Genomic DNA, 71883 nt, shown 5'->3' with positions numbered 1-71883 from the left:
TTTTTTTGTCACTCAACAGGGGTCAACTGTGAGCCTGCCAAAGGGCTTTCACAGACTGAGGGGTATGAATCCCCAGGGCAGACTGAAGGCCAGTCAAAGAAAATACTGGAGACCTAACATTAAGATTAACCCAGACAATCCCTTTGCTTTTTAGTTTTACTTTCCCAAGCCAATGGGCCATAACATATGCCTGGCTATAGTCAGTACATAAAATATAATTTCATACTCCAAAATCCAAAATGTCTGAGAAATATTTGGCATGACATAGTCATCTTACACTAAATAATCAAACTCATAATAGCAGAGGAGTTTTATTTCAGAACTATGTACCACTGCACACAGAGTTATGCTTGGTGTCATGCAGTCTTCAACCCCGACCACAAAGACATGATGTGACCACAGATCTTTCCCTTTTCTTCTGTAGAAGTATACAATGATAGAGAAAATTCAAGCTGTTTTTAGGCTATGAGTGCAGCCAGTTGTCTTAAAATGCTGTGAAGTTTAGGCCAGAATGTGGTCATACATGCAGAAGATGCAAATGCCATTGAGCCAAGAAGTGTGCTTGACCTAAGACATGTGCAAAGCATTTGAACAAAAACTTGGTATTCTAATTTTTCTCAACTAGACTTAGATTTTATCTGATCTACCACAATTATCCTTGTTTTCCTGATCAGTTTTCAGAGCAGTCATGGCCTCACATTTTCAGTGTTTCTACAGAAAAGCAAGTAGACTTGGGATACTCTTTTTCTTTGAGACCCCCTGAAAGACCACTCCTGACTTTTGATGCATGTTCTGGAGTGGATAGACAGGGATTCCATGTTGACTTTCATTATACAAGTAATAGCAAGGCCATCCCAGTCTTTAGGCACGTGACTCAGATGAATACAGGAGAGCTGCATTGATGAATCAATCTTGTTTGTGTAAAAAATGCAATACCTCTGAAGGGGACCTGGGATAGTGGCAGAAAAATTGCCACTTGATGCCAACAGCATCGATTTTCTTGCTTCTGTCATCATTTGCACTTGCTCTCATATTTCTGTTTTGAGGTTCCACTTTTTTAATCCAGTCAAATAAAAGATATATTTTAATGAGTTAATGAACAGCCATCAGGGGTTCCTTTATTTTAATTTTTTTTTGGCAGGTCATGCCATTTCTTCACAGGCAAAAGACATCAGCCCTAAAATCATTATCTTAAAATGCTGCTTCCACCAAGAAAAGATTACAAGAAGGACATTTGGGATGCTTTCGTTTGTTTGGGTTTTGTTTTGGTGTTGCCTGTTTTCTCTTGATAAAAACTTCTTTCAAGATCTGATTTGTCTTCTGTAATTAGTGAAAAATTGAGGTGGCTTAGGTAATGTACAGTTTAATAGATTGTGACAGTTCAGTCTGCTGGCTTTAAGTGAAAGTTGTCAAATGCAGTAAAGTTGTCAAAGTTTTTTTTTCTTTTTCCTGGTTGCTATTAAATGGGTGTAAGTGACTACATGCACAGAAAGTAGCACTCAGGTTTATGTTTTTTTCTTGGACAAAGGTAAAATTCAGTGGGTTCTAAATGCACATGTATCTACAATCTATTCACTGCCTCAGCAATTGTCTCTCAAGGCAATCTCCTACTTTGTGATAAAATGAGGAGATATTTCTCTCTTCAGAACCAGCTTTCAGAATGAGTTTAAGATAGAAAATTGTTTTTGAGAAACAACTCACACCTTGTGGGATAGTTGCCATGATAGTTAAGCATGAGAAGAAAGAAAATCCCTATTAGTTGAAGACCTTTTACCAAACAGACACTGAGTCCTTCAAACAGCTTGATTTGGGACTTGATGCTTTTGGAAAGGTTTGGGAACAAGACTGAGATCATCACCTTGATACATGGAAGGCTTCTTTATTGCATATACTATTGGTACAGGTAATAGAGACAGGAGGTGTACGTCCCTGTGGGGTGGGAAGACACAGTGCTGACCTCAGCAGATGCAATGATGCTGCTCAGACTGGAGCGGCAGTGCTGGAGCTCACCATCCTGAGGTCACTGGTCTCTGCTCATCATAAAAACAAAGGTGATGCGCTACTTTTTGCATTGAGAGAAACCCCGTGAAAGTAAATAGAAGTGAATCCTGAGAAGCACATGGTGACAGGATGATGTTTATCAGCCTTGTTTATGCTGGAATGTCATAAAAGAAGTCAATGTTGTTGCTGGAAAAGACATCCTTTGCCTTCTGTCATTCTCTGACTCTTTGGGCTGATCCATCCTTTGCACTGTTTTTTTTTTTCCTATGGAAAATTCTACCCTTGCCTTTATCCCTTTTCTTGAGAAGTATACAAAATCAGAGGATGTGATCAGGTCAACCTGTTTACAGCCCTGCACTTACATGGGAGGAGAGAGCATTGTAAATCTTTAAGACTTCTATGCCTTTTTAATTGACATTGGCTAATAGAGCCCCAAACCACAGAGGAGCTGAGTGGGTGGGACAAGCTTGAGAGACAGACAGTGGGAGGGACAGGCAGATTGCTCTCATAAATTCAATCTCTTTAGAAAATGAGGGTTACAGTATCAGTTGCTGACAGAAACTGCACTCCCACAGTTGCTAGGTCAAAGTTGAGATGGATTAAAAAAGCTTCAGTATAAATGCAGCCTTTGAAAGAGGTATTTCCGGAGGAAGACTTTTACCGGGCTTGAGTTACAGGAATATCAGCAGGAATTTACTGTTCCTGAAGCCATAAAGCTGACATACTTTGGGGGTCTTTTGCCCTTAACAACTAAGGGGTTCTGACCTGCAAAGACATGACTTGCATAAAACTGCAGGAAGAGGAAAGAGCAAACATAGTGTGTGTTTAGAGCAAGTGACAACACCGATATGTTGCTTTCATAACTGTTTTTCCCCCTTCCTATTCTGGTGTTTAGTTCTTTCCATAACTCTAAAGAGAAGTGGAAGAGATCTGCTGGTTTGTTTTTGTTTTTGTTTTTTTTTCATTATGTTAGTGTTTTCCCTCCTGAGACAAGCTCAAGGGCATTTGGAGAAATCAGACATTTGAAACTAAAGAGTAGTTTCTGTGTAAAAAGTAAGCAGGAGTTACAAATGCTTGAAAACTGTTTCTCTTTCATCACCTTAATTCAGAACTGTCAACTTCACCTTCCCCAGGCTCTGCAGCAAGCTGTGGTCCTCAACCAGCATATCCCTCTATATATCTTCCCCTTGGCCTTCCCATTTCATCTTGTTCAGGCCTCATCTTATCTTGAGGGAATTTGGGAATCCCCTAGGTCAGACTTTGCAGAAATAATTGGGGTTTGTTTGTTTTTCCTGGAGGAAACCAGGGTGTATTACATTGTAGCCTTTCTACTATATCATGCTGCCTTTCATGGCACTAACACCACAGAAACAACTTGCTTTGCTGGGATTTGTGCTATTCCCTTTCTCTGTTAAGTGGGTTATTTTACTTTCACCTTGCTCCCTTTCACCTTCTAACACCTTTACCCTTTGGAAGCCAGTAGAATAACATTGGACAGTGGTTTATAGCTCATTTATTACTTTTATTCACATGCTTTCTGTTATACATGTAAGCACATATGCAATTCTTTCTACACACTGACAGGAGTTCTAGAAACTCATAGGAAGCTATTTGTTTTAAAAGATTATTTACACATAAAAATGGTATACATTTGCAAAAGTCGTGTTTTTGGCAGGGAACTCTGCCAAGCCTACAGAGTAAACAGCTCTGGGGATGAGGGACATTCAGGCCTGAGAGAAGGAGTGGAAGAAGATGTGGTCCAGCCACTCTAAGAGAGATTTTGATAGTAAGCACAGTCCTGGGAGCAATTTTTTCCAAGAGGAAATTTGAACTATTGCCACCTTATGGAGAGTGGGAATCACTGCAGCAGAAGAGAGGATTAAAGTTTGGGGTCAGTTCTGGGGAGCTGGCTGGTGGCTCCCCCCGGGCTCTCTTTGAAACGTATGATGAAGGCAAAAGGTGAGAGTTGAAAGGAGAATGTGGAGAACAAAAGTTTTCCTTACGAAAAGGAGTATTTTGATTCAGTGCTGATTTTTCTGTTCAAACTGCCAGACTGTAATAAAAGGGGGAGTAGGAATGACCATCAAATCAAAGAGGAGATGGGGATTTGAAAACTTCACTCTTATTGTAGCCAGAGGACAAAATGGCACAACATGAATCCATTCTAGGGGTAATGATTGTAAATGAGAATGAGAATGGCACAAAGGTAACCCATTCCAGTCCTAACAAGGTACACTTGTGTGGTCCTAACACCCTTTGGATCTTTATTTTGTGGAATTCACTAGTTTCTTTGCTAGAAGGACTGCATGCTTGTAGCCTTGGAGCACTGCATTAGCAAATGCTTTTTCATCTTTGAAGAACAGAAGTTCCCACTTTAATTACATTAATGCTAATCAATACACGTCTTTGAACTATAGCATCGTGAAAGTGATGTTACAGTGGCTAAGGCAACGCTTGCTGTATCAGCCTATTCCAGCCACTTAGAGAACTTCAAAAAGTAGATTTTATGTCTAAGATGAGCTGTTCTTATTCTCAGCACAAAAGGTCAAGGGACAAAGGTTTCAAACCATGTGCCTGGCTCATGTATGTGCAAACACAACTGGATCCACAAACAGACTTTGAAGTGTCCATGCAGGCATGTCCTTTTGCACATGCAAACCAAAATCATAGTCACAGAATAGTAGGGGTTGGAAGGGACTTTTAGAGATCATCTAGTCCAACCCCCCTGCAGAAGCAGATTCACCTAGCTCAGGTCACATAGGAACATGTCCAGACGGGTCTTGAAGACCTCCAAGGAAGGAGACTCCACAACCCCTCTGGGCAGCCTGTGCCAGGGCTCTATTACCCTCACAGTGAAACAGGTTTTTCTTATGTTTAAGTGGAACTTTTTGTGTTCCAGCTTCATCCCGTTACCCCTTTTCCGGTTACTACTATAGAATAAAGGGATGTCCCAACCTCCTGACACCCATCCTTTAGATATTTATAAATGTTAATAAGATCACCCCTCAATCTCCTCTTCTCCAGACTAAACAGCCCCAGTTCCCGCAGCCTTTCCTCATATGAAAATGCATAAGTAAATGGGAGTTTGTTGACATACACTAACTAACTGGAGCAGGAAACAGCATGAAAGCGTTGCTTTAGAAAATGTAGCAAGATGGTGATGTTTGCCTGGGCCACTTTATTCTGTTCACCATTTCCCACTCCCGGGAAAACACTGGGAAGGCACTGCTGGTTTGTAGGTACAGCTTGCTGGGTTTGCATCCAGCTAGAAGAGAAGCGTGACAGGAATTCAGGCATGGATGACAGTGAGGTTCAAACAAGTTCCTGTGGAAAAAGCTCCTGAGGACTGTTAGAGTCTCTAAGTCTTAAAGTCAGAATAGAAGTAGGGCTGGAGCATAACTGCATATGTATGGGGCCAGGATGAAAGGCAAAACTCTCCAGTTAGGTGGTCCTCTAACTCTTCTTGGCATATGTTTTGTAGAACATTTGAATTTGTTGCCAGAATTGAATTTGTTGTTAAAACCTGATTAAAAGATGTGTGACTACCATTTATATGTACACTTGACACCTTGTCAGAACGCTCAGGAAAATACCAGCAGTATGAGTTTTTTAGCAAATAAATGGTAACTTTGAGAGGTGCCTATGGGGGGAAATATACCAAGGCTAAGTTTACAATGTACTTTATATTTTGTTTAATAAAAGATTTATAATACAGATAAGAAGATGTATTGGGTGATGACTTCACATTTAGGGCTTAAATAGGTTTTCCATCTAACACAAAAAATATTTGTATAATTCTGTCTTGATTATTGATGCCAAAGGAACTAGCTCTTTTCCATCATTTGCATTTTTCAATACTTTCTGGTACTTAATAATCTAAAAATGTTGCCTTTTTTAGGACCCTATTGTCCTTCTGTTCTTGTGGTATTTGGAACGCACCCACCATATATGTATAGTCAGTGATCTCATCTTAAATTTATTGTCGGTGTTCTGAGTAAAAAAAATAACTTTTCAGAAAAAGGAATAGACTTACACAGAGTCACAGAATCATTACTGTTGGAAAAGACTTTTAAGATCATCAAGTCCCATCACTAACCTAACATTGCCAGGCCCATTGCTAAACTAAATCATGTCCCTCAGCACTTCATCTCTGCATCTTTTTAGTATCTCTAGGGATTGGGACTCCACCATCTCCCTGGGCAGCCCCTTCCAATGCTTAATAACTCTCTTGGTAGAAAAATTCTTCCTATTGTCCAATATAAACCTCCTCTGGCACAACTGGAACCCATTTCCTCTTGTCCTATCATTCATTACTATGAGGAAGAGATTGACCTCCACTTCACTACAACTCCCCTTTAGGTAGTTGTAGAGAGTGATTATATCTCCTCTCAGCTTCCTCTTCCCTAGGTTGAGCATGCCCAAGTTCCCCAGCTGCTTCTCATAAGACTTGTTCTCCAGACCCTTCACCACCTCCATTGCCTGTCTCTGGCCACGCTCCAGCACCTCAATGTCCTTCTTGTAGTGAGGGGCCCAGAACTGAACACAGGATTTGAGGTGCAGCCTCACCAGTGTCAAGTGCAGGGACACAATCACCTTCTTGGTTCTGTTGGCCACACTATGTCTGATACAAGCCAGGATGGCATTGGCCTTCTTGGCCACCTGGGCACACTGCTGGCTCATGATCAGCTGGCTGTTGATTAACAACCCCAGGTTCTTTTCTGTTAGACAGCTTTCCAGCCACTCTGCCCCAAACCCGTAGCATTGCCTGGGGTTATTGTGGCCCAAGTGCAGGACCCAGCACTTGGCTTTGTTGATCTTCATGCAGCTGGCCTTGGCCCATTGAACCAGCCTGTCCGGGTCCCTCTGAAAAGCCTCCCTGCCCTCAAGCAGGTTTATGCTCCTGCCCAGCTTGGTGTCATCAGCAAATTTACTGAGGGTGCACTCAATCCCCTCATCCAGATCACTGATAAAGATGTTAAACAAAACAAGCCCCAGTACTGAGCCCTCAGGAACATCTGGTAACTGTCTGCCAGCTGGATTTAACTCCATTCACTCTGACTCTCTGGGCCCAGCCATCCAGCCAGTTTTCCATCCATTTCAGAGTAGGTCCCTCCAAGCAAGTGCTACTTACTGAAGTAAATGCAACTGTTAATTTGAGCAGATCATAATGCATTCATACATTTCAGCCACATGAAGGCAAAATAATTTCTTGATAACCAAGTTATAAAATGGCAGGATTTGCCTAATTTGCTGGCTAAATGAAACAGCTTCTCTCTGTAGGTTTATATTCAACTGTGAATCTGAACAGATTGATATTTGTATTGCTTTTAGACATCTGCAGGAAAATGATGGGTTTATAGAGATGTTGCAGTGTGTCACCAGCAATGCTGTGGGTAACTGATAAGTAAAAGCAATACAGACTTTCCAGCATCTTTCTTTTTCTGTTCTTCTAAGATGTATTAGCCTGATGTTAAGCCACAAGGAACCAAACTACTTTGCTGTATTCAGAACGCAGAGTAAACTCTTAGGACAATGTTGCACCTTGATTCAAAATAGTCATCATCTTAAAACAAATGGAAAGCTATCACTGCCTTTACACTACTGTAACTGATGTTATTTATTTAATATTGTTGATTTCTTATAATAGCAGAAAGCCTTGTTTGTCTGAGTTTTGCTTGATCTATTTCTTAGAGAACAGTTATTGACATTCCTTGTTCTCATTTTGAGTGGGGAGGATGAAAATAATGGACCAGTGAGTACAGATTGTTGAACAAAACCATGTTTTTGGCTATACCACTCATTGCCCAAGATTAGCCCAACATGAAGGAGTGCTGGTGTGTGCTGGTACATTTGTCTATGCCCTTGAGCCATCTTCACTTTTGCATTCAACAGGTTGCCATTCCACATCTTCCTATTGGTTACCTAAAAGGTTTGGAAGAAGTTTCTCACTTTGAGAAACACCTTCTCTTTTAGAGGATGGTTTTCTGAAAACAGTGACAAAGTGCTCTTTGATTTCATTGACTGCAAGGTCAGTTCCTAAGGTAATATTAACTGACCTAAGAACTTTGAACATATAAAACCCAGATTGCAGTATAACATGAGACAGCTATTCCTATTACACTCTTCTATGCATTCAATCATACATGATTCCCCAAACACATTTTCAAACAACAAAAAAGTCACCATGCTTTATCAAATGAGAGACTGGCTTTCTTTATATTGAATTATTGTGCACACTAGATTTTACTGACACTCTGTGGCCGTCAGACCATTAGCTTTGAGATCCAGGAACATTACCAAAGCCATATGATAAATTCAGAAAGATTATCATTCTTCAGGTATTCGGTGTGAACACTTGCAGTCTTCTCTCTGAAGATAGTGATTCACTATACCAAATGTCTATTTATCCTCAAAAAGGGAGCATAATTACACTTTTGGATTGTAAGGCACTTTGGGAAAAAATGTCATTGTTATGTGGTTTTGTTAGTTGTTTTTCAAGCTGAAACATGTACACAATTATTGTCTGCTAATGATAACAATTAAAGCACAAGTTTGACAACAATTTTACTGTGAGTATGACAACCCAAGTTAAAATAAAATAACATGTAAAAATACAGGCTCAGGACACTTCAGCACACTTATTTTCCTCTATGGACTGTATCCCAGCCTGCTCAAATTAATTCTTAGACTGGATGCCTGAAGCAAAGCAAAATGAACCCTCACTGGCTGGAAGAAAATGAAAGTACAAGAATTTGCTATGCTATATATTTTAAAGGGTGTCAGAGCTTCCTGTTGTTTCACATTTACTTATACTGAAGAAATATGAGAACTGTCAAACACAAGACAATCACTCATCTGTTCTAAATAATGATTATGAAATGTTGCAAGTGTGCCTTGGCATATATGTGCATATGTCTTTTTTTTGGTTATTGAAATTAGTTATACAACATTGTCAAGGGACGAATCTGTTTCTTAAATGTGCCTAGAATATCCAACAGTCTGTTCAAATTCTTTGGGAAACATAATAATTATACAACCTAGAGGATTTGAGTGTGAAACAGTCAAAAGAGTGAGACACACACACACACACACACACACAGACACACACACACTTCACTATAAGCAAACACTTCTCTTACTTGAAGCAAAAAGAGCCATCCTGTATATAGTGTTTCAAGTGAACCATTTTAGAGGTACTGTAGTGGATTTACAAGAGCAGGTGACAGTAATGTTGTTAATCCCACTCATTGTTAATCCTCACAAGGATTTCCCCTTGGGAACCAAGTCCAACAAGACTTTGAATCCGGAAACTCTTATTTGATGACCTCTTTACAGATCTGATCCTGCTTCCACTTCAGTAGTAAGGCCTGGTTAGCTAAAGGCATTGCAGGCAGCTGCTCTAAAGGGAAATCTTGCAAATAGTTTATAACAGGAGGGAACAGTAGATTGATGCTCTTAGTGTTTTGTGCCCATTAATTTGTTTCTCATCACTACGGCTATACACTGGAAATGTAGCCAGGCTTTAAATTAGATAATTCAATATTGTTTAAGCACACTTCAAAGGTTAAGTATGTGATTAAGCGTTTTCCTGAAACACTCTCTGGAGACACCTCTCTCTTTCCATGAATACAGAGGCAAACAACAGCCTGGGAACCTGCATGTAGATGGATATAGCGGGCTGTTCTAAGTTTCTGCTTGGTTGATATAGCTCTAAAATAAGGTTGGATAATTTCCCATTTCCAGATCCCACATGTCAAACTCCATCAACCAGTGTCTTCCTTTCCAGGTCTGACTTGCAGCATAGAAATCTCATTCAAACTGCCATTACAATGGCTTGGGCAAATTCTGCTCCATGTTATAGCTCTGTGGGTTACATCAGACTTCTTCAACAGGTGCCTTCTGCTTATGAGTTTGTCTACACCCATCTGTTTGTTTTCTTACTACTAAATGTTAGACCTTAGCATCTGGGAGAAAAACAAATGTGCATATATTCCCTGACAATTCCCCAACTCCCCTGTCTTTGAGAGGGATATGCAAAGGCATAGATGAGATTATCCTACATTTTTCTTGGTTTACTTGGGCATAGGGTAGGGATGTAGTAAGAGGTGGGAGGATTTTCAGGTGGATTTTTTTTAATGTCTTAGGAGGTCTAATTTCCAGTCCTGCCCTCTCCCCACTCCAAATCTTCATCTTCACCTCTGCTTGTGAACTTTTTATGGTTCTTCCTGGGGAAGGTTATTCCTTAGAGTGAGTAGTAGCATTTCAAAGGGGCTTTATTTTGAATCAAGGGATCTAACAGAGGAAATCTGAAATACCTTTGACTTCGGAATAGCAATTATAGGCAGATGCATAGGCAGTCTGGGCTAGTAGCTTGACCTTAGTCTGTTAGTAGGCAAGAAAGGAAACTTACTGGTAAGCCAAAACGGAATAAGTGGCTCCCTTGCTCCTCCTAATTCCTCCCTCCTCATCCCATTTGTAGCACAGCTGTCAGTGTGAGACTTACTTCAGACTGAACTCATAGAGCAGATCACACTTGCTTTCTGTATGGCAGGTAAACAATGAAAGAATAGTGGATGGGATTTTCCATATTTCCCATGATGGAGTCAAGAGCTGATGAGGTAATGCTGCTCATGCAGCCTTGGCAAAAAGGCAAAGACTGGTCCAAAATCAAAGAGGTCTGGTTTACATCTACTGTGTTATTTTGACAGCTTTATAAGAAAAAAAAAAAAAGAGATGGTAGTACCAGGATGATATAATATTGGTAGTGACACATTAACTTCACTGAGGCTTTATCTAGAAGCACCTTTGCATGTGGTATGGAGTAGTTCCAGATGGAGGTAGCACACAAAGCATACGATGTTAAATACACTTTTATTAATGATACTACTTCTTTATATACATATTGACCTCAGTTTCAGGTCATCTTTATAAGTTTCCACACTGGGTTGCAGATATACTCTGCTGGTATATTGTCCAAATAGGGAGGGTTTCTTGGCATTCTTTGCTTCCTTTTCCCAAACACTGCTAATTCAGAGAGCGCTTTGGCAGTTCTGTAGAGCTGGGAAATCTGTCCTGTACACCAGAAACAGGGACTGGGATCATAATAAACCCCTTTCTTGTGATGGGTGAGAAAGATTGATGCCCTTTTAATTGGAAAAGAAACTATATTTAAAAAAACCAAACATATACATGCATACAGATTTTTTTCAACTACATCTAATAGATCTGAATAAAATTAATGTGAACAGGTGTTTAGTTTGAGAATTTTCTCAGGGGAATAGAAATTTCTTGGAGCAGCTTATATTAAATGGCAGGTAACATACACCTGCTTTATTCTCATACCCAATTCTTCTTTCATATAGCAGGTGTACAGTGATGTGGCATTATGTGGCAATGGGACAACTCCTGATTTGAACCCACATAGGCAAGAGCGGGATCTCTTTATGCTGAGATGATGAACATTTTGTTAAACCAATCAGGAAAATATTCTGACTGATGGGAGAAAATGTCTATAATACCACACTCAATATGTTCAGTCAGCTCTGCTGTCATTTAAAAGAGTGAGATGAACTTTGACAACATAAATTCCTCATGTCTTTTCCCAGGAAAGCAAAAATCTTTCTTGATTTCAGTGGTGGACAGTCTGGTCTATTGAGAAAGTACTGTCATTCCCAGAAGGCTTAACCCATTTTGAGATTTATGGGGTTAACTCCCTTACAGTTTGATTTAAAATATTGTCATAATGGGTTGTGTGAAGGTTTCAAATGATTCATTATTAGAGTAATACTGCTTTTTGCAGGAAAACGGCCAACTGTTATTTCCATTCCTCCAGAGTTCTTAAGACTTATAGTCTCTTCCTGGCATAATTTGGAAAACAGTGCTGATTTGCTCCCCTTTGAAAGCAGCTTTAAAGCATGATGGGAAAATGTTACATACCACATATCCTTTCAGTGAAACTGCCATTGCTGCCTTTTAATACTTGGACGGTGCAACACCAACAAGAATCCTGCAGTCATAGTCTTTCTTCATGCACAGAAACATAATTAACTGCCTCCAGAGTGAATAATACTTGATGAAACCAAAGTCTGGGAAACATGTAATCCTACCATGTTGGTGTTTGTGTGTTTATGATGGTAGGGAAGTTTTTCACTTTGAAACCAATAGTAAATGGAGTAATACCATTCTCCTACTTTTGCTTTCTCTCCTGTAAGAACTGAAGCGTGACAAAAGAAATCAGGAAAGGATTTTTCTTTTTCTTCATATTTGTTCTATGTGCACTTGATACTTGTTTATCAATATTGTGTTGAATCTCAAATTCCAGACCATGAGCTGAGCTGCAGCTTGTTAAGAACAAAATAGTTGTGTCAGTGTCTGAGAGTCTGGGTTGCAGAATGCTGCAAGTATTGCCTAGAATGAGATGTTCAGGACTTGGTACGGTGTTATAAAGACAGAAAAAGACAAAAGGCCATGGTAGTATTTCTGATAACAGACCATAGTATTTTTTGAGGGGTAAACTATTTAGGGTAAGTTCTTTGGTGGCAAATGGGTGGTAAAAGACATCCCGGTGAAACTGTTTGGCTTGATTGTCCCATTAGCTCCCTGCCACTTGCATCTGCCTGTTGAACAGCACCCATAAAGACCTTCCTTTTTGTAGCCAACAGAGATGGACCAAATTAGCTTAATTGGTTTAAAGAGAGGATTTTTGATAACCTGACCTGTTTTGTGAGAAATGTGTCAGGGAGCAACCCTATGAGCAGCTGAGAGGGCAGGACAGAAACTGGTGGACTTCCCAGATGGAGTCTGGCTGCAATAACCAGAGGGGATGAGAAGCCCTGAAAGCCAAGCTGCTATGACGCTAACAAACTCTGTCACTCAGCAGGTCTTATTAGCCTGGGCACAGTGCCATGCAGCTGAGAGGACAGCATGTGGTCAGCGGTGGCTCTGGGATCTCTGTAACATGCCCCTGCTGCATAGTGTAGACACCTACTTTGTGTTTTCTTCAGACCATTCACGCTACAACTATTTTTAAGAGGCTACAAAAGCCTTAAACTTGAGTAGATGCACAGAGTTGAAGTCCAAACTAAAATTATTAGTTCATCTAATGTGGGCTCCCATATATCTCAGGATATTAAATTTCACTTATTGATTTTTTTGCAGGCTGGAACTGATCCAAAGCCTACTGCAGCCTCTGGATTTATTCCAGCGAATTCAATGGGTTCTGATTCAGGCTTTGAATTGAGCCTTAACTTTATACATTTTTGATTATTGAAAGGACTCTAATCCCCTCCTGCCTCCATGTGTGCTGATACAGAGACCTCATTTTCTATTGGTTAATGCTGGAATTTGTCACTCTGCAGGAAACATGCAACATTTTAAATTGATGCAGTCAACCAATGGATTTTTTTTCCTGACAGATTTTTGTGGGTATGTTAGTGGAGCCATGTGGCACAGACTCAGGATGCAGTTGACATAAATTATTTCTAAAACTCAATGAGCTGTGAGCATAGAAACAAAAGTATTGTCCTTCAGCTTCAAAAAACAGATCTCTGTCCCCTGAGTCACAGACGGTGTCCCCAGAGGTGGAGGGTGAGTCATACACCCACAGAAGTGAACCAACATCCCCGTCCAGGTAAGTGCTCCCAAAACTTTGTGAAAAAAAAAAAAATCTGGCTGATTGGTAAGGAAAAGCAGACACTTCCCTCACAGCATTCACCAAAATAACCAGTGAAAGCAGGAGGTTTGGTCCAAGGCAAAATGTTGTGGTTTTTTTCTGAAATCAATGCAGAAGAGGGGAGATGGAGAGATGGCAAGGTAAACTCAGCAAAGTAAGGGTAGCATTTGCACTGTGAGCCTGAGCAAGCAGAAGGAAGTATTTCCCTCCACCTTGGGGAAATCTCCATTCTCTGTCTCTCAGCAACCAAGAGACAACAAGCACATGCAAGAGAGAGGAGGCTGGCACAGTACTAGCCCTTATATACTGTTTGTAGAGACTTAGATGTGGGTGCTGAAGAGAGAGAAACCCCCAAGAGCAAGCAACAATGGCAGCTATGTGCAGAATTACTTAAGGAATAGGCACAAACTTTGCTCCATTTATCATATCAAAAAAGAAAATAGTACTGATGTGTTGAAAGGAGAGTGCAAGGGTTAACCTTTTTATAGATAAAAGTAACATTAGGTCCAAACCACTCTGTAAACACGGCTCCCAGCTACTCCTGACTTAAGAGTGCTCCTTTGCTCGTGGTAGTGTAACAAGACAATTCAGCACCTCGCCAAGTTATTTAGCGATGCACTATCATCTCCAGCCAACTTCTGAAGGGTTGTGTGGTGAGAAGAGAGACAAACTGATGCACTAGCAATGTGCTGAGCTCCTCTCAGAGGAGCGTGCCAGGTCTCACTCAAGTTAACAGGTTGCAGTTTTGGTTCTGTTACCCGTCTTTTTTTTTCCTATCTCCTCCCCCAGGATTTTAATTCAACAGCAAGGAGAAACTGTAGCTACCAGCTGATTATTGCGAGCTTCAGAAAAGGGTAATCTCTCTGACAACCTGCCTAGTAACTGCGGAAACTCCAAGCCAACATTGAGCTTCTAACAGGGCAATTAATAAACTATCAGTGCAATTAATAGATTCCATTAATTTACAGTCTTTAAACATCATAATAAAGAGATTTCTTTCTCTCCGCACTGCAGTGGTTTGTGGAGTTTATTCATAATTCAGCACTAATTCTCATCAGTCTATAGTCTTTCTTATTCCATGGCAAAATCTGTTCACAGCCCACTGGTACATGATCTTGCACTTTCTCACACCAGATTTGATGTCATTTCTCCTGGTTCAGTCTTTATCTTCTTTCTTACCTGTTGTCCTTGTCCTCTTGCCAAGCACTGATGCTTCCCAAATTGAAGTTAGTAGACTTTATTGGCAGACTCACTCTCTCTCTGCTGCTCTGGAGATGACTTTGGAGAGCAGCTGTGGCCTTTGCAGTTCTTTGACCTCCTGGAAGAGCCATTATGGAGACTGTGAAATCACTGTCTGCACAGGTCCTCCAGCCTTGAGCTTCATCAGGGCCTTTAGAGACATGGTATCTGAAACTGGCAACTTAATACACTTTAAACTCTGGTTTCTTCTGACTTTTTCATCTCCAAGATGGCCTCTTGATGCTCAAAGGAAGTGAACAAGTTTAGGACAGGCATTCCATATAGATAAAGGGAAATCAGTTAGCTTGTTGGTAATGAGTTTATTTTGAGTTCTTCCTTTTATTTTTAGTGATCCAGTGAGCCCCTGGGTTCTTTATATGAGACTCTTTTTCTGTCATACATGAAGAATCCATTGCTGTTTGTTTGAAACATTTTGTACTTTAATAAATGAAGTTCATGATGACTACTCCTATTAATTTCCTCCCTAATATTTGCCTGCTGTAATGAATGGCTTTATTTATTGGCAGGCCCAAAATCTGAATTTTGACTTTTTGACTCTTCAGCCTTGTCTATACTGTTGTCAGTGGTACTCATCCATTCTGAGACTCTGCTGATGCATCTTTCCAAGGAACTGCATGATACTATATGTGCAGAAGATAAAAATCTACTGGGGCAGAAACCATGACTAGAAAAATTCGTGGACATTGGGAACTATTAAACATGAAGGAGCCAGTAAATCAAGCTGGGTTTGATGGTTCTTGGACTAATTAGAAGAGGAAATAATGGATTATGATAATCTTTCTCTAGAGGAAGTGTCTTGCAACGTTATCTACATTGCTCCAGAGATGCTGCAATGCCCTTCTCGTGTTGGAAAAAAGATTTTTGCTAAGGGATGAAAACACAGGAGAAGCATTGCACAACTTTGCTAGTTTCTGGGAATCTGTCAGGTTATGTTAATAAAGCAGCATTCTTGAAATCAAAGTTTAATGTCACACTGCCACCTTGAAATTATGCCCATAGTTCTAAATTAGGTGATTATCAAAGTGGCAAGTAATATATAACATGCTAAACAAAAGTGATGCATATTTTCTCTCTTTTTGAAAAGGGTCTTGTGAAAATATAAAGTCCAAAGATTAGGAAAACAAACTAAGTAAGAACAAATCATGTGACAAAAATATTTCAAGGGGATTTCAGAAGAAATTCTAGAGATGGCATTTCAAAACTGTGTGCTATCAGGGCTTGATTTTTTCAAAGTTCTTCTTAGTGGGAATCATAACAAGCTGATACTGATCAAAGTTAGTAATGAAGTAAATTTCAGGCCAGGGTAAATCTTTTTGATCTATGTCATCCCACTCTTTAGAAAAATGAGTGACCTTTGTACCTCAAAATCCTTTCAATATGAGTATAGGAAATCAAAAATCTTTCTAAAATTTTTTGTTCAAAGCAGTTGTCAAATAAAGTAAAAATTAGCAGCAAAAATCATCCTGAATATTGCGTGTAATCACATTCTTATAAGTTTGTTTTTGTATGAATGTTATCTCCATTACTGAAAATAGTGTGTATCTCATTTTCTTGAGGAAGCATACCACACACTTGCCAATATTTTCATGAAATTATGTATTTTTTGAAACTCTCCTGTCTTTTGAAGTACTACAGGAATGCTGAGAATTACTCTGCCTGTCACTCTGCCTGTTGAACCTATGCCCAGCCACATTAGCTCTAATCAGATAGTACCGGTGTCAGAAGGGAGAAGAAGCTGGAAAGGAGCTCTTTGCATTTCTTTGGTCCCATCCTGTTTTTCACCATTCTCTCTTCTCAAAATTGTTTACAGTAGTCTTGGATCAACTAGGTTGACTAAACTCTTCACAATTTCCTTCTCTCTTGTGCAGGTTTCTCCTGACTCAGTCCAGAACTGCAGGAAGCATCTGCCCTGCCTGTGCCACCAGCACAGCTCAAAGCCTCAGTGCTGGTTTTGCCACAACCTGTCTTTCTCTTGACCCAATTTTTCTCTATCACTGATCCAGCAAATGGAAATGTGCTTCAATCTGAGGACAGACAGACGGAGGAAGAGTCTCAGGATGTGTCTGTCTGTTGCAATAGCTTGAAAGCGCGCCAACAAAACTGTATCACTGCACAAAGTAGTAAACAAGCCCAGAGTATGGATTTGAGATGGCCTGGGTGTTCAGTGACAGCTCTTGAACTGCAGAAAGTCAACATGTAGCAGGAACGTGTGTCATTCTTCTTTCTTCTTTTTTTCTTTTCATTTTTTTTTTCTATATGCTCTGAGAAAACGAAATATAAAAAGGAAACCCAAAAATATGTGTGGAAGATGAGAACCTGACGGTGTTTTAAGTGGGTTTTTCTAGTTAACAATTTGTGCCTTCTTATTTTTGTCAAAAAAGAGGAGATTTCTTTGAGAAAATTAAAAGCACTCCCACAAGTGACTGTTCAAAACTTCCAACAAAAAGCAGTGACCTGTTTTTGCTAGTGGAAGCCTTTTCATTTATGTTAGCAGCCGCCAGAAGGCCATTTGAAGCAGTGATTTTGCACTCTTACCCACAGAGGGATTTTGAAAGGAAGACATCCTACTGGGCTATACTCACTCTCCTGAGTCTGAAAAAGAACCTCTGACATGAGGTGATGTATATATGGGCATAGCATATTGAACTTTTTTAACCACCTTATAATGAGTTTTGGGAACATTGATATTTCCATACTACCCAGACCCTAGGTAACATGCCAAGCAGCAAGACTTTTTATTTATACGATATCCAGAGGTATGGGTTTTGACCAAATGCTTATGGATTACTTCTTCTGTAGTTAATGAAATGTTATTTTCTTCTTAATGACTGGTAAAGAGAAATGCTTGACAAAATATGCTATGGTGCATAATTAATTGCTTTTCAAGATGAAAAGCTATTATACTACCTCTGAGTAATGTTGCTCACTACATTTAGTAAAATGTTTAGTACAATGCAGCTTTTTGTGACGTTTTAAAAAGTCTCTTACACCAGTGTAAACCAGGAGAAACGCCACACACTTCAGCATGCTTGACTATCTGTTCTGCTGCACTTGTCCTGTGCTTCTGAGATGCCACCATCAGCAGAATTCAGTGAGAGAAGCGGGAAGCAGGGAGGGCAGTGGTTCACCAGCCTGCAGCAGGCATAGGCATCCTGGTAAAGTTAAGACTTTTTTTGACCCAGTTGTCCTCAGGATTAGAATGTGTAAGTTTTAATAGCTGTGAGCTCACTGCAGAAGCCTCATTATCTGCATTCTTCCTCTACACGACAGCAGCAAATCCAAAATCTCCAGCAGATGCAGCGTACAACCCCTTTGAAGAGTGTCAGATGTTGGCAGTGCAATTCATTTTACACTTATGGAGCATCAGCCCAGTTGCTCTGCAGGGAGTAAGGGGCTGGCTCAGTAATATCAGGTAGCTAAGAAGCCAGGGCCAGGGAATTGCCAGGAGTATATGTGCTAGAAAAGTAAGATGTCCACTGCCTGAGCACAGAAAGTAGAATAATGGAATACAATACATATAGGAAGAAAAGAAGCAATAACTGAAATCAACCCTGGCAGGGCTATGGAAGGATTTCATGAAGCTCTGAATCTACTTTAGGAAATCTACTCTTCTGCAGGGTGCTGAGCTGCCACACTAGCCTGGCTTCAGACAGCAAAGGATCTCCTGGCCCCATCACTCTGATAATTTCCACTGAAGGTCCTCTGGCAGCCTGTGTGCCCGCCCCACCAACTCTGTCCCACCAGCTCTGTGCTCAGTGGAATCCCACTATATTCCTTCCAGAGGCGCCTCTACATCCTCAGGGGTAGGAGCTGATTTTAGACAGCATGCAAGAGCACTTGAAATGCCTGCGTAGAGCCTGCTGCTATGTTGTAAGAGGACGAGGAATCTAAGGGAACGGTCAACTTGTTGAGGTTTAGGAAACAGTCTGGTATTTAGACTAGAGTAAAAACAAATGTTCCCTGCAAGAGCAGATGAGGATGCTGTGTTTCACTTCCTGGAATTTAGAGCTGGCAAAGATAGAATCCTTTTAATTCATATCATATCAAGGTCTTCTGCACATTCCTTCTGAATGGGAGATGCTGAAGTGGAAAGTTTTTTGTGTGTTTCCAAAACAAAGTCCTTTCCGTTGTATTCTTAGCATAGATTGGATGAGTGAAAAAAAAACCACTATAAACTTCTCTTAGAACCCCATCTTTAGGACATTGATTTCTCGAAGACATGCAACAGACCCCTGTAGATACAGCTTGTGACACAGAATGTTGGCCAATTGGTATCCAGATTTTCTGGTTTACCATTTCAATTTTCCAAAAGTAAAAAAACTCTAACAGGCACCCTAACAGGCTCATGTTCTTGGTCTGGTTCTTTGCTCACTGTAACTTTGTGGATTTAAACAATTATGCCTTATTTAGATCAGTGAAGTCACTCCATCTGCAAAGTGTTTGTTTTTTTGTTTTTTCCTATACAGCTAGGACTAAACACAAGCTGGCCTGTTTCATTTACTTGGTCAAACGCAGCCTCCTGGACTGTAAATTCAACAAGTATTTCATGTATGATATACACGGGCCCAAAGGTTTCCAAACTAATATTAACAGAATCATTAGGCAATCTAAACTTGCACCTTTGTAGTCTTGTAGCTGCTTTAGTTAATTTCTAAGTGCACAATTAATTTAAATCCCAACAAGAGGACACAAGCCTCTGCCTATGCTTTCTCCACAGCTGTTGCTTGTACGCTGGATCTTCCTTGCCCCAGACAAACTCACACTCCTAATGTGGACCTAATCACTATGTCTGCTTTAATCATAATCAAAAACACTCCCCATCTATCTGGAGAATTTAGAGACTGGCATCAATGTGTTTCAATAAGCCTGGAGACCTGGCAGCATGACCATAAAAGCTAGGAGGACACAAGATTTGCCTGTGTCCTCTGTATGTGTCATTTCTTGCACTGTGATCTGGTTCAGGTTCCAGGTCTCAGTGTAATCCCTGGCTTTGGGAGACCAGTCCGTGCACAAACTGTGCCAAGATCTTTCCCAAGAGACCTCAGCTTTGGAGTTGCCTATCAAGCCACAGGACACCTTTGGCATCAGGGGCAGTTCATCCGGTTTTGGAAGCAGATAAAGCTTCAGATAGTAATAAACACTGGAGAGTGGATTTTTATCATTTTATCATTTGTGCTTGTCACGGTTTAGGCTCATCTGGGAACAAAGAACCACGATCAGCCATAAGTACCAAGGGTCCTTGGGATGCCCTTAAGGACAGGGAGGGCTCAATTGCCACTTATGGTCCTGGGCAAAGCAGACAAGACTGCTCAACTTGGGGAAGAAAACAGAAATTAATTTAATCCACCATCAACCAGAAACGTAAAATCCCAAAACATAACAACCAGAAAACAACACAGAGTGCTACAATGATGCTGAGCATAACCAGCCCTCTCAGACCACCTCTCTTCTGTTCTTCTCTTTGTTCTTCAGAGCCTTAATCCCAGTGTCTTTATCTCCACCCCCTCCACTCTCAATGGCTCAGAGGGGCAGGGAATGGAGGTTTCAGTCAGTCTTTTCCTGAGGACTCCTGCTGCTTGTCTCTCCTCAGGTTAGGAGGGCTCCTTGCTGGTCCTCCTTGCTCCCACATCGGGTCCCTCACAGGCTGGGCAGCCCTGCATAGGCTGCTCCAATGTGCATTTATCCCAAAGGCTGCAGCTCCTTTCTGCCTCTTGTGTGGGTCTGCTCTGCGGCCCGCAGGCTCTCCAGCACAGCCTGCGCCATGGCAACCTCCCCATAGTCTCCTGCCCGTCTGGGCGCACTCATCCAGAGCTGCTGGTGGCTCTCAGGCCTGTCATTGGGTTGCAAGGGCACAGCCTGCGTTCTTACTGCGGGTTGCTGAGTGGTCTCCAGTCAGGCACTCCTCATTCCTTTCTCCTTCTCCGGCTGTGGTGTCTGCATGGCCATCTCCATCTTGCACGCCTCCTGCACCTCCTCTTCTGCTGCATATTTCCCATCATAAATAGTGATGCCAGAGGTACCAGATTGGCCCAACTGGGCTGGAGGTGGATCCACCTCAGAGCCAGGGGATGTTTCAAGAACTGCTTACTGAGACCAGCACCACAGCCCCCTCCCCCTGTTAAAGCGGCTCCACACAAACCCATGACAATACTTTCATTTCGTTTAATCATGCAGAGGAAAGTCAGTCTCTCTTTCTGCAAAAGATGTGAAACAGTGACATTGCAGCCTGCTGTGGAAGGACCATACATGTGTAACACCACCCAAACTTATCCTGTCTCAGCTCTGCCTCCACTGCTAACCTGAAAAATGAAACAAAGCACAAATACAAAAATTCTTCTTGGCTATTTTAGGGCTCCTGTAACAATTTCTCTTCCTTCTTCTCTCCTTCCTGTAGTCCTCAGAGCTGAACCCTCCTAATGCTCCAGGGCTTGAGCCAACAGGGCACTATTTTCCAGAACTCCGAAGCCTTGGAAAAGGAAAGAGTGGCCCCTTTCATGGCCCGTCTGGTTGGTGGTTGCACTTTTCCCATCTCCGTTCTGCCTCAAGGACTGACAAGTTGCTGCCAGCACATGCCAGAACGCATGTCCTCTAGTGTGTTCCTGTCTTGCCTCTCTGGCCACATCTGCAGGCTCAGTGTATGGTGAGACTGGTCCTCAGGTCTCCTCAGCAAATGTTAGAGCCCCAAGTCCACATGGGTTAGTCATTCCATCGCTATATCAATGTGGCATTTTAAAGCTCTGATGTCATAATGACATCAGATTTCTCAATGCTGATTCCTTACCAAAGAAAGACACAGTGCCGGGATATTTTAACTTTACCATCTGCTCTCAGAATCCAAATAGTGTAAAAACAGTCACTCCTGGTACATTTTAACTTCTGCTGAAAGCTTTTCTCCCTGAAGGATAGCTTGCCACAGCCTACTTTGGGTTTGACTTTTGACTTTCTGCTGCAGCTCCTGGAGATGCTGTAGGAGTTACAGAACCAGAGAAGTTGTAGAGTTGGGCTGAGGGAGCCTGTGGTGTCTGTGCTTACAGCCATCACTTGTTTTGTTTCTGCTTCTGGGTGGGAAGCCAGCAGTTGGTTTTAATCCCAATTTTAATGCGTCTCTCTCAGAGTCTGGCTCTCCTCTCATGTAACACTGCAACATTGAGATATTGTGGGAGACTTTTACTAACCATAGCAGAGATTCATTCCTGGGGACTGGAGTGAGGGTGTTTTTTAGTGCAGGGCCACATGTTTGAGTGATTCCAGATGGGGAATCCACTCTCTCTAGTGGTCTGGTGGAGTCCAGGTTTACTGACCTTCATAAAACTGTGCCACTCACTGCAGTAAGAAAGACCCCTTCTCCATGTCACACACAGCCCCCTTTGCAGGTAGGCAGAGTGGTTTAGAGGCAAGGGTGGCAGCAAGAAGAAGGGAGGAAGTGAAGATACTCACCGCAGGCTTCACTCAGGCTCCAGCGGACTCTGAGACATCCAATACATTTTTCTGAAAGTAAATTTGTTGCATCCTTTATTCCAAATAATCCCTGCCGCTGAAATGGGATGCAAATATCCTTGACTGTGATCCCACTTCTCTCTTCAAAATAAACTCACATGAGGTGTCTGCCTACCCTAGTTCCTCTTTTCCACCTATCTCTATTCAGATGGTAATGACAGTTTAAACCAATGCTTGTGATTCACAGGCCTAAAGCAAAGCTAGGCAGAAGACCTGTAGACAGTAAGGGAACTAGCTATTTTTAACTCTCCTTCTTTCCTAAGTCAATACTGGGATAGGCAGTAATGAAAATAGACAACATACGGAGAAGGAATTTGAAGCCAGGAGAACTTCAGAAGCCATCAGAAAAAGCAACCCCACAGAGTAAAGGGCAGCGCAGAGGCAGTGGCAGGTGCTAAATGGGCTGGAGGACCATTTGTCTCTCAGAAAAGAAAAAGCACTCAACTCTTCAGTTATTTACAATGGCTTCTGTCTACTCAAACTGTCTGTCTATCTATTTTAACCTCCCATAAGCAGAGCTGTGTGCCTCTGACTTCCCTGTTAATGGCAGAAGCTACACTTATACTTCCAAGCGCTGTTTTGATCAGCCCCCAGCTGTACAACTGCTGATGTTTCTGGAGTAAAGCATTTCCTCAAACTCCTCATCTTATCAAGTTGAGTAAAACCTGCTAAGTTTTGAAAAAGGATAATTGGAGCAGGCTTTGCAAATTTGTTCAGATCACCAGAGACTCTGCCTGAAGCTTTCTTAATGAGGGGTTCAAACCAAAGTTTCATATAGGCATGGACTTAAATAATACCTTTTCCTTACAGTAGTATAAGATACATTGGGAGAAAAATAACTCAGAAGAGAAAATATAAGTTCAGTGATGGATAGGAATTGCAAGAATTTATTTGGATTTACTTTGGCTCTACAAGTGTTTTCTCCCATCACAAAGAAAGAAGGAAAGGAAATTCTGTATTTTCTTGACAAAGAGGAGAGCACGTTTCTATTGCCTTTGACTATGAAAATAGGAAATAGGGATGAAGTAGTCTGTTCCTGCTCTGTTCCTTCTTTGCTATGTCCTTGACTGATGGACAAAGACAGCCAGCTAAGAGCATTGTCCTGACTTGGGCACTTTTTTGTATAATTACTGCTCTTCTTTCAGCACTTAGGCTGTTAACATGGAACAAAGGGCTGGGAAAGTGAGGGATTATCCTAGGATTCCTTTTCTCTGAAAGAAACCTCTAATGGGTAAAATCAGAGTGGATCCCCTCTTCACAGCTCCTGCGGTAGAGGTCCTTTCAGAGCTGCAGTCTGGGCTCTCCCGTGTTTGCTTCCTTCATCCCTGTGAGGTACCTGTGCAGGGCGGCGGGAGGATGGTGGATAAGCTCATTGCAGCAGGAGGTTGGGAATGATGTGTATCTCAGTGCTTCCTAACTCTACCAACCTGCTCAATAAACAGCTCAAAAGATTGCTTTGTGAAGGAGTCGGTTTCACCATCAGGTTTTGTTCAGTGATTCAGCAAGGAGTCCTCTAGCAAAAAGGCAGTGGACATGAAGGCTTAATATTCCTGTACTTTCAAAATAACAAACCAAGTTTGACTCCTCCTACATCCCAACTCCAGTTAAAAAGAGCAAAACACATTTTCTGAGTCCATATTCTTCATATGCCACAAAGAATCAAAGACAGATGGTTCTTTCCCTCCTGTATCCCCTCCCTTTTCCTACATACTCTAAAGAAAGATCTGATTAACCTATGGTGAAAGTCTGGGACCACTCAAGAGAATGACAAATGTCCTTGTGATTTTTTTGGGGCTGAATGCCAGACCCAGAAAAAATCTGTCACCATCTTCTCACCAACTGCAACCAAATTATGGTGAAATAGTTTCTGTTAGGGACATGGGCCTAACAAACTAAGTGATATCAGACACAGAAACTATTAAAGGACATCTTGGCATTTGATTCATGGGTGTCAGAAAAATGTCTAGTAATTTATGAGTCTTCAGTTTCTCATTGGTCCTTTAGGAACTCCATTCAGAGCTTGCTTTCCAGGAATACTGAGCAATTGCCTTCTGAAAATTGCTCCTCTCGGTGTGCTAAATTTAGCAGTCAGATAACAAGGTTTGTCCTATGAAGAAAACTGTGGGCAAGTAAGATAGAAATTCAGATTCATTGCAATGCCCATGTTGCAGCTAGATCAGTGAAATTCACGGCTTCACAGGCAAGAGGAAGCTTGGTACTGCCGCAGCAGCAATCGTGTCATTTTAATGGAAATTTGTTGCTGTTTGTTGTTTGAACAGTGTCCTGTAAAACAGTAAGTTTCTGTACATAATGCATTTTAAACACTGTTGGTTATCAAGGGTTAACTTGTTTAGTGGAACCAAAGTGAAAGTTTTAAAATATTGCTGCCATGGAGAACAAATGCCTTCAAAGTGCCTATAGCACATGTTATTTAAAAGAGCACTGAAACAATGTTCTGGTTTGAATTATTTTTCTTCACAGTACTTCTCTGACTTTATTGCCAAAGAAAAGACTTCCAGAGCCAATTTTTAATCTTAATTATACCCGATTCAATCTGGAATATTTCCCTTGAAGTCAGTTACACCAGATTTACACAGAGCAGAATCTGGCCCAGGTTCCACATTAGACTCTTTCTTAAAAGATAACTTAGGTTAAAAACCAGAGTATCTGACTAAAACAGCCAGCAGTTCAGGGATCGAAACCTACCCACATGCTACCATATCCCCTGTTATGGAACTGTGCCAGAGCTTCCCTCTGTGAGATAAGCCTGAGCTGTATCTTCACGTCCAGAGGAACCTGTGCCTGCATGTTCTTCTCTAACCTTATTTCCACCTCTGCAACCACCTTGCTCAAGTGAAGTGTGTATAACTGAGTCCTCTAAAGGACTGTCAGCAATTGACAGGCACATAAACATGTAACTGAAGCAGAAAGTGCTCCCTGCAGAATTAGATGAGATACCAACTGAAACCTGGTGACAAAGGAACAGACACAAGGAAAGCAAACAGACAAAATGGAAAAGCACAAAAAAAGTCTTTTGTAGGAGTGACGAAAGAGAGAGGAACAGTTTCCTGAGTTTTCAGTGTGTCAGTCCCTCCTGCCTCCCAAGTAAAGCAAGCAAGCTGAACGCATAGGCTTCACTCACTGGCATTCTTGGAAAGGTTCTTGGTGCAATTGGCACCTGCTTGATTTCTTCCATCATGCTTAGAACTAAGCTCAATCTTGTGTTTCAGTACAGGAAACACATAGCACTGCAAGAGGAGTGACAATGTGATTCACACCTCTAGCCAGCTCACCTCCAGCACAATCTTGATATATAAGTTAAATGAATGGCTCAATCCAATGATTAAGGGGAATGACTAAATTCATTGTCAGATTTGGAGCTTTTTGCTGACTGTATCAACATGGATGCTGATTCTTGCAGTTCCTAAGGGTGGATTAGAAGCTGAGATGTTTTGGAAAGCATAGAGTGAAACTCATAACCTCCACTGTCTCCACACAACTCTCAATTCTGCAAGCTTTCAGGAGGCATTGATGGCTTTCTCTCCTCTTTATCCTTGGGATGGGGAAGACCCATACTCATAATCTTTCCATGCCACAGAAGCAGAGAGATAATGTTTTGCTTGTGATCGTCTTTTTAAGCATGAAACATCCAGGGAGGAGAGAGATCCTTTTAGAAAAGCAATTACAATTCAGAAACCTTGACCACAGCTCCAGTTCTATGACAAATCACTCTGAAGGGATGTATTGTTAATCAGCAGGCATCAGCAAGCATCAGGAGAAAACTTGTTGTGGGATGAAGTAGAGAAGTGACATCCCAATTCAGGGTAGTCAGTAAGCAGACATGTTGGGACTCTTCTGAGTTTGGCACTTGGTGATGCTTATCCTAGTTTGGCTCTTCTGTGCTCATCCGAGGGATGTATGGTGGACGTAGCCAACTCATGCACCTACAGAGGCTGACACTGATATGGATCAGGGCTGAAGGATGCCTGGCTCATGCCCATTGGGTCAAGGATGATGGTGACCACTATGTGCAGGGTGGTTTGCACACCAGCCAACTCCTCCTTGCAGAACTCAGGGCTGTGTCCCTGAGCACGGCAGCCCGAGGGGGCAAAGCTGTATTAATAGCAAATAGATGCAGAACCAGAGCAGCGTTGGCTGTCTCTGTTTTCCTCCTGCTGTAATCCATTAATTGCTGCGGCTTGAAAGAACAAAGAGAGAGATAATGATGTCGGGAGTTGCCAACCAAAATCAAACCTGGGCTGAATCAGCAGAGGAGGTCCTTTGATTCCAGAGGGGAAATTTTTCATTTGTGGTACGGGAGAAATTGCTCTCTCAGCTTTATTTGCAACTCGCCACGCCCCGCCGGCCGCTGGGACGGGGCTGTACAGGGCTGGACCCACGGGTTCTCGCGGATGGGAGGACGATCCCTCTATTACCCTCTCCAAACCCGATCGATCATTTCCTTAACAGCAGAAACACTGCAGGCTGGCGGGGGTATGGGCGGCTCTCGCGGCCTCCGCTGCCCTCTAGTGTCGCGGGCGGCTGCAGTGGTCCCGTGCAGCCCGGCCCGCGGGCGGGAGGCGCCGGCGGTCCCGCACAGCCGGGCCTGGGCAGAGCCACGCGAGGGGTAAAGGCGCCGGTGAAGGGCTATCTGGAGGAACCACCTGTAGTCTCCCTTCTGATCTGCCTCACCTCACCCCTAAACGGCGTTCGGACCGCTTCTGGAACAGAGCGGCCTGATCAATCTGCCCCGGTCGAAAAGTAAAGGGCGGGAGCAAGAGGAAAAACAACGTCTATTTTTCAAAGAATAAGGCTTCCCCGACTGTTTTGGCATCTTTTAGTGTCAAGAGCCAAGCGCAACGGTGAAAGCAAAAGAGCTCGACGTGGTGGCAGCAGCGGGCACAGTGGGAAAGCGACGGGCACGGGGAGCTACCTTAACCAGCCGTGCGGGGAATCGACAGAAAGGTTGTGGCGGGCAGGCCGTGCGGCGTTAATTTCTTTTGTCTGGCTCCCTGTGCTGCCTGTGACACGGAATCTCTGCTATTCAAAGCCAACCACTATTGAACAAACAAAATCAGGGAATCCGGTGTTGTGGAAAGAAAAATCCCAAACCGGTAGGGCTGTAAATGCACTGGGGCAGCGCGCAGGTCTCCCGAGGGGGCTGGGGTCCTGGTGGCCCCCTGCCTTGCTCCCCTTCTGTCTCAGGAAGCCCTCACCGCTGCATTCCCCTTCCTCTGCGGTAGACGGGAACGCAGATTTATAGCGATAAGCGATGAGAAGCTGCTCTGCCTTCTCCCTCTCTCAGGGGTTTGAGGGGTCTCTGCTGCAGACTGTAGCTGCTCCTCAGCACGCAGAGGCTCCGGCTCCAAAAAATAAAAAGGGTGAGCAGGCTGCGGCTGACCCTCACACCGTGTGTCGCTGCAACGTGGGTAACGATAATCAAACCCAGACCTGCCTTCCCACCGAGACAAAAGGCTGTGGCCTCACAGCGGGACTTCCCGCGGGGCCCGAGTCGCGGCACCCCCTCTCGCCCGCCCCCGCCCTACAGGGGACCGCCCGGACCCCACATGAGCCACCTATTAGGCTGCCTAATAGCCTGAGCCGGCTAAACGCTGTTCGGCTCACCCTTGGGAGAGAGTCGCAGGAAAGGACTCATTACTGGCAGCAAATTGTGACTCCTCCAGGGGAGTGTGATGCTGAGCTGGTCCCAGCCCCCCTGGAAGCGTCCGAGAGGGGAGCGAGTAAAAACACCCCATTAGTACTCGTTACCGAGCCCCTGCCTGGCACTGCAGGCCCGGGGAGAGACATACGCCCCCGAGGCAGGTTCGGAGCATAAACAGGCGGGAGCAGCCCTAACCCAGGCGCCATAGTTTTGCTTAAGATGTGCAGCTTCCATCTGTTGCTGCATAAACACATGCTAGCGGGATGCCTTGTGCGAGAGGAGAGGAGAGGAGAGGAGAGGAGAGGAGAGGAGAGGAGAGGAGAGGAGAGGAGAGGAGAGGAGAGGAGAGGAGAGGAGGTAAAATTCCCCCCCACCCGCGGCCTCTCCTCTTGCTAACTCCAAATCCCCCGCACCTCCCTGGACGGAACTCTCCTGCAGCACACGAGGTGGGGTGTAGAGCTCAGCAGCCGCCTCAGAGAGTTTAGCTACCCGCTTCTCTGCCAATGGGGCTGACCCATGGGCGCTGCCGACAGGTCGGAGGAGGATCGACCCCGCGCCTGTCCCGCCCTGGACCTTAGCTTGAGGAAGGGAGCAGCCACGTCGGGCAAAGTGTCACTGCTCCCCCGGGAGACAGGAATACTACCCTCCCGGTCCCCAGCCTGGACTGGCTGGCAGCTTTGCCAGTCCCCCAATTTGCAACTTTTAGTTTTTCACTGAGTCTTGTGAGATCCCACGTGGAAGCCGTTAACGACCCCTCGATAATGATCATGACAAAGGCATTATTCAAATGAGGCAGGTAATTGCAACCAGAAGGCGCCTCCTCCCCTTTCCTTTTGCTCCTTTCTTTTTGCAAGAGTAACTCTCGCATTACATCCCATCCTGACGGTGCTTCTCCGGGAAACACCCCCACCATCCCGCACGTTAAACCAGAAACGTTCCCGACGGTAATTCGCGGCCAAAGCCCGGCGGGGCTGGGTGGGATCGCCTTGGAGCTCACGGGCAGCTGCTGCTCGCTGTCCTGAACCTCACATCTTCGTGGGGCTTGAGCGTACGAGGGCCTGACCTAAGTCTCGATAGCACTTTTCCGTCAATAAAAGAAGGGGTTCAGGCTGCTGGCTGTGCAGATAGAGTTCCAGGGTGCGGTGATTTTTTTTTTATCCTGGATTGTGTTTTTTTTGTTTGTTTGGTTGGGTTTGTTGTTGTTGTTTGTTTTTTGCCATGCTTTTGACTCACTGGGAACCTGTTGTTTATTCACAAGTCTTACGGTGTCCTGTTAGCATTCCAGCCAGGGGCTGCTCACAAATCTGACTCCGATGATTTCCTGGAGGCACATGTGGAAGCAATAGCGGGGCTGAGCGCTCCCTCAAGTCGAGGGTACAGGAGTGGCGGCCGGGACACAAGGACACTGTGAGCCCGGCCAGGCCACCTCAGCCCCAGCGCGCTTCCAGGGGAGTTGATTCTAGTTCCTGCTCTGTACTCTTCGGGGCAACTTCACTTCAGGGGTTTAATTTTCCTTCGCTTAGAAAAGATAGAAAACCCCACGGGATCCTGGCGCTTGACTTTGAGAATAAACTTTTCTTTTGTTCAATACTAAAAGGAAAAAAAAGATGCCAGGCGGGGGGGTCGGTAAAGAGGACAGACTGGGGAGGGGGAGAACCGGGAGAAGCCCCGGGGAGCCTCTCCGGTGCCGGTGCCCTCCCCAGGAGGCTGTCGGTCCGTCTGTCGGGGCCCACCGCGCAGCTCCTTTCCTGGGGCTACACTGCCCCCTCTCCCGCGGCCGCCGCATCGCCCTACCGGCCGCGCTCGCTGCAGAAGGGCTACGACGGCAGCTCCCCCGGCCACCTCTTATCGCTAGGAGATAGCGACAGCCAACAAAGCAGAGATACCCACTGCTGGCTCCCCGGCAGTGATCAAAGCTCCATCTGGAGCGTGTTCAAACAGGACGGACTCTGACGTGCGCTGCCCTCGCATCCTCAGGCACCTCCGGCCCCTCGGCTCGATTATTACTGGGTTTTACTTGCTTTGCGCAAAGCAAAGTCAGAGTGGAAGAGAAGAGATTTGCTGGTCCCGTCGGAGGAGCGGGGTTTGGGGGGGCTGGCTCCTGGCGAAGTTTACCTTTCGTTGTATCTTTCATTCATAAATGTTAGCGATGCGTCTCTCCCCCTCTCTCTCAGTGTCTCCTGCTCCTGGCTGGCTCACGGCCGTCCATCCAGTTCTCTAGCCCAAGCCCAAGCTCAATGATGTTAGAAAGGACACGAGGAAGCCGCAAATTCGTTTCCAGATCAAACTCCCCATCCCTGAACTCAAATTGTGGCAGTGGACACTGAGCCCACCGTCCTGGAGGGTCTAGGGAGGGAAGACTCATTCATGAAGTTGGGAGCACTCGGAGTTTTTCATGAAAGTTTTTTTGGGTTGGATGTTGTTTTGTTTTGTTTTGTTTTTTTTTTCTTTAAATTTTCTCCCCCTGCAGTGCAAACCTCCCCGCTTCCCCCTTTCCTCCCCCTCGCCCCTGCCATATGGCTAACCTCCCCCCTCCCCTGCAAGGCTGGTGAAATCTGGAGGCAGAGACTGGCCCCCCTGCCTGCGTAAAAGCCTCCCGCCGGCGCACCCGCCTCCGGCCGCGGGGCTGGGGGCGCCGGGAGAACCAGGACGGCTCTTATTCTGAAGGGGCCGGAGGGGGGGCTTCATTTCCTGACAGCTATTTACTTAAAGCAAATGATTAGTTTTGGAAGGATGGACTATAACATTGAATCAATTACGGGACGCGGTTTGTGAGACCATTACAGTTGGATCGGGAGGGAGGGCGAGTGGGAGAGAAAGAGCGCGGCTAAGCGGGGAAAGTCACAAAAGACGTGGACATATTTTGGATACTTTACAGCCTGCAGGATTGGGGCTGCGGATAATAAAGGACAAGGTAAGAAGTGAGTGGCAGCTTCCCCACCTTTTTCTCTTTTTTCACCCTTTCCCCCTATTTTTATTTTTTCCCCTTCTTTTCTTTTTCTTTTTTTTTTTTGTTATTGTTTTTAATTTGTAGATTGCCTTCTTTTCCCTCTTTTTTCACGATGCTCTATGCCGGGCGGGAGCTCCTTCCCGCGGGGCGCAGGCGACGGAGGGAGCGGGAGCCGGCGCTCTGCGGGCCGTCGGGGCGCGGCAGCGAGGAGCGCGGGCAGAGCTAATGACAAACACATTGTGACATCGGGGGCCACCGCGCCGCATTCCTGCAGCGCGGGCGGGAGCTGCTCGCCAGGGCTCCACGGGCATTGGCGGTGCCCGCCCGGACTGGGGGACACACACCGACAGAGTAAGCGGCTCCCCCTCTTCTCGCATCTCTTGCTTCCTTCGTCCCGCTGCTCTCCCGTCCCTTCCCCCACCCTTTGTTTTTCACCACTTTCTTCTCTTCAGATTCCCCTTCTCACCTCATCCCCCTGACCCGGGTAGCCTAAACTGCCCCCGAGGTTTAGAGCAGTGGCACACACTCAGTCCGCCCAAGGCAACCCAATCTCCATCCCTGCGCGCCCCGTCTTTTTTTTTCTTTTCCTCCCCTTTTTAAACACGTCGTAGCGGAAAGAGAAGATGCTGAATTTAGGCAGCCTGGGTACCTGGAGCCTTTCCAGCTTACAGTCCCCTCTTGCAACGGGAACGCCAACCCCACCGCATGCCCCGTCGGACTCGCGGAGCCCACCGCCTCCTGACCCTGGGGGAGGGCAAAGTCTTCGCGGCCACCGTTTGGATTGTGTGAAGCGCGGAGGTTGCTAACGTGCCAGCTTCTGCCAGGCTGGAGTCCCCTGGAAAAGTCCTAGGAGCAAGTAGGAAATGGCTTTTTGGCTGTCCGCGGCATTGCTCAACATTTTTGGACGCGGATCCCGCAGCCCAGGAGCCGTTCCAGAGAACAGGACTTCGACAACTTTTTTTTTTTTTTCTTTTCTTTTTTAAAAAATGATATTTTCTGGAGCCAGCAGCGACAGATCCGGTGAGGCGGCAGCAGCCTCCAGGGCTTGCCCGCATCTCGACGGGGAGGTGGCGGCGGGGCAGCGGCGGGGGTGACGCTTTGCCCCCTGCCCGCCCCAGGGGCACGTTTCCAACTCCTCTCGATGGCGTTTTCGACTCGACTCTTGCAAATGTTCCAGCTCCCCGGCACCTCTCCGGTGCCCAAGACTGCCCGGGGCGGACAGGGCATCGCCTCGTCCCGGACGGGGACCAACGGACCCGTCGCCGGGGCTGCTGGCCCTCGGCTCTCCCTTGGGCCCGCAGCTGTAAGCTGGGCACAGCAGGACACCGCCGTCGAGACCTCGCGCCCTCGGGGTCCGTGCCTCTCCCGAGCGAGAGGGCTAGAGACGAAGCCCCGGGTTACAGTGCCAGTAGAATCAGCCATCCCCCGAGGGAAACACAGCCTTGCTTTGCCCCTCTCCGTCTCCCTTACCCGGCTTTTCGTTTTCCTGGCTACTTCGCGTCAAAAAAAAAAAAAATCGCTGCAGCTTGGCAAAGGCGTTCCTATTGTTTCCCAGACAAACAGCGAAGTGTCTGGGAGTTGCCAGACACTCTGCTAGCTTTGCTCGGTGTCCCGGGCAGCCTTTGATCCGCAGCGACTCTAGCCCTAGGGGCCGCTTCCCCGCTCCCTGGGGACTGCTCTCAGGCTCCCTGTGGGTAGGCAGGGTCTCGCGGGGGGTTACAGCCCCATGGGGGCTGGAGAGTGTGCTCGTAACCCCCCTCCGCCATCCTCACTCCAGTCTCGGCTGGCTGTAGGCGGCGCGCCGTCTCCCCGATGGGGCGCACGCGGGAGGTTGCTTGTTGCGGCCTTGGCATCTCCCAGGGGCGATGCGGAGCTCAGCTGTGGTCCCAACACAGCTGCCTTAACTCTGAGTCCATGGATGGGGCAAGAGATGGGCTCAAAGGAAGGAGACGGGCATCAAAGGTTCCTCTGTCATTGGCTGATGAAAATCTCAACGGTGGAGATAACACTTTTAACTCCGCGTCTTAGAAAAGCTAGGGAAAGATCTACAGGCAAGCGACTTCGGGTTAACTTCTAGTTAACAAAGAGCATTTTAGAAAGACCCTCAACTGAGCAGCAGTTTAGCCAATCTCAAAGCTTTTGGGGAAAAAAAAAAGTTTGAAGAAAAATGAGACCGCACAAAGCACTGGGATTTTGGAGTCCACAAGCAAAACAGCTCTCCCAGCCTGCAGGCGCTCTCCTGCTGCTTTAAAAGGAGACCTCTTGTTCTGGTAGTGCTCTGCAGGCAACCAGAAGCAGGAGGTGTGCCAGCCCAGCTGCCATCCGGCTCTGGGGCCATCCTTGCTCATCTTGTTTGCTCATTGATGTATGGGAAATCTTCATGCGGCCATGAGAGCAATATGTAGGTATTGGGTTTCAACAAAGCAGGAAGTAATAAATATTTTAATAAAAATACCTCTCCACAGCACTACAGGATCGAGTAAGGATTCGAGTACAATGTGTAGAGACAGAAAAAACCTTGCATACCACAGACCTGGAGGATTATTTCCAGCTATACCACTGGGTCTAAAAATGAGGGTGACATACATAACCTTACACAGTCCTTGCCTCACTTACAGATCATCATGGCCACAATTGCAGTACTTCTGCACGTGAACTCTAAAAAACTTTAGCTGAAGATGTTTGCTTTGTTTGAAAGGCCAGGGAATGACTTCTTAGAGATTCTCTTATTTTTCCTGGTAATGGCAAGAATTGCTGATAATTTAAGAAGAGCAAACAAGTAAGCAAACAATCCTTTCTCTCCTTGCCTTGCTCTCCTGCTTGACTCATCTCTTTCAAGCCAATACAACTTTGCGTGGGCACCCAAGGGAAAAGTTTGCAAAAGCTAACCTTCCTAGCTCTTGTGGTCATCAGAGGTGGATTTTTTTTTCCATACAGTGCTTCCGAGCACTTTGAGTTGGGATCTGAAATGTTCTTTGATTTGATCATGAGAATCTAAGTGAGATGTACTCCTTGGAAGTGCCAGTCATTTTATCTGTTTTCTGAGACATTCTGGAAAATTCTCTTTGGATTGAGTGGGATATTTTGACTTTGCAAATTTCCACTCACTTTTAGCTCTTGGTCTGGTGGAGTCTTGAGGTGTAGACTGAAGAATTGAGTCTGACTAGAAGGCTCATTGGGTGGCAGTCATCACCATGTGTCCTGCAGAGCCCAAAGCGCTCTGCAAGAGCCCAGCACTGGGCTCAACTTGGTGCATAGTTATTCCCACGTACAGGCTATGCCAGATGTAAATACTTTTAAAGTGGATGTGGAACAAGCCTTATTTTCAGAAAATATTTATGCTAGTCTTTTTCATTGAAGCAATTTTCTGTTGTTGTTTGAAACCTTCAGACCCACTTGTTAGTGCTTCAGGGCAGCTCTACTGTTACAGAGAACTGAGTTTTCAATTTGGGAGCTGAGAACCAAGAAAAGTTTCAAGAGGTCCTGACTGAAACACTTACAGTCAGCTAGTGACATATTTTGCAAAGAGGAAATGTTTCCCTCTTTTCTTGGGCTGTCCTGAGCTCTTCCTGGAAAATATCAGTCTTCCCAGAAGGACTGACTACCACTCTGACAAAATCACCACTGAAATTATCCATCCCTCTCATAACCAGGATAATTACATCACTACAATTTGCAACTCAACTACCATCCTATCACTTACGTAAATGCAGAACAATAGGGACCAGTTTGGTCTTGATTGGGTTTTTTTGGTTGTTGCTGATTTGGTTTTTGTTTTGTTTTGTTTCTTAAATCGTTTAAGTGGCGTGAAATTAAAACACCAGAAATCTGAATTTTAAGTTGATCCAAGAGACCCAGTTTAGTCTGAGTAGAGCGTTGCCTTTCTCCTCGGCAAGCAATTCGGTTCATTAATGTGGATCAACATTGCCATCATGTGGCGAGGAGCATGAACTGTAGTGACTGAGTAGCTGGCAGGAAATCAGTCTGGTAGTTTCCAGTCTTCTGATAGATGGGCTAGTTTTCTGTCTTGAAAGTAGTCTTTGTTTGATTTACAGCAGTCTGAAAAAAATACATACCGTTAGCTCTTGGTACACCGCCGTTCTTTCTCGCTAGGTCCTGCGGAGCGATTACTAGGAATAGAATTGTTTTCTAAGCATTTATTTCTATCAGCTTTCTGGATGTTGATTTTACTCTGTCTTCTGTGCAGCAGTCAAGGCAACTCTCTTGGGTAAGGAAAGCAGTGCTTGGCAGTGAGTGTTTGGAAGCCTAACTCCTAGCTGATAACTGTTCTTCAGATGTTATTTTCATGACTTTTTTTTTTTTTTTAATCACTAAAGCACACAAAAGAGATACCAGTGTTTCAGTCAGATTCTTTCAAAACCCAGCAGTTGAAGTAGATGCAGTGACTGTTTTATGCTGGTCAATCAGTCTCCCCTGTGTAGAGTTTGGCAAACCCTTCATGGCATCACCTATCTTTCAGTGTACACACCCATGTTTCTATTTTAGCTAGCAATGTTCAAGGTATGCAAGGAATGTAAGATTGGCTCAAACTTCTATTGTATATGTGCTGTCAATTCTGGGCTTCAGCTTGTGTAAACCAACTGGCTTCAGTGAGGTTACAACAATTTTTGGTTGGACGAAGTGATGTTAGAACTGAATGTGATTTATTTATTCATATCTGGTATTTTGTGGTTTAGGACAAAGAAGACTGTGCTACCATAAGTAAGGTAAAAAAGCCAAATAAGTGTATATAGAAAATTAGGTGATTGTAGAGAAACAAATCCATGATAAGTCTACCTGCTTGGCATTATGGGAATGAGTAAACTCTCAGGTGAGGAATTGTACCTGTATTAAACCTTGACTCTAGTATTGACTTGCCAGGATATGTTGGTGATGGGACATCAGCACAATTAAGTTAGATGCATGATGTAAATAACTCCAGTTAAAATAGAATCCTTAGGTGAATCCTTAGTACATTATTCTGTGTTTCACAGTGAAGAAGTGTTGCTCTGGGTCTTGATGAGATTAACAGGTCATTGAGGAAAGATCAAAGCTCTGGGTTGTGAAAGAATAGCAAATGGAAAAATGCAAATTTAGTTAAGTCCTTGTGTTTTTAAACTGCACCAGTAGATTGAGACTTTCTGCTCTTATTGATTTCTATGACAGCCCAACCAAGACAGCAAATTCCAAGTCACACTTTGGAAATGACACCACCTGTACTTACAACAGTCTAGTCGTGGAGCTTCAGTCTTCACATACACACTGCCCTGCAACAGTGCAAGCCGACCACAGCAGAGCTTCTGCAGGCTAGTGTACAAGAGATGAGCTAGCTTTGTTTTTTTCTCCTTCTGTGTTGCATCACTTACACTGAATAGTCTGGAAAAACAACAGAAAACAGGGAGAGATCTGCCTTTTGGAGAGTAAAGGCAAAAGGAAACTTGGCAGACAGTGAGGTAACATTGTCTTGTGGAACTTGGGAGGCTAGGAGTTGGGTCAATAAAGCAGATCATGGTAAGTCTGTCAAGATTTACAGTGGGTTACTTTATCAGAAAAAAATTAAAGGATGTAAATGTGATAAAAACAAATAAGGAGGCTGAAACTGAGGGACCTCTTTGATATCTGAGAGTCTGTTATTGATGGGAGACAGATACATAAACACACAGTAATTATTGCTAATTGAAGAATCAGGCAAAATGCCTTGTCTCTGTTGGAATGTCATCAGCTGAATTCCCAAAGTTGTTTGTACACGGTTTTGAGGCTAGTAGTTTATAAATCTTCTAATCCTGCTTTCTGAGTCCTTTATGTTTGATTTGAGCATCAAATACTTTTTGGTTTGCAAAGGCGCATTGTCTGCTCTACATGTTGCAGGAGGAAAGCAGGACTAGTTCAGAAACACTCTTCGGTGTGTTGTAAGCATCTAACTCCCATATGGCACTGGCACAGTCGTAATAACTAGAGGCACCTACGTGCTTTCCTATCTCAGCATCAGGAACTGAATACCAGAGAGTAAATTGAAACTCTCCAGAACCTTTGAAAAGTAGTCCCCATCTTGGCACATCATCCTTTTTCTTTTTTTACTCTTTGGTTTGTGTTTCAGATTAAGGGCTCTTCAGTGTAGCCTTTTTTTAAATCTATGTTGACTTTGGGCCAAGTCCAGTTACTATTAAAGTCACCAACAAAATGCTTATTAATTTCAATGGGAGCAGGACTTGTAAGAGCTTCTTCTTAGGCAGTTATCTAGCAGGCTGCTTGAAGTTTTTAAGTAGAAGTGTAGTTAGACAGCACAAATATTACATAGGTGCTTATTGCTGTTGTCACTTTTTCAAGACTGATGCCTTAGAATTATGCCTTTGAAAGTTGAAGTTACTGCCTGTGATCCATGACTCTCCAGACCACTGGGAAGAAGAGATGCTCTGCAAATGTCAGGACTGGCCTACAGTCTGTCATGGATTTATCCTGTTAGAAAATTTCAGCATATGTTTCAAATAGTGTGCTTCTCAGTCAAGGGAATTCTTGCTAAATAAGCAGTAAACACTATTGTATTGCACTGTACCCAGTAAGCTATATATACACATATATATGGCACATATATATATATATATATACACACACATACAATGGCAAAATATCACTCAGGATTGTACTATTTGTAATAATGTAGCTTTAAAAAATACTGTTTTTTTTTCTTTCTCTCTCTCATAAAAGCTGCTTGCAGCTAAAAGATCAGAACGTACTGCATAAAGCCATTGCATCCTCACTGCTTCTGGTGAGGGTACTGCCTTTGTGCAGTGGTGTTTCTGTGGACTCAGTCCCAGAGCATCAGAGGGCACCAGAGATGCTCACAGGCTGATTGAAAGGGGGATATGCCCTGACAGAAGGAAGGGGTTATGTTGCCTCAGCTGCATTCCCCATGCCAGTGATGTGTCTGTGGCCTCACGTGCCTCATGGGATGTGATGGCATGAGTCTCAATGGGCTTCAGGTGTAAACCAGAGTCATGGGGCTGTTTTCTCCTGTTCAATGTGACAGGATGCTGAGCTAAAGCTCTGCAACAGAAGAGTCCTGCAAACTTTTACACCATCGTCAGTTCATTAATTGTTTCTCTCTTGTCTCCTTTCTGTTTCAGTTGCCAGTAGCTATGGGTACTTCCCCATGGATGTTCCTCATCCTAGAATGTTTTCTCACAGGTAATGTTCCACAGCCCTCTAAGCCTCTCCACTCTTCTTCCTTCATAAATTCATGTTTAAGCTTGCTCTCATCGTACCCACGATAACAAATGCCACGTGGTTTCCAGCTGGCTATAGGCTTGAATTTTCTGCACTTCAGTAGGCTAAGACAAGACCTACCAAGAAGGCAGTACTTTTGCTATCCTGTGCGGGCTGCTTTGGCACCCCTACAGCTGCTCTGACTTCCCGCCCAGTTTGCCTGTCTGTACAGGGAAAGTGAGCCTGCCTACCTCCTGCTGCCCCAGCCCTGCCCCACTGGAGTTTCTCATCAGCATGGTGCAAGCAGCACTGCCTGTGTGGGCTCCCCACATCCTCCCACACCACAACACACCACGCCACATCACCTAACCGCGCTCACCGGGACTGCCTGTCGAGCCTCCCAACATCTGCCGAGCGAATGATGCTGGGAGGGAAGGGCAGGATTTGCCACAGGGTGCCAAATATAGAAAGAGTCTGTAGGCTGAGATACCATGTGCAGGAGTGAGAAACTGTTTTAAAAGACAGTCTGGATCCCTGCTGCTGATTTGTTGCACAGAGTCCACTTTCATGCTGTGGGCCTAAGTGTTTGTTTATCATACACTAGCTTGTCTTGTTTTGAACATGTCATTTGATAGACTGAAACACCAAATCTCTTTCCCTTGTGGGTTCCTCATTTTTTCAGGATGTGGATCCCCTAACTTACTTTCTGGGAGTTGGACCTGCAAACAGCCCACCTACAAATTAGCTAGGCTTGCAAATCTGAGCCTGTAGCTGAAAGCCAGTGCCATCTACAACATCTAGTTCAGCAAATTACAGTTTTATCTGGCTATAAACCTCTGTACATTTTGGCCAGAGGTAGACCTGATGCACAAATTTCAGTCAAAGCCCCTGCTCTGACTCTTTGCAGAAATAGAAGCCAGATGTAAAATGCAAGTGTAGGTCCTGGGAAGTGGTTTCTAACTTTTAATGGTGAGCTTACTCAAAGGTTGACAGAACTGCTGGTTTCCTGACTGTTGCTGTAAGGAGTTGTAAGATGCCAGTTACTCAGCAGCCAGGGTGTGGAATTCACTGGTCTGCAGCAGAGCCCTGCCCACATTTGGGCTGGGAAGCTCAGGTGTGGATTGGGAGCCATCTCTAACTTCACCTGTATCTTTCATCCATTGATATGACAAACAGAAGTCAGTAAGCAAAGCCTTAGCACTTCAAAGGGAAGCTGTTTGCCATCCCTTGGGCAAAGCTCTGGGTTTTAACCAGGGCAAATTTCCTGGGAGGTCAGCATGTCTGAAACGGACAGAAAAAAACTGTTCTGGATCCACTCTTCTTTCTTTAGCAGCCCCGTGCTGAGGCTGTTCTGTGTGTTCATATGCTATTTATTCATGTCTTTTTACAGGACCGTTCCTAACATTTTGCCAGCTTCCTCTGCCGACTATTGTTCCCAGTAGGAATGAAATGGTGGTACAGCTGAATTCCAATTTCACACTCAAATGCTCTGGAGACAGTGAAGTGAGCTGGCAGTACCCAGTGACTGAGGGAAGCCACAGGATAGACATTAGACATGAAGAAAACAACAGTGGCCTCTTCGTGACGGTGCTTGAAGTAGGAAATGCCTCAGCTGCTCATACGGGCTTGTATGTTTGTTATTATAACCACACTCAAGTGGAGGATGGGGAAGTGGAAGGGAAGGACATCTACATCTATGTGCCTGGTAAGTAGGGGATACCACAGCCATACCCAGAGCTGAACTGTGGATGTTCAGAAAAGCCATATTGCTGTCAGGGGAAGACAAATGACTCCAGGGCCATTTCCTAGGATATAAATCAAGACCGGGCCCTGCAAGTCTATGGATTAATTCCTCTTTCTTTCTATTGATTTTCACTTCTTTTAGTAAGAATTTTAGTTCTCAATAAGAGGAATGAATCCACAGTGGAGGTCTTCTCACCATCTGAGGCTGGACAATAGACCTTAGTGACCAAGTCAGCTCAGCTATGGGAACAGGTCCAGCCTTCAGATTTTCCTGGTCCTCAGGTGGGGATTAACATCAATGCCATTCCTTTCAGGGGTGGCTTGGGTGAATGTTTTGGGATATGCACCGAACAAACCAGCGCCACCTCTGACACTAAAGATGTTGCCAGACAAGGGAGCCTATATCTTGTTCTTAACCTGAATTAGGCTTGAACTGAGAACGGGAAAAAGCTCACATGTGCATAGGTCCTGGGAAGAATAAAGCAAAGGGTATGTCTTAGGAATGGCTGTCACAAGGGTGGATGAAACAAGAAGTTTTATTTCTGGTCAGTTGGACGCAAGAATAAAAATATGGTGCTACTACGCAGTGCCCTGTAATTTTCAGTACAAACACAGCCTCTCCAGGCCATGCACTGCCTTTCTCTTTAGCGTTGGAAAACCTGTTGGACCCAGAAGAAATGACATCCTTTCTTTTCAGAATTACCTACTCCCAGCTTTGTCCTCCTACCCCTTGTTCTGACTGGAACTATGTTTAAAGTCTTTCCACACTTTCCATGGGATGAACATCTTTATTGTCATAGCTGCAATAGGCACCAGAGCCTGAGCCACAACTGACTGCCTTTGTAAAGCCCTGTCTGGATGTTTCCTTGTTGTTGGCTGGAGTTCAGGGGATGAGTGGCACAACTGCAAGGGCCAGGAAAGATCAAGCCAGTAAATTTGCAGTAAATCTTTTGAATGGGAAACAAAAGAAAGAAGAAGAGATTGCAAAGCATCCTGCAAAACTGAGGAATGATGTCTGCAACTGTGACGAAGACTGTGGAAGAGAAGAAAAGTCAGGAAGCAATAACAGGACTTGTTTTAAAGGCTACTCTGCAGTGGCATTGAGTTTTTTTCAGTTCATAATTGGAGGACAGTGACCCTTCCAAAACTTCTTCTCAATTTCTCACCACAAATGTAAAGTGTTTGTATTGCCTCTTGAAGCACAATGTTTCATCAAAGGCTGCAGGCTTTGGCACACGTGTCTCAATTTCCAAAGAGCTCTAACCAAATCACCAGAAGATGTTGTTGGTGTTAAGCAGTCTCACAACTCACTCAGTGAAGGAATACAAAGGCAAGAGATGGAAGATTTCTTCAAGAGGGCTTTTTGGTGGTTTTTTCAAAGCCTCTACACATCAGCCTACCAGATTTGCTGGGCAGAGACATCCTGTAATTTTTTCCACTCACTAACAATCAAAATGTCATAAATGCAGAAACATATCCTTTTCTCCAAATTATAATCTTTCTGTTTCCACTATAAACTTTGTCTTTGCAATTGTTTTTCCTGCAATGAATTAGGAGGGCAATGGGTGGCAGCAACTTACTTCAGCCAAGGAGGATTATGTTGAGACTTCACACAATATCTTATTTTCACTAACAACAAACAGAAAATCAAACTAGGTGAATCCTGTTTCTGTTTTAAATTACAGTGGGAAAATGAATACATGGAATTGGCAGTGTCTTTGGGATGGAGCACTGTGTTTGGAATATTGCTACAAAGGGCCTGCCAGTGCAGCAGAAAGTCTATTGTTGGAGGGATTTGATTGCTATTTATTAAATTTTATTATCAAGCTTTGCACAGAAGCTTCAGGCTAGTGGGGATTATTTGTTTATTCCAAATGGCCAAATGGAGATGGTTTGAGGGTTTTGCTTTTTGAGTTGGCTATGTTATGCAATTATGTTTTAAACTCAGGCTTTAGATTGTCTGGGTAGAAAAGTTGGCATGTATTTTGTTGACTTTAAAAGAAATAAAACTACCAGGTGTTTGCTTGCTTTTTTCCTGGTTGAATACCATTTTTTTGAAAACCACATGCTATGACCATAATTAGGTATGTCTCGTAACTGTAATGTTGGACATGTTAGAAATGCATGAAAATAAGTACCTTGAACTATTTTTGATGAAATGTGGCTTCAAAATAAATGTGGTGTTCAACACAAACAACGCGAAATTGGTTTCTACTTTTTAGCATGGAAAGCGTTTGGATTTTATTTTTCTTTTGCAATTTTTTCCCTGCTTATGTATTGATTAGGAGACAGCTACTATTACCAAAGGGGGAAAAAAATTGTAATTGAAGAAGATGAGTGCTTTGTGCCAATAAAAAGGAGGATCTTTAATAATTTTTTTTTGGTCTAGTGAATGTTGAACAAAAGTGAAAAATCTTGTGTCATGAAAATAGAATTTTTAGGTCCAAAATCTTCCCTGAGATCTTCATTCTCCCTCCTGAATTGTCACAAAGGAGTCCAAACCCTTTGCTGGTTTGTGCGTAGGTCACATATCTCACTACACGTTACATCAAATAGTGAAAACAAGATACTGCATGTCACTACCGTGCCCTGCCTGCAAACTCTGAGAAAGTGGGGTATTAGTGACCTGTAATGACTTGTACTAGTTTCAGTTATGATCTATAAGTGGTCATTGATACCCAGTTCTTGTACATGGATTTAACTACAAACAAAAGAGTGTAAAATTACCTCTCATTTTTTTACAGATCCAGACATGCCTTTTGTTCCCTCTATACCAGAAGACCAGTTCATCCTAGTAGAAGAAGGTGATCCCACCATTATCCCTTGTAGAACAAGTGACCCAAGTGCTGCAGTGACCTTAATTAACAGTTTAGACAAGGCTGTCTATGCTTTCTATGACAGCAAACAAGGCTTCATAGGGAATTTCCCTGCGGGCTCATATACGTGCACAACAACAGTTAAAGGCGTGGAGTTCAAGTCTGATGAGTTCCTCATCTATATTTTAAGAGGTATTTAGTTTTTCTCTTTTAAAAATAATAAAAAAAGAAGTAATAGTGTTAAGTCCAATTATTTTCTCAGACTGTAAGAGCCATTTTAGCACTGACATCACAGGACCATATCAAATATTTCCCCAGTGATGACCTCTTTGCTCCTCTGACAGCATGGCTAGATACTTAGTTTCTAGTTTACTTAGCTACTACATACACTTTCAATGAGAAAGAAATGCTCTTAACTTTGTCTCATCTCCCAAATGGTTGCAAGAAAAGTCTTCTGTAATCTGTGTATTTTCATCCTGTTTGCTGAAGTGTAATTTCAAAGACTGGAATTTCCCCATGGCTTAAAATCATAAGACTTTGTGTAGTCTGCAAAACACCATAAGTCAAATATTTTTAAAGCAAAGTTTTTATTGGCCAGCAAGGGCATCTCAAATACAGTCACTGGTTAGCAAAGTGGGAAATTGCTTTTTTTACCAAGTGCATTTTCACAGAGGCATATGAGATAAGAATTTCTAACTGAACTGTTATGCATGGATCATTTTTTTGTGGAATTGCACTCAATGTCTTTACACTTCATGATTGAAATACAAATTGTTATATCTGTATAAATCAACATCACTTTCACTGAATTTTCCAGATAGTTCCTCAGAAGTGGAAGTGAAATGTAAATCACCCACTTGAAACTGCACCATGTGAAATTTGCATATTTTAAAAACTAAACCTGCGCTTTCTCTCTTCTCTTAGCTACATCACAGCTGCCAGTTGAGATTGAAGCTCTTAAAACTGTCTACAAAACAGGCGAGACCATCGTAGTAACTTGTGTGGTCTTTGACAATGAGGTGGTTAATTTACAGTGGAATTATCCTGGGAAAGTGGTAAATATTTGGGGTTTTTTGGTGGTGTTTGTTTTGTTCGAGTGCTTGTAGTTACTTATTTGGGAAGAAGGTGTGACTGTAAAATATTCTTCTCTTCTCTGAATGAGGATAACTGAGGAGGCAAAACAAAGTAATTTATTTTGCCTTTGACTTGCTACAAAAGAAAGTCAGTCCCGAAAGTTATAGTTTGCTGTTGGTAGGTATGTAAAGTATGAGAGGAAGGTGAGGTATGACCAGGAGACCATTCTCTGAGGGAGGAAGACTTTCTCTCAGGTCTTGTGCTGGTTGAAAAAAAAGAAAAGTTGTGGAAATAGAAAGATTTAGGAATGTGTTGGAGTTCTGCATAGAGCTCTGCTGACACAGGTCTGAACCTCTAAAATGTCTCTCAAATTCTGTAGCCTTTGACATAATAAAGGGCAATGAAGAATCAAGTCCATAACCTTAATTGTTTCTCATCATGTAGATGTAAATTAAAACAGCTCTTACGGGATGTGTAATTACACAGTAATGAGAACTGTCTAGTAAGAAAACATCCACACTTTTGGAGAACCTTGGAAATTTTCAAACTGGTGTAACATCTTTCTGCAGTGAAAATTTTTCTTCAATGAGACTTGGTTAGAGCCAGCCCCAGCCAATGGAGAATTTCAGAGCTTCCCACATAAAAAATTTGGTCATCAAAGAAATGGAGTATTTGAAATGTACCTAGTTGTGACCCTGAATTCCATCTTTTCCTTAAATACTTTAAGGGCCCAAGAGGAAAAATTATTTGAGACTATTTCATCCTGTTTTGCATGTTACAGGTTATAATCTCTGCTATATACCACCTTTCAAAACTAGCCCCTACATATTTTTTGTTCCAGCCTCTTGTGGTAACACTCTCACCATTCTTTGCTTGCAGGAGTCTTCTCCTTGCCAATAAATTATTCCTGTTTTGAGTGCAGGCAGAACATAGCAATTAGTTAGATTTTGTCTGGTAAAAGGGACAGAATTAATTGTACTTCATGGGAACTGAACAAATAAAAGTCAAGTGCCTTTTATGTCTGAGGATAAGGTAGTGAATAAACAGTAAAATGCTCTTTCAAGCTGCTCACTGAAATTTTGATTGATATTTAAGTAAACAAAATATGATCTCTCAACCTCCTCACCCTTTTGTGCCTGATCCCAAAAGAATGTATTTTTATAGACACACCTTTTGTGACTGTGGCTGAAAAATACATCTCTGACTGAATAAACAAGCCTTCCATACAGAGTTTAGATGCTTGTTCTCACTCCAGTAGCACAAATCCTCAATGGTGTGCTTCCAGCTCAGTTACTGAAGTAAATCTTTTTTTTTTTTTCCTCCTTCTCCAAACTACAGAAAGAAAAAGGTCTGATAAAACTTGATGATATCAAAGTCCCATCACAGAAGCTGGTTTACACCTTGACCATTCCTGAGGCATCAGTGAAAGACACAGGGGATTATGAATGTACTGCTCGACATGCAACCAAGGAGGTTAAGGAAAATAAGAAAGTAGTCATTACAGTTCATGGTATAGTCTGATTTTAGTGTTCATAAACTGTTAATGCTTTGGAAAACACCATTCTTGAAAATCTCTACACAGTGTTACTTACGCAAAGCTTTTGTTTCTTTGTTTACAGACAAAGGCTTTGTTCACTTGGAGCCCCAGTTTAGCCCTCTGGAAGCTGTCAATCTACACGAAGTAAAAAACTTTGTTGTCGATGTGCAGGCATACCCAGCACCAAAAATGTACTGGTTGAAGGATAATGTGACTCTGATTGAAAACCTTACTGAGATTGTTACTAGTTCCAACAGAGTCCAGGAAACAAGGTAAAAATATTCTTTCTGGCCACTACTTTGCCATGTTGACTTTAGTTTCTCCCCCAGAAACCTGGACATTGTCCTGTTCTCTCTTTCTACCTCAGTTTGTTGCTTCTTCCTCAGTGGCATTTTAAAAACATTTCTTTGTTGTCTCCTCTAAAGGGCTATTCCTGATCTGCCTCTTCCTATTCCCTTCATAACATCAACCTCTCCACAACGTAGAAATATGGGTGTCTGAGTAGTAAGGCTGTTCAGTCCCTCCAACACATCTCCACACCAATGATTTCTAATTGCAGGGGCTTTGTCAGATCCCTGCAGTAACTATGCCCACTTGTTTCTCAGTTGTATGTTGGTAGTTATTTGCCACTTGTGTAATGACTTTAGTTAAAGGCACGCTAGAAATGCTAAATGTCCACTACCTTGTAATCTCCACATACCCAGATTACATATTGCATCAAAATTATTTTTTTAATGTCTGCTTTAAAAATTCAAGTAAAATTCCTCACTCCTGCAGGTTTCAGAGTATATTAAAGTTGATTCGGGCCAAGGAAGAAGACAGTGGATACTATACTTTGGTTGCTGAAAATGAAGATGAGATTAAAAGATATACATTCTCCTTGCTTATACAAGGTAAGGAGGGACCCCCAAAGCCTTGCCCACCAAAAGTGATGGCACACAGCGAAGACTTGATCCACTTACACATCCGTTTGCCTGGAGTATGGAAATAAGAAAGCATATACTGCAATGTCCCGGGCAGTGTATGTGTGCCAAATGCTTGGAGCTCTTCATGATCTTGGCTCTACCCTGATCTTGGCTTTCACTTCTGCGCTGGCCTTGAGCCAAAAAGAAACTTTATCCTCTTGCCTAAGTTATTCCAGCTGACAGTGGGGATGATAGCTCATTTAGTATGACATGGGGACGTGGCATAACCACAGTACTTCCTTTCCATGGCTGTAGCCCAGGATCTGCTCTGTCCTATGGGAGATAAGGACCTCCTGGACAAGTCTGGGCCTCTAGCTGTGGCTAAGCTGTCGGTCAAGCAACACCTGTCTCACTTCATTTGAAAATTCAGGCTGCTTTTTTTGTAGACCCTGAAAACTATTTTAACCAACTCTTGACTCCTTACCAGTTCCAGCCCTGATCTTAGACCTTGTGGATGATCACCACGGCTCTGCAGGTGGACAGACAGTGAGGTGCTTGGCAGAGGGGACCCCGCTTCCTGATGTCGAATGGCTGGTTTGCAAGGATATTAAAAAGTAAGAATAGTGGGTGCTTTCTTATCTAAAATATCACTTCTTGTATCTTTGACTATTAATGTTTTTAGTTACTGTACCACATTTGCCTCATTAAGGGCCAGTTAAGTTCTAGATCAGAGATCATCTAGAGTTGGGCAGAAAGGAATCTCATGAGGTTCAACACGGACAAGTGCAGGGTCCTGCATTTGGGCAGGAACAACCCCATGCACCAGTACAGGCTGGGGATTGACCTGCTGGAGAGCAGCTCTGCAGAGAGAGACCTGGGAGTCCTGGTTGCCAATAAACTGAACATGAGCCAGCAATGTGCCCTTGTGGCCAAGAAGGCCAATGGCATCCTGGGATGCATCAAGAAGAGTGTGGCCAGCAGGTCAAGGGAGGTTCTCCTCCCCCTCTACTCTGCCATAGTGAGACCCTCATCTGGAGTCCTGTGTCCAGTTCTGGGCTCCCCAGCACAGAGGGACAGGGAATTTCTGGAAAGAGTCCATCGCAGGGCCACCAAGATGATCAGGAGACTGGAACATTTTCTTTATGAGGAAAGGCTGCGGGAACTAGGGCTGTTTAGTCTAGAGGAGACTGAGGAGGGATCTCATTAATACTTACAAGTACTTAAAAAGTGCATGTCACTTTTGGTACTTTTTTTCTGTTGTCTCAAGTGGAGGGACAAGGTGTAATGGGATGAAGCTGGAACACAGAAAGTTCCATTTAAACATAAAGAAAAACTATTTCCCTGTGAGGGTGAGGGAGCCCTGGCACAGGCTGCCCAGGGAGGATGTGGAGTCTCCTCCTCTGGAGGTCTTCAAAACCCACCTGGACGCGTTCCTATGCGACCTGATCTAGGCGGACCTGCTTCTGCAGAGGGGTTGGACTGGATGATCTCTAAAGGTCCCTTTCAACCCTACCATTCTATGATTCTGTTATTCTGTATTTTATTTTTGGAGATATACTGTTTTTATGAAAAATGAGTGTAGTACTCTTTGTATTGCATCCCATAGGAGAAGACACAATGCATCAATTCAGGTGGTTTCTCTCATATAAGCTTTGTGTTCAATAAGCCAACTAAGTAGATTTCACAGTCCTGGTTTGAGTAAGGATCTTGACATGCAGCTGTCCCTCCATTCAGGGTGTTCTTACCGTTTCACATATTGTTCACTCTGCCTCATTAACACCTACGTGTGTTGAAATTTTCGTTTGCAAGTATTTCCTCCAAATTATAATTTTCACCTTGAAAGTATTTTAAACACACGGAGCAACTACTCTGTTTTTTGCTAGTTCTAGACTAGCTCTTTCTGTGGTTAATGGGAGGCTGTTTTTTCCCCTGGGAGGTTATCCACTCGGGAGAGGGAGACTATGCATGGAAGAAGGCTGGGAGCCTTGGGCACCTTCCAGCTGTGTTCTGTTCTCATTGTGCTAAAACCTCTTACTGCCTGGTGGGATGATTGTCCTCCTAGCCCTGGTCCAGGGAGCACTAAGAATTCAGGGAGAAATAAAGACTCAACCAGTGCTATAACTCCATGGGATACATAGTGAGACCAAGATCTATCTATACTAGATCTGCTGGGCTGCATTGTCAGGCCCTCAAAAGCAGTAGCAGTAAGGAGGATCAAAAGGCACATTATTCTGAGGGAAGAAAGATGCAGACTTTTCACGGAGGCATTCTTAAGCATTTCTGGTCTTCAAAAAAGGATTATTGTTAAAAGAAAGTTATAGGGAAAGATGATTTCTGTTCTATTCACTCCTCTTTAATCATGTATACATCCAACATCTATTTCCCCTGTTCTTCTCTGCAGATGCAACAATGACACCTCGTGGTCTCTTTTGACCAACAATATCTCTGATATACACATGGAAGCCCACCTGGATGAGAAAAAAAAAGTGGAAAGCCAGGTGACCTTCCAGAAGGTAGAGGAAACCGTGGCTGTGCGATGTGTGGCAAGGAATGACCTTGGTGCTGTTACTCGGGAACTGAAGCTTGTGGCTCCCAGTGAGTTTGCTTTGTCCTTCTTTTAAATTGCAGCAGCCAGTTTGATCTCTCTCTGACACACCTCTGTTTCAGTTTTAATAGACAAAACCATGAATTGTTGCAGATAAAAAGAAATTTTTTTTTCCCATTTTTTCCACCCCAGGACATCTGAGGATGATGCATTCTGCAGGTCTTTACACTGCATCTGGTTTTCTTGCTTATTGTGTGGCTCCATGATTCATTTTATCATTTTATGGCCACTGGCTATAGATGTTCTTCTAGACAATCTCTGCATTTGGTTTTGAAACAAGAAGGCAGAACAGCTCTGGGCTTGGAAAGACTTTACAGTCACCAGCCTCAGGAACTGCTCCTGCCACATCTGTAGGACACAGTGACTGTGATGGTAGGGGAGGTGGGTGTCTTATGTGTGTGTCATGTTCCTTGTGACTCAGGAGGAAAATATGGTCTGTCTTTTTACTCCACAGCCCTGCGATCAGAACTAACAGTGGCTGCTGCAGTCCTAGTGCTGTTAGTGATTGTGATAATATCACTGATTGTCCTGGTCATCATATGGAAACAGGTAATGGAGAAAAGTAGTTCAGTTTGGATGCTGAGCTCTGTTGGGTTTTGATCTGGTCTGAAGCCAGGCACGGGGCTAATGGTTGGCTTTGTATTCAATGTGCTTTGCAGAAGCCAAGGTATGAGATAAGGTGGAGAGTCATTGAGTCTATCAGCCCTGATGGCCATGAATACATTTACGTGGATCCAATGCAACTGCCTTATGACTCCAGATGGGAGTTTCCTCGAGATGGGTTAGTGCTTGGTAAGTTTTGTCTAACGGACTAACCTACTTCTCAGGGGAGAAGGGTGTTTAAGGGCAACTCTGAGGTCTCTGTTACAGAGATTTGGAATGTAAATTATGGCCATGAAGCCCAGAGCCTGTCTGTTCTCCTCAGTTCTCCTTCTGAATTCGTCTTTTCTATAGTAGTGTCAGCCTTGAGCTCCTTGTGTTAGTGTCTCCTGTTTCTCCGTTCCAGCTCTCCTCCACATGTTCCGTGTGCAGAGACCACCTCCACGTGGCTTAAGGGACCTCTCCCACTGTTAAATGATCGCTTCAACACTCACTTCTGCTAAGACACCCCCAATAAATGCATTGGCATTTTTTATTTGCAAGGCATTTATATATTTACATGCAGAAGCAAAAGGAAATCTGCAAGTAGTTCTGCAGTTTTATTAAAAATGCTTTAAAAATTATTAACCCATGCTGTGTGCATGTCAGTGCTGAGTAACTGCCTAGCTTATTTTTGTGATTACTATCCTTCTTCCTTCTCCTTCTGCTTTCTTGCTTTTTTATTCCCTTAGTGGAGCTTATACAGAACTCAGTTGCAATTACTTCTTCAAGGCTGGACCAACCTGTCATTTATATCAATTGAAAGTGCAATGATCATAGGAAATTTTAATATTCTGTCCACATAGTGCTTTAAATATACAAGGCTTCCCTTTCTTGGAGATATCGGTGCACCAAGTTGTATCACAAAACACAGGACAAGGAGATGAAATAGGGTTTTGTTTGATGTATTTTAAGAAACATACTCCTCTAGTATAGTTTTCCTTCCCCATCACAGAGAAGAAATTGATGTGAATTCTTGAAAGAAGCAGCACAAAATTTTCTGTTTCGGGAATGATATCCTTTAATTAAATTCATGTTGCTAATTGAAAACTAGAGAAGGGTGCATATTTAATGGAATTCTTTTATTACAACCCAGACTTTAATTATATGCACAAATAGGATTTGTCAGACCTGAGTTGTTAACAGACCACCACTGTGACTTTGTCTCCCTCTGATTCATGAACACCAGCCTATTTCAGTGCCTTCCTGTTTATGAGTTTATTCAAGATAGTCAATGCTTTTTTAAAAGTAATATTACACGTCCTTCCTGCAGTCTGGATTGCACAAGTATTCTTCTTGACATGGTTAACACTTACCTGCTGGCAGTTTTGCCATATGAAATGCTTACTGGTAGAGACTTCTTTTGATTCTAGGACTGATAACTCTGGTTTGTGTGGGTTTTCTCTTATAAAAGTGGGATACAACAGCAAAGCAATTGTAACTTTATCTCAGGGAGGCTCTGAAGCAGTTTACAAACCCATTTTGGCTCAGTCAGACAAGCATTTCCCACTCTAGCTGTGTAAGCCAGTCAGCATTTATTTGTTTTTCTAGTTATCAGTGCCAGGAGTGCAGCACTGTGTTAAACACCTTCTCTGAGCATTGTCTGGATGGATAAATTTGGGCTACTCTGCAAATTTCCCTTTGCTATCACCCCTCTGCAATGTCTGTAGTGCGCTGCAGTTGAGAGCACTCAGCAGCCAGCGCTGGACTGGGAGATGTGTAGCAGAATGTGAAATACGATAATGCAGAGAGCTGTTTGAATGCCGTTACCTTCTCCTGCCTCTGCTGAGAAGTAGAGAGCTCCCAGCAGGATGAGGACCTCCTTCTGCTGAGGTGATCGAGCACAGTGCCCTTTGAAGAGCAGAATCTGAGGCTGATATTTCTCAGGATCTTGGGGTGGCTGTAGAGAGGTTGCAGAACTGCTCCCACCTCTTCCCAGCAAGTCACCCATTTGTGCCGGTGGCCTTAAAAAAATGAAATGCTGGCCTGACACAGAATCAGACTTATCCACGTTTGCAAAAGGCATGTTAAGATTCAAGTTACACAATGTTTAGAGATGTGGCACCTGACTTCTCATGAGCCTAGAAACTGGATGTAGATTTTAAAACTTGTGGCTTGTTTGGCTTTTGATATTGACCAAGGGAGTTATGGGTTAACTTGGGGTGGATTAATCATCCCAGTTCTGTTTTAGCCAAAGCACTGAGTTGAGAAGGTTGTGTCTGAAGCAAATTCACAGACTTCACCTTTGTATTTGTGTCCCATTCACCGTTCAGAAAAACAGCATCTCTCTCTGACAGGCTTAGCAGATAAGCTCTATGGATGGGTACAGAGGCTGAAATAGCTCTCATCCTCAAAAACTGTTCCTTTTAGCAGCCTTGAGCTGCTGCTGTGTCTGCAGGGCCCCTCTGAGCATGTAAGCAACACTGCTCCTCTGATGAGCAGACCACAGCGACGCTTTTGTACTAAGAACAGTAAACACACACTATGATTCTGGGCTCCACTGAAGCCCTTGACATCAAGAATGTGATGGCATTACAGATGCCTTGAGGTCTCAAGCATCCAGCTCCCACCTGGATCCAAATTTCAAGTGTAAAACATATGGGGTTTGGGTTATGTCTGCAAAGTGGGGTGAAAAGGGGAACCAGCAGTGATGGCTGCCCGGCACTCCGGAAGCGCCCTCACCATCTCCATGTGTACTCTGCCTCAGCAGAGGTGATGGAGAGGGAGATGTGCACCTCACGTTCAGCCAAAAATGTGGTTTGAGGGAGAATTGGCTTGTGAAGACAAGAAGATCAAGGACCATCAGCAAATGCCATCACATTCTGAAGAGCTGCATCCTGCCATATGGCTCCCAGACCTTCGGTCTGGAAAGATTCAGGGGCCAAAAATCAGACCCAGGTTGTTTGAATTAGTCTGAAATTTAATGAGAAGCTTTCTCACATCCTGATTGGGAAGAATAACCTTTGGAGCACAGGAGTCTTAAAAGAAATTGCAGTTTTTGTGTGCATGACAAACTATGCTATCATAGTCTTGGGGAAATTCCTCAGTGGTAATTCAGAACCATTTCTTGTTAATGATGTAGATATCATCTGGCTGGAAGTAACTTACAAAAGCATGCATATAATAAATTGAGGGGAGGGGGTTGTAGCTAAAGGATAGCAGAAACATATGGCAGTGCATGCCAGATAACACCTTCAGAAGCATAAAAGGTGGCAAGTTCAAACTGCAAATGAACGTCAAAGACAAAATGCCATATATCTCTGTAATAAAAGTCAATGCTTATTTTTTTCTGTGATGGAAGTTAAAAAGTAATGGCAAATAAAATAGAGAACTTGTCAGGAATATGAAAATATCTTGGCATCTGGAGCTCATATATGGGTTAGTTCACAGAGCAAGCATTTCCTTGATGAACTTGCTCTTCAATATGGAAGTTGTGAGATATAATATTTTTGAATTTCATGCTTGTGCAGTTTATATTTCTCTAAAATCTCACTCACTCTGTACACAATTATTCTGCATACTGTATCCATATCAGGAGACAGGATATAATAAACCCAATTTTTTGTCTAGATTGATTTGTGGGAAGAGTAAAGTGTGTATAAACATTAGCCATTTCATTACAGCACTTGGAAATTTGCAATAAAATTTATTCTAGCATATGAAGCACACTTGTCCAGTAAACTTCAGAGAAGTTTCCCCTCATATGTTATCAACATGTATTTCATTTTCTTGCAGTTCACTGTCGGTCCTTCCTATTTCTAAATGTGCTGTTGATCTGCTTTAGTCTATCTTACTTTTAGATGTATCCAGCATTGTTGCAGAAGCCCGAAAATACAGCTACAGAGTCCAATTCAGATTTTTATGTAAAGAACATGACTGCACCATAGTCTGGTGCTAACTGATGGAGAGTAGTCAACTTAAATATAGGACAGTCAATGATTAGAAAGGATAAAGTGAGAGTGGCAGGGCACAGTAGGAGACAAATTTGAATGAGCTGAGCTCCCGTATACAGATTTGCTCCTGATGTTTGCTTGCTGGTTTTTATTCAAGAATTGTACTTAATGACAGCATTTAATATTTGCCTTTTCTGCTTAACAACAGTAATAACAATGTGGTGTGGCTAAGTGAGTGTGCTCTTTCCACACAAGAACCAGAACCCATAGAGGAATGGTAGTGGCAAATTGCTGTTACTTTCTGAAATAAGTAATGTTCTCCTTCATGTTCAGGTCGAATCCTTGGCTCTGGTGCATTTGGAAAAGTAGTTGAAGGGACTGCATATGGACTGAGTCGCTCTCAACCGGTCATGAAAGTAGCTGTGAAAATGCTGAAACGTAAGTTGTTGCAGTTCTATTTCTCAAGCTAGGTAGGGCATATTCCTTTTGGGTTACTTAATCATTGCTTGTGTATAAATAGATTCTCCATATCTGAAGTAGCAAATTAACTGTGGAATGACTGAAATTTAAAATTTTACTTTAGAGTGGTTCATGGCATTTCAAGGCTGAAAGTATCCAGGCTTTTGGTACATCCAAAGTGTGGTATTAGACACAGTAACCCAGGAAATTCAGAAAAAAATAAAATGAATGTTTGTGACCAAATGAAAGCTGCACAACAAAGGAGAAATAAGCAGATCTCATCTGAGAATCAAGATCATTGAAGATTTCCCAGTTCTTGAGAGCCCAGAATCAGAGATTCTGGAGGAACTATGAAGAACTTACTTGTGTTGAAATGAGCAGCTTATAAAATGCCTCTGTGCTGCCTGGCCAATTCCCTATACCCCAGGAGAAGGACTAAGAGACTAGGTCAGCTATTGAGCTATATCAAGACAATCTTTGATTAGTGATTTGAGACTCTTCTCCAAGTCTTAAGAAAACCCCTTGCCAAGGAAAAGACACAGTCTTGTTAAGAAACCATGGTAGTAATGCTCTAATGAGTCTAGCAAGGAGAAATTGTTTGTTTTTGTAAAAAACAGTTGTTGTTCTCACTGAGTGACTGATCTGTTTTTTCAACAGCTACAGCTAGATCCAGTGAAAAACAAGCACTCATGTCTGAACTCAAGATAATGACACATCTTGGTCCCCACCTAAATATTGTGAACCTCCTTGGAGCTTGTACAAAGTCAGGTGGGTTTGCCATTTGATGCAGAGCAACTATTGACTGTTTAACAAGCACACAATTCTCGATGAAAGGATTTAAAAGTAAATATAACCAAATAAAAAGCTTCACAAACCTATTTGATACTTGATAGTGGTTGCAGTCGTATTTGGTAAATAAATATGTATTAAACCACAATACTTTCTATGTTTTATATTATATTTTCTACCATTTGGGGAGTCTTTAGGGTTTTTCTTTGAAGGATTCCATCAGTGCATTATTTTGCTTTATTTTATCAGGTCCCATCTACATTATCACTGAATACTGCTTTTATGGTGATTTGGTGAACTATCTGCATAAGAACAGGGACAACTTCCTGAACCGACACCCAGAGAAGCCAAAGAAAGATTTGGATATCTTTGGGATGAACCCAGCTGATGAAAGCACGAGAAGGTTGGGGGAAAAAAAAGTCTTACAACTTGAGGAAATGTCATTACTAATCCTTACTCCACTCCATTCATTGGTTTAGAGCTCTCCCTAATTCTTCACATTAGACTTTTATTAATCAGGTTTCATGGATTTGTGAAGTTTTCAGCACTTTTTGTCCAGTGTCCTTGACATATATCCTAGATCCACATTTCCCCTGTGTAAAGATGCCCACAGTCCCAGGACCACAGTGGGTTCTCCATAGCTATCATGAAGTTCCCACATTTCTATTAAGAGAGCAGGGCCCAGTACTCCTCTTTTCTGTAAAAAAAAGTCCTTTTGCCTCTACCCACTCAAGTTTTAAAAGTGCAACTGTCTAAACCTCCTTCCTTACAAACAAACTAGCAGAGCTTGCTCTCCTAGCTCAAGTGCTCTCCTTTATCTACCAATGACATAGCCAGGCTCAGTAGTTTCCTTATGGTTAATGTTCATCCCATAGAGTTTTCCAGATGATGATGGAGGGAGCTTGCCATTGTGCATTCAACAATAAAGCAATGCTACCTAATACACCTGTATTTTTTTCTAATTTCAGTTATGTGATATTATCATTTGAAAACACTGGAGAATACATGGACATGAAACAAGCTGACACCACTCAGTACGTGCCAATGCTGGAGAGGAAGGAAGGATCTAAATATTCTGATATTCAGAGATCTGTGTACGATCGGCCTGCTTCATATAAGAAGAAATCTATATCAGGTAACATAGAATTGTTCCACTCTTCTACAAGTGTGTGAGTATAAGCTGCAAGCTAAAAGCTTAGACTTGTGCCCCTCCTTATGCTCTGAGGATAGGAGTTCCTGTTCCTGGCACAGAAGGAGTCTTGTTCTGTAATTACTTCTAAGCTGAAGCACTGAGCAGCTGCCCTCTGTGACGGGACTGTAGGCTTTCTTTGGAGGCAGTGATTTCATCAGTCTTGTAGCTTGAAAGATTTTGAGCTATAGTGGTGAACAATAATAATAGTAATTTATATTGCTGTGTTTCCACTTACATTTCACACTGACACCAAATGCAGAACACTCCCAAATACTTTCCTGGATTATGTAATGAAGATAGGGAATGCATCCTATTCCCTGGCCCTGTTCTCAGAAACCAAATACGCTTTGCTTTAAAAATAGGCACCATTACTTCTGCCTCTAGGCCTCAGAAACCCAACCACATCCAGGCCTAGATTTACATGGCAGACTAATGTACTCATATTGTGCTCTAGGACAGTTGGGGGTAAACGGATCCCTGAATTTTGACTGGATTTTTGCTGACAACTTTCATTAAAAAAATAAGAACTCTTGCCATAGAATTCCTGACCCTTTTTGCTGGTATTGGATTAATCCCAGTGAATATATGCTGGGAAACATAACAACGTGCAGCTTAAGTAAACGGATAAGAGTGTACACGTAACACGCAAAAACCTAGTGAAGGCACCATCTCTAAATAAACGTTTTTACACCACACGCTGAATACTGTAAACAACCCTTGTAACACTTCTGTGAGCCTTTTTAATGTCACTTTTTCCTGCAGTTCTCTAGAGAAAAAAATACAGACAGAAGAAGAAATATAACCTATATTTAAGACTGGCTAATTTTAAGGATGGAGTATGTGTCAGTGACTGGTGCAGATATTAAAAGTGGCTGGTTATTATGAAAAGACTGGTTCGATCACTGCACTCTGTTAAAATGATCAGCTCAAGATCGTGGTAGGTAGGGAGAAATGGATGCTGATTTCACACACCACAGCACAACCACATTTTTCTCTCTTTTTCAACAGAATCAGAAGTCAAAAACCTTCTTTCAGATGACAGTTCGGAGGGCCTTAGCCTACTGGATTTGCTGAGCTTCACCTACCAGGTTGCACGGGGAATGGAATTCTTGGCTTCTAAAAATGTAAGTAAATACAAACACGAGTGAAATGGAAGGAAATGTAAAAATGCCTTCATCTTCAACTAAGGGTTTCAATTTAGATTCTGAAAACATGACACGGTATAAGATTATTTTGGGGATTGCAGACAGCTTCTCACCTGGCAACCAAGATCACCAAGGTTGAAAAAATCAAAGCATCAGTCAGTCCTCTTCTCCCGTCACAGCCTGGGACACTCATGGAGTCAGGGTACCAGAGATGGTGATGGATAGAGAGGATCTGAGTGACAGAGCCCATAGAATCATAGAATCACAGAATGGTAGGGGTTGGAAGGGGTCTTTAGAGATCATCTAGTCCAACTCCCCTGCAGAAGCAGGTCAACCTAGATCAGGTCACATAGGAACATGTCCAGGTGGGTCTTGAAGACCTCCAAGGAAGGAGACTCCACAACCCCTCTGGGCAGCCTGTTCCACTGCTCTGTCACCCTCACAGTGAAATAGTTTCTTCTTACATTTAAATGGAACTTTTTGTGTTCCAGCTTCATCCCATTGTTCCAGCTTCATCCCATATATCCATAGACCACCATGGTCAGGTGCATAGATGTATCATTAGTACATGATGGGTAGAAGGGGAAAGGGTGACATCCTTTTTGTCTGCAAATGCATCTGCACGAGCCATCTGAGGCTCAGAGTCCTGGTGCCTCCTTGCCCCTGTTACCAGGACAGCATAGGTGCCTGTTCAGTAGAAAATCTTGCTAAGACTGTGACCAGAAATTCGACAGACCTTTTTCAGGGATCTTTGCCAGGGAAATGGCCCTTGTGGAATTAGTATGTCCTTGAACAACTTAATTTCTCTCCATATAGTGTGTGCACCGTGACTTGGCAGCTCGTAATGTCCTCCTGGCTCAAGGAAAAATCGTGAAGATCTGTGACTTTGGGCTGGCTAGAGACATCATGCATGATTCCAACTATGTCTCCAAGGGCAGCGTATGTACTGATTTCCTGAGCTCTGCTTTAACTGAAATAAGAAGTGTCAATTTTAAAAGCTGTTAAATATTCTTGCCGTTCAGTGTTGGTTACACTAATTGATCACTGGCATGAACATTCCTGAGAACAATTTTCCTTCAGTTGATTACTTCCTATAACTTTCTTAATTCTGCTTTAAAGCCAAGAGTGCTTGGCCACATATAGTTCTTCACAGGCCTACCCTTTAACTGGCAAGTTTTGTGACTACATAAATTATTAAGAAATTATCTCTATGTTATGGAGAGTAGTGACACATCGAGCAATGACATATCAGATCAGCAATGCCAGCTTCTCCAGGATACCTTCAATCATACTGGTCATTTGCTATTGATAAAATGGATACAGTTTTTTATTGCTTGTAATCCTGATAACTCTGTGTTACATGGAATTAAAAATAAACACTACCCAGTGTTTATTCGACACAACTTTTAATATTAGAGAGAAGTTAATCTTGGCTGTCAAACAGCAACTGTAATGGGAAAGCATTTCTTTAATGACTAATCCATGTGGTTTGTTTTTTTTTTTTTTCTTTTGCTACAGACTTTCCTCCCAGTAAAATGGATGGCACCTGAAAGTATTTTTGACAATCTGTACACAACATTAAGTGATGTCTGGTCTTATGGCATTCTGCTGTGGGAAATATTTTCTCTTGGTATGTTCTGTGAACACTTTCTTCTGTGTAGTGATTAAGCTTTTTCAGCTCAAGCTGTTCTACATAAAGTATTTTAAATTCTACAGTAAAAAAAAAATGTGTGAAATCAACTGTTATTCTTCTATATGGGGTTTCAGGTCTCAATGGTAGGTATGAAGTGAAACATCCGTACACTCCCAAAGTTCTCGTTAGAAAGTTGGGTTGTTTTTTTTTTTTTTTTGCTAGAAAATTGAAAGCACTGAGAGAAAAGCTTTTCTAGAAAAGTATTAGTGTATCAAGGCTGGGATGAATTTTCTGGCTAATATGAGAATGAACATGCTTCCCCCTTGCAATAGGGCACCTGCGGCTGCAGCCTAGCCCAGCAACTGGTTTGAAACAGTCTCTTCATATATGTTTCAAAAGAGCCTGTCTTAGTCCCATTGCAGAACAAACTCAAATGTCAATCTTCTGGGACACTGGTTTCTCGTTTCCAGGTCAGCACTGTTCACACAGTTGGTTTATGGCAGACTAAAGTGGTTATGACAATGTATAACAGTTACAGACAATGTACAGTTCCCATCTGGGAACAGCCTGGCTCTTTGCTCAGACTCATTAATTAGGCTCCCAGGCAGGTGGCTGGCCTGCTTCACTAAGCATACATTGCCCAGATTTACTCTCTGCAGAATTAATCATGCTTCTATGGTATCTACTACTGCCCCACGGCAATCCCAAGCTGTATTTAATGTTATTTTCTGGAATAAGTTGTCATATAGCCACTTTTCAGAAAGCAGCATTTGCATCACTATTTATGGTATGATTACTGTAATCTCTGGACACCATAGGATCCTAAATATCTGTTCCCCAGCACCCCTGGGAGAAATGGGAGTGCCATTGGATAGCTCAAGAACTGAGGCACAACTAAGCCTATGCTTCACTCTTCTACCTGTAAAGAACATTCTGAAGGCCACTTGTAGGTTAAAATCACAGTTTTGAAAGGACTGAGGTTTCTGGACTAAAGTTGTAGTATGCCTTCTCCACCTGAGAAAGATGATCTTTCTAGGTAAGCAAAACATAGGCTCAGTGATGTTTGTTAAGGAGGTCAACTTTAACATTTTGCTGCAATACTGACTTCAACTTGAATGATCCTTTTACACACCAGTGACAACTGAGCTTAAGAGCAGTGACATCTGCATGCTGTGACACTAAATGATCACTTAAATGTGTCAGCGCAGCGGCTAAGACCAAACTTTTTGGCAAACCTTACACCTGCCTTGTTAGCTGTCTAAAGCTGGCTGCTGCAGTGATAACACTTGGATATGGACTTGGGACTGGCTCGGACTAAGGCAGCTGGGATGAGACGAGTAACCCGGGCACTGTAACTCTCAGCTGTCACACAAGTTCCAAAGACAGTAAAATCAGTTAAAAAAAGTGACTTGCCTAAGGTTGCACAGAGTCAGTGTCAGAACAGAGCCATGAACTCAGATCTGCCAAATGCAGGCTGATGATATGCAGGTATCATCCAAAATCTGTGCCCAGACAGTACATTCTATAAACACTGTAAAGGTGGGGTTTTTTTGAGTAGTACCTACTTCAGACTTTCCTAGCCAACGTTTCACATCAGGACTTTATATGGTCAAGATAATAGCTCTGATGTGAAACGTTGGCTAGGAAAGGTTGGTTTTGATAGCGTGTCAAATGATGAGGATCGTCTGTGAGAGATGGGGTTGTTTAGTCTTGAGAAGAGGACGCTGATGGGAGGACTTATCCCTTTCTACTACCACCTGAAAGGAGGTTGTAGTAAGATGGGACTTGGTCTCTTTTCCCAAGTAACAAATGATACGATGAGAGGAAACATCCTAAAGTTGCACCAGGAGAAGTTTAGATTGGAGCTTAGGAAGAATTTTTCACTAAGAGGCTTGTTAAGCACTGGAATAGGCTACCCAAGGAGGTGGTTGAGTCACCACCCCTGGAGATATTTAGAAAGTCATGTAGCTGAGGTGCTGAGGGACATGGTTTAGTGGTGGTCTTGGCAGTGTAAGGTTAGTGGTTGGACTTGATGATCTGAAAGGGCTTTTCCAACCAGAATGATTCTATGAAGCTACAGCATAAACACTTTTTCACAGCAAGACAGTGCCTGGGAACTCTGCATGCATTGTCAAGTATAGAGTAGTATGATTTCTTCTCTTTTACCTGCAGGTGGCACACCATACCCTGGCATGATGGTTGATTCTACTTTCTACAATAAGATCAAGAGCGGATACCGAATGGCCAAACCTGATCATGCTACCAATGAAGTGTATGTACCATTTGACTTTTCCACACTTGGCCAGTCTCCAGACAGTTTTGGCTTTAGTTTCTGTTTGGTTACTCATTTTCCTTTACCAGTTGGTTAAATTGGTTTCTATCTTGTCTGCAGATATGAGATCATGGTGAAGTGCTGGAACAGTGAACCAGAGAAAAGACCTTCATTTTACCATTTGAGTGAAATTGTGGAGAGCTTGTTGCCTGGAGAGTACAAAAAGGTATGCCTTTTGGAATTTTCTCCCTGTTTTCTATGGACTGTTTTAGAGGAAATGGTAAGTGTTGTTCCAGCCCTCAGAGTCATAATTACTGAACCGGCACATCCTAACCTCTGTAAATTCTGTGATTCAGACAGGGATGTTGCATGTTCTGTTTCTGTATGCAAGCTTACTGAGAGAAGCAGTTCCGTGGTGTTAGCTGGGAAGTAAAACTCCCAATTTCTAACAAAATCCTAACGGCTCCATTTATCTACTAGGGAATGGGTTTTATATAATTTAATGGGATTTTCTGGACAGTGATGGAATTCTAGAAATGCAACTACTACCCATGTGTGTAATCTCCCTGTCTCCCTCTTTGGACCATGACATCAGCAAGTTTTCCCCTTACACCTCTGTACAAGCTCTGCCACCGTTTGGCATTTCTACCACCAGTGAAGGTGAAGGCCACCTACCTTCACTCTCTTCCCCTTTGTATTGTATTGTATACTTGTATTGACATGTGTTTGTCTGCTCTGTGCTGCTACACTCTGTGTCACCTAAAACTTACGTGTCACTTCTTTCAAATCATTTGCTGGGCTTCTATATCCAGTGCTGCTGGCTCATAGGGCAGAATATTTGCTGGGTTAGTGAATCACAGCTACCATTCTGAAGGAAGGCAGCCTTAGTGAAGAGTATCTAATGACGTGTTTGTAATTAATATTTTCAGAGCTACGAGAAGATTCACCTGGACTTCCTGAAAAGTGATCACCCAGCTGTCACACGCATGAGAGGGGATAGTGACAACACTTACATTGGTGTCACCTACAAGAATGAAGACAAGTTAAAGGACAGAGAGAGTGGATTTGATGAGCAGAGGCTGAGTGCTGACAGCGGGTACATCATCCCCCTACCTGATATTGACCCTGTTTCTGAAGATGAGCTTGGCAAAAGAAACAGGCACAGGTAAGTGCAGTTTACAGATCATGTAGCCTATAGTAACCACTCAGGGTCTTGTTTGGCAGTTTGCATTAATATTTTTTAGCATAAGACTCTGTAAATGGTTTCCTTGGCTCTGGTGAAACTACTGATGGGGAAGGTCCCATGTAAATACAGTAATATGTCTGGTCACAATGTTTTCAATGGGAAAAACCTGATTTTGCCTCTTTTGTGACTGCTAAGGGAAGGGAACTGCTGGTAGGGTTCTCCTCTGTGTCATTGGGACTCTCTTGCTAGCTTGGACAAGTCACAGTGTCTGTCTGGTGGCTCTGTGGTCACATTTTGCACATATCTTGCCCCATAGTTCAATCATAGAATCACATAGTCACAGAATCTTAAGTGTTGGAAGGGACCTTGAAAGATCATCTAGTCCAACCCCCCTGCCAGAGCAGGACCACCTAGAGTAGGTCACACAGGAACTCGTCCAGGTGGGTTTTGAATGTCTCCAGAGGAGACCAAAAACCCATCTGGGCAAACAATGCCTTGGGGCTGCGTATGAAAACTCCAGGGATTTATTTGTTCTGTACAAGACCAGCTCCAATATTTGGTAGAAGTTGTTTTGAGTTTCTTCCATGGTATACTTTTAATTGGCTGCAGGAAATCCAAGACTTTTTACTGCTCCCTTCTCAGTTTTCACAGCTGATTCCACTACAGTGCTATGCTGTGTAACCCTTACTGTGAATGGTGGGGGTTTAATTCAGCACTTAATTGAAAGTATATAGAATTATTGACCTAAAAATGACATTTTAAAAAAACTATTTTAGTGCAATTTTCAAGAAAGGGATTAATATAATCTCTAAGAAGCACTATCCATATAAAGATTTATCACCTCTCCCTGTTATTCATATTTTTATTGTATGTTGTTATTTTCACCTGACCTCCTTAGATTTCCCTAAGTGACCTGTTGTCACAGCAGTGTCATAAAGCTATTTTTCTAATGAGCCTCTGGCAGAAAGTGCTTGGAGGAACATATGAACAACCCGTTTCTTTGAATTCCAAGGTGGCTCATTGCTCTTGAGTTACAAGTTATGTCATGTCTTAAGAAACGTGCGGCCAGAGTCACCTAAGATTGTGCCATGGCTCAGAAAGCATGTGGGGAGGTAACGTGCAGTTCTGCTAGATGCTGAAGTACTTGCCCAGTCCCATTTGCCACGTGTTTTATCTCTGAGGTGTTTGTCTCTTCCAGTTCCCAGACATCTGAAGAAAGTGCCATTGAAACTGGTTCCAGTAGCTCTACCTTCATCAAGAGAGAGGATGAGACCATTGAGGACATTGACATGATGGACGACATTGGGATTGACTCCTCAGATCTGGTGGAGGACAGCTTCCTGTAACCCTACGGACACCTTGCAGCTCTGCATGCAGGGAACCTTGCTGTGTCATCTACAGACTTCTGCTCCACAGAGAAAACCACTTTATTGCAATGTCAAGGATGTGAAGGGGAGGTGGATTTGTAGAGAGAAAGTCCCAGTGATGGACAGAGGAATCAGCCTGAGTATGAATGAAAGAGATGTATCAAAGATGGATTTTTTTAGTGTTGCTGCTTGCAGTACTTCAGTAGCATCTCAGTGTTGTTTGCCATTTGAACTGGTAGCAGGATGAAAGAACAGGCCACAAACAGACCAGTTTTGTGTTTCAAGGGCATTCATATGACTTTGATGGATTGAATTTCCACTGCAGCAATGCTTCATCATTGTAATTATGTAAATAACTATCTACTCAAGGATCTTTTGAGGTGCACATTGAACATATGCCATGGATTTTAGAAGAGGTCGTTCATGAGTTTTGTGTACTTCCTCCCTCAATCTCAATGTCAGCTGCTGTTGAACTGTCATGTGAATTGAAGAACATGAAAAAACCACTTTTGGACCAAAAAGGTCTAAAACCACAAGGGACTGACCGGTACTACCATTAATGCAAATAAAGAGGAATAATAATAACAATAATAATAATAAAAACCCAGTCTATAATAGGTGTAGAAACCTAGTAAGTATTAACTATAGAAGATAGCCATTTTCAAGATACTACTACTACTACTACTACTACTACTGTTTTCAGTAACACTAAACGTATATTTTACAATTCATTGTCCTTCAGTAAAAGCACAGTCTGAAGAAAATTTTTAAAATTCAAGGAAAAGAATCATGACCTGAATTTTTTACTGAAACAATTACCTTCTTCTGGCTCTACAAAGTATGGTAACTACTCTGGTTAGCTAAAACTAAAAAAATAAGGTTTTGGTTTCTATCGTGAGCTAAGTAGCTTTTCTAAGCACATATACTAGAAGCAATTATTGCCCTCTGATTAAGTGAGGTTCTAAAAGATTATTATTGTTTTTCAAAAATTAATTTATGCCAGATTTACAAGGTGGAAGATTATGATAAACCACCAGCAATATCCCATTATTAGGTTCATAGGTACTCTAAAGAAATCCTATCCTGGGGTTAACTGTGAGGAATCAACTTGGTATTTGAAGTCCTCAAGGAACAAAGACATCTCTCCTGGCCTGGAACTCAAGTCTAAATAAGCAGAAATAATTCTGCAGCAAATATTCTTGTCTTAGTTTTCAGGTTTAAGCAGGAACAGAAAACTCTGACTACTGTATTTGCAGACCGTAACTACAAATGGTAATTGCCTCTGAGAGTGTTTTCTGGAAGAAGATGCGTGAAAACAAATCTACTCTATGCCTGCAATAGCTGTTTTTTGATGCCACTTATATGAACAAAGTCTTACCATTACTGCTATCACTGTACAATGTGTTATTGAGACACGATGCTTTGGAAGACTTACATGTGAAAAAAACGTACACCACTGCAAAGGGTCCCATCCTTTCTGGTGCTCCACTTTCAAACTTAACCTTAATTCGATGTGATGAGTGCCTCAGAAGACATGCTCAGCCTCTGGCAGGACACAACCAATGCAAATGCAGTACAAACTCATCCCTGTGTTGCAGTATTATTCCCAGGAATTATGAAAGACAAATCAGTGACCAACAGAACATACTGCCATGTTAGACTAGAGTTCAACTTAAAATGGCCCTAAGAAAAGCTATACAAGTCTCCTTGACTTCATTTGTGGACAGTTGTGGATCAAATGAAAGACAACTTAATACAGTCAGTGTTACAGACAAATAATTCTAGGTCTAGGTTTCACAATGTCACCTGGCTTAAATGTGAAAGCAGGACCTGAAGTGAAGAGACCACATTTTCAACCCTGATGGAGGCTGACAATCAGAAGGGACCACGAGTGACGGCGCATCCTCCATCTCTTACAGTCAGCAGATCAAGACCATGTGTCTTCTTGAGAGCTGTGCTTTAGCCAAACACATGTCCTTGAGCTCTGTATGGGGACAGCTGTGAAACATAAAGACTCTCAATATAGCCAGGACACATGAGACGATGTGAAGTCTCCCTCCAGCTATGAACTATGAATTAAAGAAACACAAATTGTCTATTGGATATCCCAGATATCTGAATGGCCACTTGAGACCACATGTGCCTTTATTTGCATGTGTAATCATTACAACTACACATCCAAATTAGGCAATCAATTTCGCCTGCATTTTTGCACATGGCCTAGTGTTCTTCAGGGTTCGAAAATCAGCTCCAGCATGTTTTATTATACCAGTTACTGGAATCTAAGGACATTTTTATGCAGTCTCCCTTTCCCCTCACCGATTTCATTCTGTATCTCACATTATTTCTTGGGACTAGACCCAAATGGTGGCCTTGAACTAGAACTGACTCATTTTCCAACGCATGGTAACGTTGATTCTCCATCCTGTCATGAGTGTCACATGGATGAACTGCATCCATGGCAGGAGTCTAGCCAAACCCAGCTTACTGCAGGCTTGGAATCAGATAAGCTGGCCTGGAAATTGGAATGAGAAGCAGAGAAAGAGAGGGGATCTACTAGAGAGGGAGAAGTGTGAGAGGGTGATTTGTTTAGTTTTCCAATATTATCAGTATTACAGACTTTTTCTTTTATGGCTTAATTTTTGAGAAGCCGCTGGAAGAGATATTCCCAAAATTTTCACTAGAGTTATTGTATAATGACAATCAGCATTAGCCTACGAAACACAGCTTTTGATTTGGAATGGCCAACCAATTCCTTACAGCGTGGTCTGCAACTTGTACAAAATGGTCCTATTACATGATGAAGGACGTGAGATATGGTGATGTTATACATCAATATGTATATAAGTATTTTTATATAGACTTCTAGAATACTGCCAAAACATTTATGACAGCTATATCACTGCCTTTGTTTATATTTTTTTTACTGTGATATATTCCACAGGCACGTTAACTGTTGCACTTTGAATGTCCAAAATTTATATTTTAGAATAATAAAAATGGAAGTGTTTTCAAAATGGTGGCTGTTGTGAAATGTTTGAAGAAGGGCAAACTAGCCTGAGTGATGGTAGACAAAAAATGTATTTCAAAAATGCCCCTGTTGATACTTTGTCTTTGAAAAAATCCTGTAAATTAAGATCTCTATATTTCAATAAATGATATATAATTTAAGGATATGTGAGGGGTTTATACTCACTTATTGAAAGATGATTATAAGGGATCAGTCTTGCCTGATTTTTTTCTTTTCCCTCAAAATGTTTTTGGTTAATTGAGGGCTCTGCAAAGCCATTGAGCAGCCATGGCAAGCAGATCTCTGAGCCTTTCAGTGAGCATAGTGGGTAATGACCTGGACAATGAGTGATATCTGCGTGGAACCACGTTGTCATCCAAAATATGACAGGTGTGGTGCTCCAGTGGCTGCTGCCTGGAGCAGAGCACGTGCCCCAAAGTCGGCACTGGGTTTCCCACATGAGATGAGACCCTTTTGACCTTGGCACCATATGTGCTGGGAATTCAATGCCTGCCGGTCTCCACACACCAAGGAAAGGAGGAATATGGGATTCAAAGGGAGATGCTGTGCCCCACGTTTGTGAGGTAACACTCTCCACTGTTCCTGGCACCGATGTACAATACAGAGTTTAATACAAAAGCTGTTTTTAACAAGGGAATACAAGTGGCTTGTGTCAGTCTGTAGCCTAAGCTTCTGACGATTACAGAGGATTAAACGGCCCCATCTTGAAATGGCCATGGCTTCTCTGCCTCTGGCTGCAAGGCTTTTTAAACTTATGCTGAGCTCAACTTTATCAATCAAAAGAGATTTAGTCCTATGGTTCTGTGGTCCTGCAATAATACATTTCATACAGTGGATATAATTGAATGTGAATTTGTGAAGAATTACAAGATTTCAAGCTGAAAACAAAGTTAAACTTATCAGCTGCACTTCCTGCACTGGAGCTTATCCTAGTTTGCCGATGGGAGCCAGGCAAGACTGGAAAGCCTTGTGAAACAGGTAGGTTAGCAATCTCCTGTTCATGCAGTGGTCACGGTTGTTAAAACATGCTTGGAGATGAACTCTTCCTCTAACATCTCTCTCTGCTTCACCACTTCCTTGCAAATTAAAACCTCTCCTTGCTCCAAACAGGGTGCAGCAACCTTAGCTTTTGCCTTTGATAAGAAAGCAGGTTCCCTCTCCTTTGCATCCTTGCCAGGATGGGAAGGGAAAAGCAGGGAATGGATTATCATGTGGGCCTTGTGCAGAAGACTCCATTTTAAGCAAGTAAATAGACCTTTGGCTAAGCTTCCAGATTGCCATGCATGAAACAAAAGGGGAGCATCACATTCTCCAGCCAGAAACAAATTATCCAGCCATCCAGTGATGCTGGGAACCTGAGGCACAGTGCCCTTGCAACTGTCTCAGCAAGACAGCCATGCCCCATCACCTCATTCCTATCATTAGGGACTGTGCGATATGGGATCTGTGTGCTGACTTAATCCCTGGGAAAGATGAGAAGTAAGCAGAAGAAAGCCTTTTGTATGCTCAGAAGCAGAGGGAAAGTCACCGCGTGGACCTGGGCTGGCCCTTGAAGCCAGCAGCTTGAAGCAGAGGCTGTATGCCATTGGAGTCACAAAACTGATATCTACAGCAAGGTGAAGAACTGGGCTCAGAACTCTGTCTATCTAGCCCCATCTCTATCCTGTACCTCTCAGCACAGGCAGCTTGCGTGAGGCCAAAACAGAGAGGGCCGCGGATGACCGGATTCTTCCTCTGCTGGCATTGAACATCAATGGGAAAACTCATTTTCAAAGGGAAAACTCATCTCACTTCCAAACCCAGTTCATTCCTGTCCATATAACCGGAGGTAAGAATTTGAGACACTTTCCAGTGATTCCTTACATTTGTTAATATCCTTACTGAGATAGAGCCAAACTTTTGTTTTCCAAGTTGGCCACAAGATGGAAGCATCAGACCAAAATCTGTTAAATAGTTCTTTTTTTCTTAATCCCCTTTTTGGGGTTTATCTTTTTTTTTTCTTTTTTCCATTGCAGAGGCAGAGCAGCTGGATCCTTTACAGCAACAAGAGGTAAAGGGATACAAATAGTGTCTGTCAGCTCCAGATTTTTTTTTTGTTTTTTTAATAACTTTGAACCTGTTATGATAACCATAGTTTTTCATAGAATGAGGCCTGTGGTAGGTACTCCTTTTTAAAGAATGAAATGTGTTCTCAAGTCTATTCTTACCAAAGGGAAGACTTTGGGAAAGGAAACAGCATCATGGGAATCAGGGAAGTTGCTTGGGATTTTTCTGGGCTACAGTTATCCATTTTGACTTACACCATACAGTCCAAATCCTGCAAAGCTGGAAACTTCACTTCAAGTGACATGCTGCCTCTGATGGTGCTGAAGGACACTCTGCCCTTTGTATCAAAAAACGTACCTCCAGTGGAGAGAGGGAGTGATTTAGAATATGAAGTGACTTAAAACATGGCGAGACATTAGATATCTTGAACTGAGATGAGAATGCATCCACCTCTTCTACATTCATTCTTTTGTTGCTTTAGTAATGTGCTGATGTTAGATGAGGAGCCAGAAGCACACCTGAGCTGAGGGTCAGATTCACATGCCTCCGTGGTGTTCCAAAAAAATAAAGAGCTGGGACCAGCCTAATGTACATAGCCAGACCCCCAAATTCTAACCTCCAGAAGCCATACAGGTTTGAGGGTTAGTTCAAATGTGTAAGCTATTCCAAATCCTGCAGCAACTTGATGTATCAGACATTGTGGTATGTACCCTGCCACTAGCACTGTTGCACTCCATGGGCAGGAGCATCATCTGATTTGTCATTTGTCCATAAGAGTGATGCAAGCTTTGCAAGAAGGAGGATGTGATTTAATAAAAGACCAGCTGATACAGCTGACACATCCCTTCTCACCCCGCCCCCCATCCCCCGAGAAGTAACTCACACCAGAATGTGATTTAGAGTTGGGCATCTAAAAAATCAGCTTTATTTTCCAGCTCTACTAGTTGGCCTCATAAAAGACATATTCTGCATATTTATGTTCTAGGTGGCTGAAACAACAGCCACTGTGTTGCCAGCTGTAGCGTGTGACAGATGATGCCCAAATCTTAGAAATGCCTGTTTAAAGGCAGCTCTAAACTTTTCAATTGGAGCCACCTTGTCAAAGGTAAGCTGAGTATGTGTGTGCTACCAGTGACAGCTCTGCAGAAATAAGTGGCTCCCACTAGCAAGAGTATTTGGATGTATTTGTATTTAAACCAAGTGCATTCATGAACTCCTTGACTGATTGCCTGCAAAGGCAGAGTTTTGTTTTGCTCCCAATGTATTTAACATGCAAATTGGTGAGTGCTTTGGTAGGTAAAAATGCTTCTATATTGATATGGGAATGATGTCAGTGCTTTAATACTGGTCTTCAGTTATTGAAAAAAAAAAGCCTACTATTGTCATTTAACCTGGCATGCTGTATGACACAGACCAGGGGGTTTTCCCAAATTGATTCCCATTTGAACCAGAGCCTGTCATTTAGAAAAAAAGCAGTCTTTTCTCATCTCTGTGAATCCTTTTGTAAATATCAGGTTTTGCAGCTGCTTACATGTGAGACAAGTGTTGTTAATTCAGCGCTCTGGGCATGCACCAAAACAAGGCTTATATTTCCACACTGTTTGCTTGGAGGAGCTCAGAAACCCATAAGCCATAATTTCTAGTCTGATTGGCTAGATGAGCAGGGCAGTGGGATTTCATCAACATACTTCAATCACTTTCGGTGTAGTTTCTGGTGGCTGCCTTTGGCAGTTTTAGTTATGTGTGCACAATACTCTGACACTCTGTGTATGAAACAGGAGTAGCCCTGGCTAGAAGTCAGTAGGGGTGGACTGAGCTGAAGGATAAAAGATGCCTATGGGCAAAGAAAAAGGTATAATGTTTCTAGTCAGTAAAAAAATATGGGTGAACATAGCTAAATGTGTTTTCCCTCTATCCTAAGACCTTCTCTTGCCTTTTGAGCTGTGCCTCCTAGTTGTATGGCTCATGAAGATTGCTCTGAGAAGAGCAGAGGGGCTGACCCACTCCAGGGTTTCAGTCAGAGCTGCCTGCACTTGGCAAAAAGAGTATGGGAAATCATATGGAATGGGCAGAGGACCCTCTATACCAGTCCCAGCTATGACATAAAGTAGCAACACAGAGGTCTGGGCTGCTGTATTTAGCTGCAAGTGCAGAGGGCTGTCCATGTTCTGTTATAGCTGGTGGGTTGCCTGTAAGGCTTGGCACGGGTAGTGAGATAATGCTGGAGTGCAACACATCCTATTTTTTTCTTCTGCCTTGCCAAGACTGCACAATTTGTTCAAAGGTGCGTTTGACTTGGCTCTTTTCCCCTCCCACCCACCCTTTTCGGCTTCCCCCTTGGAGAAGTGAGAGCTCTGCCTTGCTTCAGACTCAGACAACCCCAATCACTGACAAAGGCCAGGGTTGAAAGGGTCCACTGCCACTCCAAGCTGCTCCAGAAAGTCTGCACAGCTAACGTGTTTCCACAGCTCCTCCTTGGATCTTCGGCTGTTCCCCTGGCAGTGAGAAACCCTCAAAATTAAATATCGTGAAAAAGCGTTGTTGAAAATGTTCGAGAGAAACTGCATTTGAGAGAAAATGCATTTGAAAATGTCAGCATTCTGTAAGAGAAGAAGAAAAAAAATTGGTGTGAATATATATTGCTTTACTGTCAAAAACTGAGCAGCCCAAACCTGTCCTGAGCTGCCAAAAATTAAAAACTTTATTTTTTGGCTTGAATATTTTGGTATTCAAATTTTCTCCTGAAAATGCCACGTTCGCTATGGAGAAGTGAACAAGAAGGCAAGCTTTTGTGGTTTTTTCCCTCGTGAAATTTACTTTTACCTCCTCCCTCCTGAAAAGACCCCCCTTCCCATCCCGTGTGTTATGACATTTTGTGCTGAGATCGAGACTGCACCGCTACAAGGACCTTTCAGACACACAGCTGTTAGAAGTTGCCTCACGACTCCAGGGAAGTATCTATCAGGATGTCTTATCTTGTCACCTTCCAAAAATAGTTCTGTGATAGGATAGAGGTGTGAGAGCTGCCCCTGCTGGGGTGCCACTCAGGATGCGGGCAGGGGTCTGGCAGTCACTGCCTGGGAATGAAAGATTCATATTGTTTCCCTGCTCTGCCCTGTGGCAGTTGGCTCTGGGAGCTGGTGAGAGCCTCACTGACGCAAGGGCTCACACACATAAGCAAGAACAGAGCAGTGCTTGTGTGCGGGCACATGCTTGCCCGCCTGCCTGCCTGCTGCCTGCCCATGGGGCGCTCACCTTGGTGACCCAGGAGCAACATGAAGGAGTGGGCTGAGCCCCACCATGGCCT

At 43.0% G+C, this 71883-nt stretch overlaps 1 protein-coding gene across 2 annotated transcripts; it reads left to right on the top strand.

The window, feature by feature from the left end:
• The first annotated feature begins 30835 nt into the window (after window positions 1-30835).
• PDGFRA (platelet derived growth factor receptor alpha) lies at window positions 30836-66627 on the top strand. Of its 2 annotated transcripts, XM_061993484.1 has the most exons (24): window positions 30836-31005; window positions 31126-31392; window positions 38166-38226; window positions 39635-39949; window positions 42732-42995; window positions 43728-43858; window positions 45216-45387; window positions 45497-45686; window positions 46192-46307; window positions 46807-46933; window positions 48721-48914; window positions 49379-49473; window positions 49584-49716; window positions 53790-53894; window positions 54573-54683; window positions 54954-55107; window positions 55673-55839; window positions 56905-57020; window positions 57858-57980; window positions 58560-58671; window positions 60847-60946; window positions 61067-61172; window positions 61876-62111; window positions 63331-66627. In XM_061993484.1, exons 3-24 carry the CDS (start codon window positions 38178-38180, stop codon window positions 63476-63478), a joined length of 3264 nt encoding a protein of 1087 aa, XP_061849468.1. In that variant the 5' UTR covers window positions 30836-31005; window positions 31126-31392; window positions 38166-38177; the 3' UTR covers window positions 63479-66627. The 2 variants fall into 2 exon arrangements, with proteins under 2 accessions (XP_061849468.1, XP_061849467.1); XM_061993483.1 differs by lacking the exon at window positions 31126-31392.
• Window positions 66628-71883: the final 5256 nt, after the last annotated feature.

Source organism: Colius striatus, chromosome 3 (assembly GCF_028858725.1).
Source record: "Colius striatus isolate bColStr4 chromosome 3, bColStr4.1.hap1, whole genome shotgun sequence".
NCBI classification, from domain to species: Eukaryota; Metazoa; Chordata; class Aves; order Coliiformes; family Coliidae; genus Colius; species Colius striatus.
This window is presented reverse-complemented; position numbering and strand designations above follow the sequence as displayed.

Bases quoted from the DNA above. Each gene is read 5' to 3' on its own strand.
- PDGFRA (XM_061993483.1), top strand. From the start codon at position 38,178: ATGGGTACTTCCCCATGGATGTTCCTCATCCTAGAATGTTTTCTCACA. The intron at 43,859-45,215 runs GTAAATATTTGG...TCCAAACTACAG, and splicing joins GGAATTATCCTGGGAAAGTG to AAAGAAAAAGGTCTGATAAA. The intron at 62,112-63,330 runs GTAAGTGCAGTT...TGTCTCTTCCAG, and splicing joins GGCAAAAGAAACAGGCACAG to TTCCCAGACATCTGAAGAAA.